Source organism: Pygocentrus nattereri, chromosome 21 (assembly GCF_015220715.1).
Source record: "Pygocentrus nattereri isolate fPygNat1 chromosome 21, fPygNat1.pri, whole genome shotgun sequence".
Lineage (NCBI taxonomy): Eukaryota > Metazoa > Chordata > Actinopteri > Characiformes > Serrasalmidae > Pygocentrus > Pygocentrus nattereri.
The window spans coordinates 4,735,444-4,807,532 of record NC_051231.1 but is presented as its reverse complement, the minus strand read 5'-3'; the positions used below and the strand labels follow the sequence as shown (position 1 = coordinate 4,807,532).

The window sequence follows — 72,089 nt, the reverse complement described above, 5'->3', positions numbered from 1 at the left end:
TCTTTTCTCTTTTGAAAGATGAGCCAACCACCACGTTCCCTGAGCTTCAGGCGTTAAATGCTGTCATAAAACCAAATAGAAAAAGAAAACAGAGCCACAAAAGCACAAAACTGATAAAAGACGCCATTGTGCTAAAGATATCTGTTACTGGAAGTTTCGAAAGTGTTCACAGAAGTAGACGGCAGGTGCTTATTACAGAAGTGGCTACAACAAGACTAAAACCTGAAGGTTGGTTGCAAAATGGGGCATGAGATAACACGACTGTACTGTATTAGCATAGAGTTCCTGCGATGTCAATCTCCCCGTTGTCTAATGTATTCATGCCTCAAGATAATCTGTCATAACCTCACTTAAACGGCTGTACTCAGCTATAAAACTGTCACGTTAACTCCTAACGTATGTGAACCGGTCAACCCCCAGAGGTTAGAGTCTTTGCGCAGGTTAATTTCTCTTACCTACAAATCAAGGGACTCATTTTTGAAGGGACAAGTTGTACATACCTGACAGTGACCACCTTTGAGGGTCTGACATTTTCTTCAAACTCCCACTTATTGAGAGGTGGATATTCATATGAATGCAGAAGGCAGGCCTAGTTCGTCATGTTATGGACCAGAAAACTGTCCCTCGGCGTAACCCATGCTAATATACATAGACTCTATGCAGCGTTTCATTCCTTTTCAGGTCAAATTTGATTCTAAATGTTCTACTGTGTTTAGCATGTATGAATTTTTATATATGACACAATAGTAGGGGCCTCCAAACAGGTCAAAGCCAATTGATCAGCCTCTGCCTCCACACTCTGTTGACTAAACAGCACCATGCCACCCAGCCACTAAAGGGGGCGACCCCTCAGGCTCTGTTTGGCTTCACCATATTGCTGAGGTGGAACCTGGAACTGACCTACTGAAGAGCCTCACATATGCCCCCTCTGCCTGACATCTCTCAAGCCTCCCTTATGACAAATCAGTCATGTCTGACAATGTGCCTCCAGGCCCAAAACAGATTGGATCAACTGGAATCCCATAGAGAAGAGATACAATAGAGAGAGGCCATCACTGGTGGTTAACAAAAGAGGAGTGAAGGAAGCTGCAGGAGGAACCCCAAACAGGCTGTCCGCTAACCATGGCCCGAGGATGTTTCTGAAGATGTTTTTCAGCATCCTGGGTGGCTTAGGACGGAGGGAAACGGCAGTGGCGAAAGGAGTGTCATGAGGGAATGCGCTGATGTATGAAAACAAAGCCCGAAGCAATAGCCACTGAGCTGTCCCGGCCAGTGGGGAAAGGCATTATCCTCTCTGTTTAAGCTGAAAAATGAGCCGCTTTGGAAGCACCGGCTGCAGTCGATCAATATCAAAAAGACCACCCATATCACTTACCTGACTTTGCATGAACTCCACAATCATTAGCCTTGTTATTTTTTGCTCTGTTTGGTTCCTGACTGGTAGATGCCCCAAAGGCTGCCGTCGAGAATGTGTTTTGCTCATTTAACAGCCAAAGTAACAACACCAACAACAATAGTCTGTTTTTTCCTGATGCAGCTTAGTGTTCATTAAACCACATTTCCCACAGTTCATCACTTGCTCCCTCGGCCTGTGATAATGATGTGGGTGCTGTGTCGGGAAAAACTCTTAAAATAAGTGGATGACCAAGAATGTTTACCACAAGTGTGTTTTCCAGAAAGTTCTTCAGAATGCAGAATTCAGTTTACAGCTACAACAAATGGACAGTATGAATCCATGACACTGCGCTACGAAATTAGGGTGGGGTAAGTTCAGCCTGGGCTATTTGCTCTTAGCCGTGTCAGGAGGCCATTAGGAGGGACACCTTGTAGTCAAAACACAGGTGACCCGAAAGACCCTATAGATGGGTGTTCGTGCCTGAGGGTGCTGTCACAAGAACTAGAAAGAAAGATGATTCCATGTGGGACCCTGATAATGACCCCACAACATATACCTTTAATCTGTAGACCACCTACACACTGCAACACTTTGCTGTTATATGCATGGTATGGGACATAGCAACTAAAAGTAGGAGATATCAATATATTTGGGGTGATTTGAAAAATGTTTAGAATAGACAATATATTCCAAAGAAAAACCTGACATAAGAGTTAAAACTAGACATGTTTCTCAAGTGGCACAAATGAGAGCAGTATTTTATGACTTCACTTTGGCTTTACATTTAAACAAAATCAGTACAAAGACAAGATGTCAATGTGAAGTTGATACAACATGTTCTGAAAAAGCTGCGAAATGGGCAATTTAAAATGACTAATATTGTAAAATGGTCAAAAACCAACTAAACAGGTGATGGAATCATGTTTGAGTACGAAAGGAGCATCCAAGAAAGACGTGGTCCTTTATAAGCAAGGATAGGTTGACCACTTTAACCACTTAACCGTCCAGGTTTATTTTATAAGACTTATTATTCAGCAACTACAGGGACCTCAGTGCGAAAGAATGGAGCTATTCTTAGGTTCTAGAAGTGTGTAATAAATCTGGCTTGTTAAAGGGTTAATAACCAGTTTGATAACGTTGTTCTCAATGAGCAACTGCGAGGTTTTTAAACACTTCGCTTTCTGGGATGTATTACATCATCAAAGGTTTCTGTGAATCTGAAGATGGTGCATTAAATCCAAGGCCAAAAACCACAACTGAATGCCAATGACCTTCGATTCCTCAGATGACACTGCGTTAATAATTGGCATGCTTCTGTGCTGGATATCACCACATGGGCTTGGGAACACTTTGACAAACTGTTGTCAGTAGTTTAAGAGTGTATTGCACAGTGAAAATCAATAACGTCCAAAAACACTGCTGATTTATCTGGAGTTCGTCTGAAATGAATTAGTACACAGTGGAAATGTTCTGACAAGGCAACCTTTCAACTTTTTAAGGGAAATGATTTATGTTCTGTTGTCTGAAGAAAATGAGCTAAAGAAGAAAATCACCATCCAGATTGTTACCAGCGTAAAGTTCAAAAGCCAGTGTATGTATGAGTGCATATTAGTGTGCAAAGCATGCACTAATGCACATCTTTTGAAAACAACCATAAACCCCTTAAATTCCCAGGCTTATTACATGCTAAAGCTTATTAATCAGTAACTACATGGACTACATTACTAACAGGCTAAGCTAATCTTAGGTTAGAGAAGTACAGTAAAACTTTGGACCTGCTAGTGGATCCTGGCCAATTAAGAGGTTAACACTTGATCGGTGAAATGCACATTTTGGAGCAACATATGCTGCCTTCTAGATGACATCTTTTTCAAGGTAGTCCATGCGTATTAAAACCTGATGATTGCCTGGCTGCATAATCAGAGAGTACAGGTGAAAAACTGGCCTGCCTGTGGCCCAGACCTGCATCCCACTGAAAATATGAAGTGTATTACAAAGCACAAAATGCAACACAGAGCTCTGGAAGGTTGTGCAGCTGAAAGCTTGTATAACAAAAGAATAGCAAAAAAAAAACCACCTTAAAAGTGGATGAGTTGGTCTCTTAATTCACATTTACTGTACCAAGTGCTGTTAAATGGAAAGGTGATATATGGTAAACATACTACTGTCCCACCTTTTAGGGTATCAAATTAGGAATGAGTGCATGTTTGAAAATTCCTCCAATAGTGTCTATAATAAATAATAATAACATTTTTAATTATAGTGCACTTTTCATACAGATGGCAGCTCAAATTGCATTACAAACAGGTGATACAGCTTAACAATAATAGAAGAAATTGGGATTATTGATTTAAAATCATGTAAGAAAATGTCATATCAAATTTAAAAGATAAATACCAAAAGAGACAGAGAATTTTAATTAAATGCTAAGTTAAAGAGATACCTATTCAATATGTTCCTGAAACATGTAAACTGAGCTTGACTGTTCAATAATCAGTTTTTATTAAACAGTTTCATTGAGTTCCACAGTTTAGAAATATAATAACTGAAAGTTAGTATGGAAAGTGTTTGTAGAAAACTAGTGTCAGAACATTACAATCTATCCTAAAAGATACAGGCAGTCAATGCAGGTCTTTTGTAATGAGTGATATAAGCTCTTTTTTGTTTTTGTCCATGCAGCTGTATTTTATACAAGTTGTATTGGATGAATTTTTTTCCTAGGAAGCCCAGTAAGAAGACCATTACAGTGATCAAATCTGCTTGTAACAAATGCATAAAAATATTTTTAACACTTTCTATGAAATGTCACATTTGTAAGCATCTAAACAGGTATTATGATGCATAATATGGTTAAAAATATGGTTAAGATAATGCATTATAAGGACTGTTCATAACAAATCATAAGAGCTGCTAAGTTGTATTTGTTCGGTCTAAGTAAAGTAAAGCATACTGTACTAAAGCCACCTCCAGCGCTAAGAGTGAGGCTTCACTGGCGCAGATGTGAAGCGCTAGAACCCGTCACTCTGTAACATCACACTGCAATACACTACAGTAAGGCTGATTTCTGCTGGCGTTCTATTGGATATACAGAGTTAAGTCAGTGCCAGGCTAACGGTGGTGCACATTAACAGTGATGTACATTGACTTTCCCACATTGGGTGAAACACTGAGGGCAGCTCTAGTTTAAACTCTGACATTTGAAGCCTGTAATGAGCTTTATTGTGTTTTAGTGTTTCAGTAAATCCTTCAGTAAATACTTAGAGCAGACTAATACAGCTTATGAGCTCTTATAATTAATGCATTAACAATTCATCAATGCATAATAAGCATCACTATAATGTGTAATGCATTTTTATAAATATTTATAACCATGTTTACGATGTCTTATGAATGCATTACAACATGTTATGAATGTGTTTATAGATGCTTACAAACATGACATTCATAAGTGTTACCAAATGTTTCTCTGCAAGGCCGAACTTTTGATATATTTCTCAAATAATATATAAATACTCTAGTGACTGTGAATAATAAATTGTATGAAATGTTGCACATTTGTAGTTTAGGTGTGAGAAATGTTCCAGTGTCCTAAAAGTGCCAGTGCAGTGCATCGGCTTACTGTTGTGGGTGTCTTGAAGGAAATTCACATCTAAACCAGTTGTGCACTATTTCTGAACCACTATTTAACTTTAAGTGCATTTGATATTAAACAGGGCAAGACAGAAGGCAAGCAAACACTCACTGCCAGGACACATCCCTCCTGGTCCAACTGAAAAGCTGTAAGTCAGGAATGCAGATATTGTTCATTAGACTCAGCCAAACAATGTGAATATGGCATCACCTACGCCCCACAACCTGTTCCTTATGGAGCAGATATTTGAGTGCATGCCACATTATATGAGTCAGCCATTACTCATTGGGCTGCTTGGAGCAGAGAACTTGGAACACTCCGAATATTGAGTGTTTAAGAGCTCTGCTAGTTAAATTCATTGCTTCTGTAATTTATATAGTCTTGTTATCTTAAGCGATTGTTGTTTTAAGCCTCACACTCGAGCAGATGTGAAAATTAGCCCACATGTAGAGTGTTTTTGGATTCTGTTCGAATTGGCTTTAAAAAAAAATGCTCCTCTGTTCAGCGTTGAAAAGAAAATGGGAGGGAAAGGACAGATAAAAATAAGCAGAACAATTAGTGCAGCCAAAGCCCCCGTGGAAGTGTCAAGATCAATTTAAAGGCGGTTTAAGTGCTGGACCTGTTGGATCGCAGCCAAATAGTCCAAGAAGTCAAATCGGGGGAAAAAAAGCAGGACAATCCAAAATTCATTTTAAGATTTTGCTAAAAAATCTGGAAAGAATGAAAAGAGCAAAGAAGAGGTAAAAGTGAATTAGCATTAGCATAGCTTAGAAGCAGGGATGTAGTGGAGAGTGAACATGTGTAAACGCCATTTACCCACTTTTTTAGGCACACTGTTAGAAATAAAAGTTCTATACAGGTACGTTTTTCAGTTATTAAGGTACAAACAGTGTAAATGTTCCCTCAAAGGTCCAGCAGTGGGTTTAAGGTCTGATTGTGAAGCTTAAATCAGTTTCTCCAGGTGAAAAGTTGGTATTTGTTCCTTTTCATAGACGAATGTTTAAAACAGAGCAGTAGAATAAAAGCCTGGAGGCGAGGCGGGGGGTGTGGAGTCAGTACAGCTTAGAACACATCATTTCAGTGGATTATGGTTCAGTTATGTTCCCTGATTAAAGCTACACTGTTGGGGGTTCCACCCCAGTGACAAGAGGGTCCCAAAAGCAGTTTTTATATCCCAGGAATAGCTCAACCAGTTTGCATTGAAATCTATGTAGTTACTGAATAATAAACCTAATATTTTAAGGGGTTAAATGTTTCCTGAACTTTCAGAAAAAAAGATACTAAACGGTCACTGGGGCAGTGCCCCTCTTGTCACTGGGATGGTATCTCAGTGCCTTTAGTGAACATAACTGAACCATAATCCACTGAAATGATCTGTTCTAAGCTGGACTGACTCCACACCCCCCGCCTCGCCTCCAGGCTTTTATTCTACTGTTCTGTTTTAAAACATTCGGTTATAAAAATGCTCAAATATGAACTTTTTACCTGGAAAAACTGATTTAAGGAACACAATTAGACCTTCAAACCACTGCTGGAGCTTTGAGGGAACATCTACACTGTTTGTATCTTGATGAACAAAAAATGTACCTGCACAGAACCTTTATTTCTAACAGTGTGGTCTACCTCCATCACCTCCCAGTTCTGTTTTATGTAATGAGAAAAGAATACAGACATTAGAAACCAGACCAGAACTCCAGCCCAAGTTCTCAGCGTTCTCTTAATCAGTCTTCCCTCATACTACCACCACATGGAGGAAACATGGTCTGAAGTCATAAATTCGTTACATGTAAATAAGCTATGCTAGACCCCGATAATACAGTCAGTGCTTAAAGTGGTACTATATAATTCTTATGGATATTCAGTGTACGATGGACAGAATAGATTAATTAAGGTTAATTAATTGACCCTTATTAGTCCCACAGCAGGGAAATTTCACTCCGCATTTAACCCATCAGTGCAGTGAAACACCACATATACACTAGTGAGCACACACACACTAGGGGGCAGTGAGCACACTTGCCCGGAGTGGTGGGCAGCCCTATCCACAGCGCCCGGGGAGCAGGTTGGGGTTAGGTGTCTTGCTCAAGGACACCTCAGTCATGTGCTGTCGGCTCAGGGGATTGAACCAGCAACATTCCGGTGACAGGGCTGGTTCCCTAACCTCCAGCCCATGACTGCCCCAATGAGGGCAAAAATAAATGTAATATCAGCTCCAAACTAATAATAGCAGATCATATACTGAGGGGTTATATACAAAATAAAACCATATCCATAAAAAGTCATAATATAAAATAATTATAATATTACCCACTTTCATGAGGGCAAAGTCAAAGGAAACTACTTGGAAGGAGTTTTCAAAACTGGAGATCAAAAAAAATATTAAGAAAGACAGAAAAATTGAGACTCTTAAAAACCATGCAAGACCTAGAAGACCAAGAAAACTGTCACTATCAGATGAACAGTACTTTCAACTTTGGGAGAGAGGAGAAAATCGAGCTCCACTCTCCACAGCTCTATCCACTAGGAGGAGTGCAATGGGTCTGAAAGGATGTGTAGACGTTACTGAGCAAAGGAAATAAACAAAAAGGGAGAGCATTTTCAAATTAAACAATGAAGCTACTGGTGTTCTCAGCACCATGGACTGACCACCCCAGAATCCAGCCTCAATATCATTGAACTGTTTGGGATGACCTAAATTGTGAGAAGCAGAAAATGCAACCAACTTCTAAGACTGAACTTTGGAGGAAAAACACCCCTGCAGCTTCTTTGAAAAACTCAATGCAAGTCTCGCAAACATGCAAGAAGTAAAGGCAAAGGGTGAATGAATGAATGAATGAATGAATGAATGAATGAATGAATGAATGAATTAACTTTGTCATTGCACACTGTACTCGTACACTTGCACAACGAAAGTGAAGTACAAACCCCCACTCTCGGTGCAAAGAAAAAGCAAAAAGAGAAAATAAAATAAGGCAAAATAAACTAAACACTATACAAATTTACACTCAACAAAACGTACAACAAAAATGATTGCACATGACCCATCAAAGTTATTGAATATTTCAGTTTTAAATTGCACTGGCCCATTTGAAATGAGCTGTTAATTTGCATAGTATGACATTGCCCCAGTGTGGAATTGCGCCAAAACCCGATCAATCACATGTTTGTATTTATAATTGCAGTTTTCTGTATGTACATGTACATTTATCTATTTTCATCTATGTACATTTTTTCTGATGTTGTAAAATAAATAACTTGAACTTGGCACTTTTGAGTTGAAATGAAAATAATGATGGATGTTCTCTGACTTTGCCATTATCACAGAGTAATGCGACTGGGCACCCAAGGTTTAGGGTTCACCCATTTTATATCCTTTCCATTATATCCCTGCTTAGAAGATGCCAGGACAGATAGGTATCACGCTCCACATCTGTGATTTGTCTTTGTTAAAACAAACCGTTGCCTTTTGTCAAGTTAAGACAAACATACACTCTCACACTCCCCAAATCTGGAAACTGAAACTGAGTCTTTCGGACTCAAAACAAATATATAGAAGAAGATTCATTGGGCATTGTGTAAGTCTCTTGGACAAAGCTCCAGCCAAAGATTTCTTCCAGATGCAGGAAAAACATTGAGCCTCAAGGGGTGCTGGGAACCAACAGTTATGTGACAAGTCAAAAGACCCGGGAGACTGAGTGGATCATCCTCTCTAAGCCAATCACTCGTCTCTTTTACTGTGTGTCATCGTTCCCCAGCCACATACAGGATGAGTCTGATAACGGAAAACGGTTGTTTGGTAGCGCATTCTCAGCTGAAGTCAATGGATTGCCAGTAATACACAATTAATCATGTGCTGAGGAGATGGGAACTGGCTGTAACCTCAAACCACATCAAATTATTGGTTATAGATATGATGCATCTGGTTTGCATTGTCTTCTACACCAGACTTGGGCATGACTGTCATGCAATCTATGGATGTGTTATATGGGGCCTGTGTTCAGATATTCAGAGCTTCGCAAAAGCGCTGTCAGAAGTAATTAAGTTCCACTTGGCTTGGGCCGACCTCTCTTACTTATACGTAGAATCATTTACTGGTACATTAGTCACCAGAAATTCAAGAGCGCAGGGGTACATCAAGGGCCCCTGGGTTATCCGGCCACTCTAGTCGAGACCAGTAACAATCTAGGATCAGGTTACAGCTGCAATGAATAATTGAGAGTATGTTGACTGGGGGACGTTGAACCGTCTTCAGCTAAGAGATGATGGACTTTTGAAAAGATTGTTTGCATTTATTGCCATATAATCCATTCAGGAAAAACCGGCAACCACTACTACTGATGCTAAAAAGAGTGCATAGACCACCACAGCCTAAGAGAACACAATTTGGGACCTAGGCTATGAAGAAATTCCAAATGCTGTTAAAACACAGCAGCTAAATTCGGTAGAATGTCACAAGCCAATCTATGAGAATCTGTGTTGGTATGGCAAAGTCACAGTCCTTCCTAGCGAGCTTGTTGCCAGAGCCTCTTAAGCAGGCCTATCAGTCGCCTGAGGAAAGCAGTGAAAAGGGAGAATTTGATATTGATCCAACTTCCCAGACACCCCACAGTCAGGGATCTTGTTAACAGGATTAGGACACCCTGAATAGACTTGCACCAGAAACAAAGAAGAGCCCTCTTGTTGGAGAGGACTTTCTAAAAAAGCCTTACCAACACTCTTTAATTCTGCAGCCACTTCTTAATGAGAGTCCTCACGTTAACTGTCTGAGAACAGCTGCAACAACACCAGGATGACAACGTCAGCCTCTACTTTTCTATAAAAGATTTTTTTTACTGTCTCAGAAGTAACTAAATGTGCCATTTGTTCTCATACACCACGAACATCAGCTGAACATGGGAGACAGGGGAACCATCCGTCTCTCTTAAAAGCAGCAATTGGTGTAAATCTGTATGTACATCTCTATGAGGCAGTGTGTGGCCTTTCACCACATGTCTTCCTGTCTATTACTGTCCCCATGAGTCATGGCTGGGCAGTCAGACATCCAGGACCCTGGGGCTGGCACCTCTCCTGCAGGCGGTCTCACTTGCCATAAATCCCAATCATGATCCTTCCCATTACAGCTAGTGAAAGGTCATGTGATCCAGACAACATTCTCGAGCGTGATTAGGATTAGAGAGTCATCTCCCCGGCCGGACCTGTCGCCAGTAGCTCTCCTGACTGCTTAGCGCCTAGCCATCCCCGATGAAGAACAACAAGCCAGTGTCTGCTCGCTCCAAAGCCCTCCGGATTAGAGGCAGGACCCTGCTGGAGCATGACAAGGTTTTTGTCACTGGAACCCCGTTGGTCTCAAATCAGCTTGTTGTCTCTATTTCGTGCCTGTGATTTTAGTCGTTTATTTGTTTTGCTTCCACTAATTCACTCGTGGCAAAGATCGAAGTCTGGATTAGGTGGAAATGCTTAAAATAGACTATGTGGTGCTGTCAAGGGAAGTGGTGAACAAAGTGCTTTCAGGGCATAAGAGAGAGACTTTGTCACAGCTGTGGTGTGTGGTCCTGCTAAGCGTTCAAGTGAATATTCGTGTCCCGGGGATATGCACCAGAACGTCCCGTCAATGTGTTACATGCAGAGCGTCTGCCCAATTTCAGATCCTATACAAAGAATTCAAAGTTTTTGCCAAGATCTTTCTGAAGGTTACATTGCTGTGGAAAGCAAGACAGTTTTCTTCAAAGTTCTTCTTCAGCTTAGTATGATGTTGTACAACAATTAGTTCTGACCACAATAGTTGGTTGCAATGTGTTCTACCTGTGATGTTATATCTGACAACGGTATGTTTTTACCACTGACCACAGGATGCTTTACTCTAAGTTAATGTAGCTACTTTTGGTGAAAGAAACTGCTCATATTAAAAACATACTTTTGAAACAATGTTCGTTTTCTTTACATTTTCTTTACTCTGAAGAACTCTTACAGTACTGTGCAAGTCATAAACCAGCCATCATCTATTTCCAGTCAAAACATCAAATAAGTAAAACATACTCATTCTCCAGATGATATTTCTGATCAGAGTAGGTATGAAGAAGAGTAAAGGCACAGGAAAATAAGTAGAAAACAACAGCAGTTTCCAAAATTGGAGATCAAAAATGTGTTAAAGGAAAGAGAAATTGGAACTCATAACAACCATGCAACCACCAAAACTGTCCCAATCACATAAACTTACATGTTTGACAGAGAAGAAAGTCAAGCTTCACTTTTGCTTCAGACCAGAAAAGACAGGTGTTTCTGTCCAGCTTCCACTGTGAGAAGACAACTCAAAGCTATGGGTCTGAATGGATGTGTAGCTGTCAAAAAGTTGAGAAAAGAAAATGGAAAAAAAGAGGAAAATCGAGGATCAAGGAAGCTGCTGCTGTTCTCAGAGCAATGGACTGACCACCCCAGAGTCCAGACCTCAGCATCAACATGTGCTTGGCCTTACTAGACTTCTAAGACTGAACTTTGGAAGTGTGAAAAATAGCCCTGCAGATGAAAAACTTTGATGATTCTAATGAAAAGAATAGTAGCTGTAAGAAAGGTAAAAATTGGAGCCACTAAATACTGAAAATTGATGTATTTGATTGTTGAGGCTACTGTGTGAATTAATATGTTTTATGCTTTTTCCTGATGCCAAAAATTAAGTAACTTTGTACTTAATAGCCATAAATGAAAGGGATGGTCTCTGGCTTGTCACAGTATTGTAAATAAAAGCCAAAGAACACTCAAGGTCAACTGTTTTCACAAATCACACCACGGCTGTGATGATGTTCGCCACAACACCGCTGCTAAAACACACAAGTCTTGATATCCTGCCCAGAGTCTTCTCGACTCACTTTAAACCACAACTCTTGATGCCTCCTAAAAATAGTTCTACTTCGAAACATGGTGCAATTCTTTGCAATTCAAAGATCAGGCCTGTCCATCATGTCTGCGTCTCTGAGTGGCACCTCAGAAGGTTTGACTCTGGTGTGGACAGGGTTGTGCGGCCCCGCCGTCAGCCCACTCATCCCGGAGCCCATTCCACCCTGATCCCCACTGGCACCTCACACTGATGGTATCTTAATCTTTCCCCTGAACGCAGGTCTCCCACCTCCCCCGGCAGGCTTGGTTAAAAGGCCTCCGGCCGCCTATTTTTGGGGCCTGCTGTGGGTTCGGGTTCCGAAGGCTGAGAGTATTTCTAACCTCATTGTCTGATGGTTCGGGGGGAGGAGGGCGATTTGGAAAGTGGGGGGGGGGGGGGGGTGGTTATTGCTTTGAACCTCTGTCCCATGGTTGCGTTAATGGGGGGGAGAACGCGCTGAGACGTGGCACATATGCACAGAACTCCAATTCCACTGGGGATTCCAGAGCTATGATCTAATGCGGGAGAGATTGCGATCAATCTACTGTGCCATATTAAGGCTCAGTGAGAGCGAAGCAGAAAAACCCTGTAAAGACTGTGTGCAACAACTGTAAATGTGAGTTCAACAGAGGAATTCAAATGCGTGTGCAATATATTACACTGACATAGTTTCACTTTTTTTGGTCATTTCTCTCCATTTCACTGGATATCAAATGAAACGATTACTTTAAAGTTTTAAAAAATGTGGAATGTGAATTTGTAGATTTTATACACCGGTCAGGCTTAACATTATGACCACCTCCTTGTTTCTATGCTCATTGTCCACTTTATCAGCTCCACTTACTGTATAGCTGCACTCTGTAGTTCTACAGTTACAGACTGTAGTCCATCTGTTTCTCTTATACTCTGTTACCCTGTTCTTCAGTGGTCAGGACCCCCATGGACCCTCACAGAGCAGGTACTATTTGGGTGGTGGATCATTCTCAGCACGGCAGTAACACTGACGTGGTGGTGGTGGGTTAGTGTATGTTGCACTGGTACAAGTGGATCAGACACAGCACTCACTGTCCACTCTATTAGACACTCCTACCTTGTCGGTCCACCTTGTAGATGTAAAGTCAGAGACGACAGCTCATCTGCTGCTGCACGGTTTGTGTTGGTCATCCTCTAGTCCTTCATCAGTGGTCACAGGACGCTGTTGGCTGGATATTTTTGGTTGGTGGACTATTCTCAGTCCAGCAGCGACACTGAGGTGTTTAAAAACTCCAGCAGCACTGCTGTGTCTGATCCACTCAGACCAGCACAACACACACTAACACACCACCACCACACCAGTGTTACTGCAGTGCTGAGAATGATCCACCACCCAAATAGTACCTGCTCTGTGAGGGTCCATGGGGGTCCTGAACACTGAAGAACAGGGTAACAGAGTATAAGAGAAACAGATGGACTACAGTCTGTAACTGTAGAACTACAAAGTGCAGCTATACAGTAAGTGGAGCTGATAAAGTGGACAGTGAGCGTAGAAACAAGGAGGTGGTCATAACGTTATGCCTGATAGGTGTATTTCTATTATGTCTCGCCATAATTAATTGGACTACTAGCTCCGAGGTTTCTGTCTTGAATGTTGTTGCAGTAAAAAGTTCTTTCTGGACGTGATATCTGCATCTGGAGTCTGTTGCAGACATCTCTCAGCATGAGGACCAACTCAGAATAAATCCTTTAGAGATGTGGTCAAACACTATTTGTCTCAAAATCCACTGTTTGGTGCACTGTTAAAAGCTAGAACAATAGAAACATCCTGGCACAGCACAGGAGACCACAGTAGTGCATGACTGAAGAATGCTTTCAGTCATGAAGAAAAACTGTTGAACAGATCATGAGTCCTTTCCAGGATGCCGGCACAGTTGTAGCAAAGACTACAATAAAAAGAGGAATTCACAAGGATGTTTTTTTTTTCTTCACAAAAAGGAAAAAAGGATGTTTTTTCACAACCAAGAACAGAAGAACAAAAAAAAACCCTGTACAATTTTGGGACTAAAGTCTTTGGAACGGATAACATAATAAAGAAAGTGTAGAGAAAACAAAGAACTGCGTATAATCTAAAGAATTCTACATCATCTCTGAAACATGGTGGAGGTAGTATGATGGTGGAGGTAGTATGATGGCTTAGGCATATATGGCTGCCAGTGAAACTGGCTTGCGTGTCTTTACTGGTGATGTGACTGCGGTAGGATGAATTCGGAAGTTAACAGGAAGATCTGAGTAAATTTATCAGACTTAAAGCAATAAAACTGCAAGAACACGCAAAATAAAACATACTAGGAAAGCAACTATGGGTATTTTTGTAGGGCATAGAAGTGGAATGTTAGTAATCGGCCTAACCCAACCTGAACAAAACCAAGCATGTATTTCTCCTACAGAAGACATGACTGAAGTCTACACCACCACCACCATCATCATTGCCCCCTCCCCAATAAACTGGAACTCAAACTTCAATTGCAAAGTATTTACAACCGAGTACTAAGTACTATTTACATTTATTATTTATTGCTTACTATGGCCTGAAATGGGGCAGCTGTGGGCTGGAAGCCAGGGAATCAGCCTTGGTTTGATCCTTTGAGCCAACAGTCTGTGACTGAAGTGCCCTTGAGCGAGACACCTAACCCCAAATTGCTCCTCAGGTGCTGTGGATAGGGCTGCCCACCAATCTGGGCAAGTGTGCACACTGACCCCTGGTGTGTGTTCACTAGTGTATGTGGTGTTTCACTGCATGGATGGTTTAGATTGCAGAGGTGAAATTTCCTCATTGTGGGACTAATCAGGGTCACTTAATCTTAATTTATATGGTGCACCCAATATAGATGTAAGTACGCTTCAGTTAAGCTCTGATTCTGCACACTGATAGTCGCTGGCCTATATTTAGCAGAGTTTTCAAAGTAATAATAATGACCTACTATCAGTTTATACCTTTTATTTTATGCTGAACGTACTTACAGCTGTATGCAAAAGTTTTGGCACCCCTGGCCAATCGACCTATTTTGTTGATGTTTGAAGTGAGAGAGTAAACTTTTGCAAATATTTTTAAAATCTAGATTTTTCTGCAAACATCAATGTGCAGTTACTTCACATTTGATTAACTCTTTTTGAACTCATTTGGCAGATGTGGCAACTTGAGGAGTCTTTCTATCCTATCGCAGAACGGTACTAGCACTGCAGTATATTTAGGCTGTCACACCATGTTTAAGGTCTACCCACAGAGGTTCAATGATGCTCATGCAAGACTGTGAGGGCCATTCCAAAAGCTTGCACTTCTTGAAGTGATTCATGGTGGAATTTGAGGTATGTTTTGGATCGTTGTCCTATTGTGGAAGCCAGCTTCTTCTCAGGTTCAGAAGCTTTCAGCTTCTTCTGGAATGACTAAGACATTTGCTTCCAAATTTGCTGAATTTTGGTGGAATGCGATGTATCCTGTACAACTGGCTGCCACACAACCACAAATCATAAGAGATCCATCCCCTTGCCTAAAAGCTGACAAGGAGTTCTTTTCATCAAATGCTGCTCCTTTTCCCCTTAAAATACACCTGTGGCTTAGCTAGGTGTTGTTTTGCGTACTACACACATTGACTTTTGATCCTCTGCCAGCTGCTTAGAGGAACCTATGATACTTTAGTGTTAGCACAAGTCATTGAGTCACTCTGTCACTGACATCAGCTTACAATTCCTGACCTGCTTCACCAGTCCTAACCAGTTAATAGAGGCCTAGCTTTGTCCAACGTTGTGCACATGCTGCAATTACTATATCATGTATTTTTCTACTTATTACATCAATCAAAAGTAAACTAACTGTACATTAACAAGTGGAGATTTTTAAATAGTTTTCTGCAGATATTGCCTTTACTTGTTTTCACTTTAAAAATCAACAAAATCTATAATTCAGCCAGGAGTGCCCAAACTTTTGCACACAACTGTAAGCGAATGAGCCTAGGTCAGTGTTCTTAGTTTGACATAGCTGACCAGTGACTAGTGCTCAAACGATTCAGTCCATGCACCCTTAAACAGATACTTCACATACAAAAGTAGTAACATTTTACTGAAGGGCACAGGTCATAAGGCTACATGACACCTACATAACCTGGTCATGACAACTGACATAGCCCTACATAAATGTTTATGAATGCTTATATGTATAGACATCATATGATATAAACATTTTGATTATTTAGCTAAAGTCAACTTAATGACAGATGACGCCTGTTGGATTAAGCTTTTGTAAACATTTATGTAGTGTTATGTCAGTTGCCATGACAACAAGGTGGTTGGTTAGTGTAGTGGTTAACACCTCTGCCTTCTACACTGTAGACTGGGGTTCAATCCCCACCTGGGTCAGCACCCTACACTATACCAATAAGAGTCATTGGGCAAGACTCCTAACACCGCCTTGGCCTACCTGTGTAAAATGATCCAATTGTAAGTCGCTCTGGATAAGAGCGTCAGCCAAATGCCATAAATGTAAATGTAGGTGTTATGCAGGCTTATGCACAGTACTCTACAGTAAAGTGTTACCAGAAAAACCAGCTCATCTGCAGCTTGTATATGTGTGTGCACAATGTTACACATTTTAGATTATAAAAAATGGCAAAATGTGGAAAGAAGAAATGTCTGGCGCTGAGGTCTCACCACCAAGCCTGTAAAAGTAGCAACTCATTCCTTCATTCCTTTCCTTAACTAGTGGAAGTGCCACTCATCAAATTCCCAGAGAGAGAGAGAGAGAGAGAGACAAACAGGCATTATAAATCTATCCCATTCAGTGCAGTGACAGAATATGGTGACTTGGTTCAGCCCCCAGAAAAGAAGAACAACAACAAAAAAAACGTCTAAATTGAGTTCAGCTGTTTTCACGACGCACATAACGCAATTCTATAAAAAGACAAATGTCAAAGTTGATTTGCTTGACCAGACGGTTTATACGCACAACGGTTCAGCTCATTTTCCTCATTCTCGTATGAACGTCTCTTCTTCCTCCACTTAACCTATTTGGTTTCTTGCTGCGATTTCAAGCAACAGAGGAGGAGTTGGGGGAAAAAATGATTTCATCCGTCTAGGTAGTTCTTCCCTCTCACAAGAGGCGGCCTTTAATTCATTAATCAACTGCTTTGATATCAATACGTTTCTTTATTTGTTCCCTTGCAAAACTTTGCTCACAGCCCACAGACAGCCCATTGTTATTTCCACAGTAAAACACAACTCCCTCCACATTCCTGGAAAGCAACTGTACTGATGTGGTCTCCTAAATAAGCAATAAAGAGGAGGTTAGAAATGATGAGGTGCGATTCACAGCTGGATGCAATCGCGGAGAAATCTAATTCAGAAATATTTGGCTTATTGGGGGAGGGGGGGGTATTTGGAGGAGGTAATGGTAGGAGGGGGGCAGCAAGGGCATGCTGCTCTCTCAGACACAGACGAGCAGCACCTGTTGCCTCCCTGATCGCTCTAAGCTCACAGCGTAATTAATGGATGTTCCTCCGCTTCAGAGGGCTCAGGCCGGCCTTGTGGAAGTAACGGGAACTCTCTTTATAATGTCACATTTCCAAGTAGGCCTGTGTATATGTGGTTTTTACGACATGCATGCACACTTTGAGACATTTTAACCCCTTTAAGCTCCTTTATATGTCCATATCTCAGGGTTTATGATGCAGTAACTACATGGAAAACACTGAAAATTATGTATTACTCAGTTGTGAAGGAGAATTGCTGAAATAAAGCAATTGGAAAATAATCAAGGATGCATGGAAGACAATTGTTGATGTCACTAGTTAGCCAGATTAGCAGCTAGTATTTTTCAGGTCTTGGGTTCTAGCTGTATAAAAACCATCAGGTGTTCGTTTTGGTTTGCTGAAGCTTGTAACTCAGAATTTCCCACTTCCGACTAGGAACAATCAAAGAAAACGCTCCCTCAACTGGGAGCTCCGCTTTGGAAAGTTGGGATAGGGTTCTCAACTCTGAGCTCAGAGTATGACATCAAATCAACATCGCTGCTCACATTGTCAATGGTTAGAACCTCTACTCCAGTCTCTAACTTTAGACTCAGTAGATGATCTGCAGTTTGTAGATGGTTAAACTACAATACATCGCATGTTCCCTGGTTTGAGAAGGCAAATCCATCATGAACACTCATATCACTCATGTTAGCTGGTTCGCTTTCATGTAGGCAAGCATGTTTCTTCCACCACTTTGCACCTCGAATCCACAGAGGATGAAAAAGATGCCATTCCGAGCTCTGACTTAGAACCTCTGAGGCAAGATGAATGCATTAGCCTACATTTCCACTATGGTGTTGGGCTAGCCACGTAGATTATGATAATACAGTCAAATGCAACATCCATCCATCCATTTTCTGAGCCGCTTCTCCCTCAGGGTCGCGGGGCGGTGCTGGAGCCTATCCCATCGCTCATTGGGCGGAAGGCAGGATACACCCTGGACAGGTCGCCAGTCCATCACAGGGCAGACAGATACAGACAGCCACTCACACCTAGGGGTAATTTAGCACGTCCAGTCGGCCTGACTGCATGTCTTTGGACTGTGGGAGGAAGCCGGAGAACCCGGAGGAAACTCACGCAGACACGGGGAGAACATGCAAACTCCACACAGAGAGGACCCCGGTCACCCGGCCAGGGAATCGAACCCAGGCCCTCCTTGCTGTGAGGCGACAGCGCTACCCACCACGCCTCAAATGCAACAACAAATGACAAATGTGAGTCCTGCTGTCTCGGTAATGTTAGATAACTAGGCTAACTATTTTCACCAGCATATTAGCAACATTAGGGCCTGTGGTAGTAACAGAATCCTCATGTTGGGCTTACCGTGTGGAAATGAACCACAGTGCACGGTCTTTGGGGAGATTTATAATCATTTGTTTTACTTTGTATTTCTTTACTTCCAGAAAGTGTTTGTAGACTTTTTCTTCCAGCTATTTAAAGGCAGGTCTTAACGCTGCAATGAACGAGAAAGCAAAGATAGTCGTCAACCTTCCCTTGCCTGGCACGCTCCGGGACTCCATTTCCCATCAATCCAGTCCCGATGATGTCATCCATTCCTCCAATCGCACGCAACTGCCTCGTTCTCAGTCCCCCGAATTCTGATCCGATTCATCTGTGTGTGTTTGGCTCCGACTTTAAATAGTCTTTGGTTTGTTCTCCTCACTGCCATTTCACTGGACTACTGAGCGGTCCTTCTCTGACATCTTGACTTGTGTTCTGAACCCATTTGACCGTTTTTGGATTTTGCTCTTTTGCTCTTTTGCCCTTCTGCTCTGATTGCCTGCATGTTTTTGTCTATTCTGTTTTTTTGGCTTTTGCTTGGGTTTTTGGATTTCGACTTTGGATTTGCCCTGAGACTGTGCTTCATTCTGACACCTCTCTCATTAAACAGACTTTGGTGTTTAAGATCCGCGAGCGTCTTCTTGTGCTTGTGCAGCATTACAATAGTGATAGCAAGTGAGCTTGTGAAATATGAGAACATAATAACACCACAGTTCAGTAAATGCTGTGGCTGTAGTATTGTACCGTCTTTAATTTGGCCACAAAACCATAAGTAATCAAGAAAAAACAGAAAAAAACATTACACAAACTTCACCTTCTTAGGCAGTTTAGCCTGATGCCTTTTATCTAAGTCCATTTCAAATGATGTTAAATTGTAGGAAAGCTGCCCAAAACCTGATGCTGTAAAATGTACATCCTATGGCAGACAGGTTTTTGCATCTGCCTCCCTCTGAGGATGTTCAACCAGTGCAGTTCAACAGCTGCATTACCAGAAGATTCTCGTCTCGGTAAGATACATTAGATGTGTCATTAGTGTAGGATATCACATCACCCAGCATGTTTAGAAGTTCAGTTCTATTGACGTTTGGGAACACTAGTGTCTTGCATTGGTTTGCATGAAATAAATCAATAAATAGATGATATTCATCAGTGGCTGTTTACCAGTGTAACTCAGATAACCGTCACTTGGCGCATTATTCCTAGACACCACCCTCTGTTTTATTGTTCACATCAACTGATTGATATCAATCAGTTGTTTTAATATTGTTGTGATCACATGGTGCATTTGCCGGCACGTTGATGATCTGTTTCATGAAACTCATTTCACCAAGTTAAGACTGAGCTGAGATTTAAACAAACAAAGTATTTTGCAAGAGACCAGTCAGATTCAGTGCAATGCAAGTTTCAAGCAACTTAAGTTTAATGTTAAACCGTGTCACCCATGTTTTATGATGTAAAGCCAGTTTAAGGGTTTAATGCAGCAGTTTAGTTTAGCAATGGGCACAATGGGCCTCATTCACCAATATCACCAACATACTTCCTATGTTTTAAGAGCACTTTGTGCTTTTGAGTGTGCGCAGATTCTGTTCTTACCTAAGAACAAATCCCAAATAAGAAAACATTGGTGAATGTCAGGTTTCTCAAGAAAGCCATGTAAGTGTGTTTTAATAAGAAATTTCTTCTGAAGAATGGTTGGTGAAAGGTAGCCAACATGGATAACTGACCACCCCAGAACAGATCTCAGGAATGTGTTAATAAGTCAACTCTCACCAAGTTACATACCAAGACCGCATTGAATCTTGGGGCAAAAGGGGAGGGGATGCCTTCGATGTATAGGAGTATAACTGATGGCTCTTAGTTTTTCTGAAATAACAGGACAGAAACAGCATGGGCTCCCGCCTCTTCTTAATCATTAATTTGGCGATGTGTGAGGCAACCTGTGCTATCGCTTTGCTGACATCACGCTTCACCAGCGTTTCTTTTATTGTCTTGGTTACACATTTCAGTGATGCTCCCAACCAAAACCTCAACCAGAAACAATCAATTGCCAAGCAGCAACACTGTTTTCAGCAAATCAGTGTTTTCACTTAAAACACAAGACGGTAGATGGTTCAGAAAAAAATTTAATCAATGACAGCAAATTAAATGACGTCAGCATATACAAAAAAGTTGTATATTCACATCAGTATGTGATTGTATGACTCATCTCTTTTACAGCAGTTACATGTGTGGGAAAGTTCCACGTACAAACCGCTGGCATTTGAATATAAAACAAAGGCAGATTTGCTGTGGATTTGCGTAAACCTGAATTCACTGCATTTTGAAAGATGTGCAGACAATGCAACAAAGACCAGGGTCATGACTCAAGCCAAATCCTGTTAGGCTGGCCTTACTGAGGAAAGCTGGTCTATTCTTCTTCCAAACGTATGGTAAGAAACTGCAGGTTAGCCCACAGTCTGACATCTGTCCACTGGCCGTAATAAACCAGCTCCTGACACAAAGCACAGCATGAGGCTTCTTGGATCTGGCTTAACTTAAACAGCGCTCACTAATTATTACAAGCACTGAACTCCATTGTAAACCCAGGCTTTCACGAAATGAGATTAAAACAACTGAAACTGAGTTTTTTTGATGGCAATTTAAGTTTTGTTGCAAGCAGAGATGCAAACGTGAAGACTTACATTCAAGTGGACGTTGTTTCCAGAGGCTTTGGCCTTTTTAATTCCTCTTAGCCAATCAAATGGAGCTTCTTTTACACAGTGAAAGGAAACACGGCCTCACACAGAAAGCTCTAGCTCCATTTACTATGGCCAATGTGGTCATGCGTGTGGCCCATCTACTCTGTGGGCAGATACTAAGGGCATAAAAACAAAGACTTTGACTGTATCACTGACGAGACTTTATGTAAGACAGGGTTAATACCAAAAAATGCGCTAGTCATTGTCTAGTCACTGAAGTCCAAATCCATGCTACTTAGACTGGAATAGACCCTGAATTCCCATTTAACTGAATTCCCACCAAGTGGCCAGTGGGACTGTGAGTGTGTGAACCATCTGATTGATGCCCCCAATTAAGTTAGGATCTGAGCTTTCTTATGGGCATCCCTCCGTCCCATTCAAGTGGCGCCCCTTTTCACTGAATCGCTGCATTCAGGATGTTCTTTGGAGCCATTGACTCCCCATTGTCTGCCAAAGGGGCCTGCTGTCCAGCCCCCTTTGTTATGACAGTTGGGCAGCTTTTATACAGACTAAATAAGATAACTCAGCTGTTCATTTCGAGGCCTAACCCCTCAACCCTGTCACCTTCTCCCCCCTTCACCCCACCACAGCATGCAGAGAAACCCACAAAACCTCTGGGCATAATCTGCTTTATGTCCACCACTGGGGTTGCAACCTTAAGTTTGTGGTTTTACTGACTTCACTGACCAAACCGGACCACTTTTACTGAAGATCTGTGTTGTTTTCTCGCTGACACCCTCATTTTTTTTTTAAATGATTTTTAAAAATGTATATATGCATTCTTAAAGTTACAGATTTTGGCTTTGTGAAAATGATTTTTGACTGTGGAAATGGTTTCAGGTGTCTGAATTGCCAAAATGATTGTAAATGGCTCAAAGCAGCTTAAACTCTTCAAAATGTTGCCAAAAATGTTAAACAATGCCACAGAAGAGCCACTTTTGGTCTGCTTAAGAACCTCACAATAGAAGCTCTTAAAGAACTGTCCCTTGAAAGGCTCTTCAGGGAACCAAAGGTGGTTTTTCTACAATATCTTCTTTATTTGTTTTTAAGAGTGTAGATCACTAAGGGACGCTGAAAGTGCTGGAAGGACTCCATTTTTTTCTTTCACATTCTGCAAAGGACGAAAAAGAAGCACTTCCCTCACACTGGAAGTGGTGCTGGAGTAGTGTCGTGTGTGAGACAGCGAGACAGGGAGAGTGAGAACGGCTAGAAGCAGGGCACTCTGAGGTCAGTGCTTGGAGTGAGAATGCTGATGATAGCCAGTGAGCTGGGTTACTCAGTAACTCTCTCTCTCTCAGCAGGGTACTGGGCCAGTGCAGGATTAGACCCAGACTGTGAAAGTAACGATCCTATTACTGACAGCTATTCTCTACTGCCGTGTTGTCTTAATTCATGACTTTGTTTAGCTACCAGTTACACTTCCAACCCTTTCGGTTTTCTCTCTAAAGCTGGATGGTCTACATGGTGTACATCTAATTAACATGAATATCACGAACAAGTTCACACACACGGATTGCTCAAGGTGTATTTCAGTCCTCAGTATATGCTCTTATATCACTGTTAACCCCTGAATATTCTAAGCTTATTCCATACTATGTATAGGACAAATATTCCTTAAGTAATGAAGCTTTTTTTTTTTAGGTTATCGAAGTGTGTAAAAAAACTTCGGGCACACTGGCAGGCCCATGGCCCCGTCGGTAGGGGGTTAAGATTTAGTTGGAAGCTCTTAAGCTCTATAGATTCAGAATTTCAGTCTGATTGTATGTGCACACTATTCAACAATAACGGAAGCATGGAGCTTCTTTTATACAGTGATAGGAAACATGACATCACACTGGAAGCCCTAAGTCCACAAGCTGGATTGGTAGGGTGATTAAGATTTAATTGGTAATAAAAGGGCTAAGCTCTTCAGCTGCCAAATTTATTATACGGTTTCTAGTTTAATTTTTTTGTCTGCACGTTCACACTTTGTACTGTATGTTGCTCCGTGTTGTTCCTAGAGGAACGGAATTTCACTCCACTGTGTACGTGTACATAGATGGAATGACAATAAAAGCCTCTTGACCCAGTTTTGTTCAAAATGAGGGGCTGACGACTTATTTTCTTAACACCTAGGCGAGCTAAACTGCTTATCAATGTAAAAATGCTTTACAAAAAAGCTGAAATATAAAAAAATAAAATATGTTATTAAGAAATATGTGCAATGTCTTACACACTTCAAAGGTCAGTGTTCTTTAGTAGATGGTGTGGGAAAATGAAAGCTGGATGCTAACACTGCCACGCCTTGAATTGCAAAGCTTGCAGAAATTAGCATTATTGTTGCACTGGTAATTTGGTGAGCCAAAACTATGTGGTGAAGGTGACAGATACGCCTATATTAATGATATATTCGCAATTAAATTCGCATCAAGCCATGCCTAAGAACACCACTTACCTGCAACACACTGCATCTGCACATTTAACAGGTTCAAGCACAGTTGCATGCATTGAGGTTGTTCAGTTAGTAAGGAAGAAGATGCAAAATTATGCATTTTCATCAGCGGATGTGATGTATAATGTTTGTTAGGTATGTTGTTGGTTCATGGTTGTGATTGTGCATTTGTGTTTGTACACGTAATTCGAATGCAGTAAACATTTCAGAGACAATAAATTAGCACTAAATTGTATCACAGGTCAGAGTTTAAAACATATCACTGAATATTTCAAACATCTGCGCACATATACATTTTATAGAACCTGTGACTTCCTTTGCATTGCTTGTGTAAACTCTCTGAGGCCAGTTTGGGATGTGCAAACACTTCTGTATCTCTCAGCTGAAGAACAACATCATGTCTCTATCTTATCTGCTGGGATGTTGTCCTTATTGATTGTCCACTTTAGGTGAAAATGAACTGGAGTGCATGGCTGGAGGTGAATGTTAACCCATGTTAACCCAGGGTCGGCGTCAGTGTGGGGTTTGTTCAGGGTCAGGGGGATTCTGCCAAAGTACACGTCGTAATATTTAAAGGTAGTAATGTTCTTCTGCTTCTAGTCCCATAGAAATATCCTCAGGTAAGTGCTAAAATATAGAAACACAGACTAAAAACCTACTTTACATTTAATGTAAGTCAATAGAAACCGACAATGGCATGGTAGTGACATAGTAGCCTGAGAAGTCGGCATCAGTGCCGGGTTTGGTCAGCATCAGGGGTAGGACTGTTTGAGCAGACTCCATCCTAACCAGCTGTGGAGACCACCAGGAAAGTGGATATGGTTTGGTCTTTTTGTATCAGGTAACTTTTGTGCAACTTGGGCCTTCTTGGCTGTGCCTTTGTAAGCCGAGGCTTTATAAAACGTGACGTGTGCACCTGCAGAATGTGTCCTGCCAAAGTACACATCGTAATATTTAAAGGTAGTAATGTCCTTCTGCTTCTGGTCCCATAGAAATATCCTCAGGTTAGGGCTAAAATTGATATTATGGCCAATAATTTCACACACTGTATTGCCTAATTACATAATTGCCTAACAATTAGAGTTCATTCTCTTAAATGCCGCCTCCACTCTCCATCATTGTTTACAAATCTTGTGTACCCCTTGAACCTTCACCTCAGTCTTTACCTACAGTCTGGTCAATATTTGTGCTTCTGAGAGAGAATCGGCCTTTATATTTGAGGGAAGGGGCGAGAGAGAAAGCAAACGCAACCCAGTGTGATCTGAGATAAGAGGCATGCAAACACTTTCACCGAGGATCACTGTGACCGTGAGGATTCCCCTTCGACAAAGGACAGGGACGTGTGTGCACACAGTTGGTCTGGTTACCTCGTCAGGGTGTGGGATCATGCAATGAGCATAGGTTGGAATCACCGCTCAAATGTTTGGAATCAATGTTTGAGTAAAATGCATCCCATTTGGTAGCAGATCATCCAGAATGATGAAGATGAGTCGAGAAAGGTGTATAGCATTATGAATACAAGTGATATACAGTAGGTCTAATGTTTCAAAAGTGGTGATCAAATGTGGAGGTTGATGACAGAAAATGACTAATAATTACACGAGATTATTGCTCATTGTAATTTGTTGTTGTCCTCAAAATAATTGAAATATTGAGTAAATAAGGTATAAAAACTTAGTATGTTGGTTATAATATTTTATAGGATAGACATACATTGTATAAGGTATAATTATATATATTATCTAAAAAAGCTTTTAAACTGTAATGCACGCACACACACACACACACACACACACACACACACACACACACACACACACACACACACACATATATATATATATATATACTTTACACAAAAAGGAAAAAACATCCATTACTTTTAATACAGGTCAATGGAACCAGATGTTTTTCCAAGTACTTTTGGGGTGTTTCTTGTGGTTCTTTCATCATGAAATTTACACGGAATGTAAAGGGTAACAGGGATTTATATATATATATATTCTCTTACCATTTATTTCCACCCTCTGGCCACTATATAGGTTTACAACTACAAATTGTAGCCCAATCACCATCCACCACATTCATCAATAGTCCCTTTTTGACCACAAGACTACTGTTGACCAGAGATGATTGGACTGGGTGGTGGACCATTCTGAAACTGGCAATGGAATGGTAGTGACATAATAACCTGAGGAGATTAGACATAAGATCATTCACTTGCATAAGGAAGGGGAACGTCAAAGGAAAATAAGTGAACAAACAGGAGTTTCCAAAACTCCTAAAAAAATGAATAAAACATACAGAGAAAACTGGACTCTTAAGACCTGGTAGATCCACTAAAACTGCCCCCATCAGATCAACAGCACTTCTGAGAGAGAGGAGAAAATCAAGCTGCTTCAGATCTGAAAACATCCACAGGTGTTTCTGTCCATCCTTGAGAAGACGATTCAGCGCTATGGGTCTGAAAGGATGCGTAGCTGGTCAAGAAGAACCTGAAGCTGAAACAAAGAAGCTGAACTATGGACTGACCACCGTCCAGACCTCAACACCACGGAATGTGTTTGGGATTGTGAGAAGAAGAAGAAAATGCAACCAACTTCTAAGACTGAACTTTAAAGGTGTGCAGATTCCTGCGAGTCCCCGAAAAGCATGAAAGCTATAAAGAAGGTAAAGAGGGGACACATTTAATACTAAAAAATTGATATTATATTTAGTTCTTGAGCTGCTTCAGTGTACTTTTATGTTGTATACATGCTTTTCGTTTGTTTCCTGGTGATAAAAAATAGGCAACTGACGCATTTTGACTAGAAATGACATGAAAGATGGATGGCCTCTGACTTTTGCACTGCACGGTACACTCTGTGAGTTAAGTTCAGACAAAGGTTTTGTAGCAACAGCAACGGTTTCCTCCTATATGTAATACGATTGGTCGACGTTTAAACCTGCACACGATCCTAACTTTAACCTCAGGCATGAAAAAGAAATGTTTTTGACGTTTCTTGCAGTTTTAAAAAAATCAAGCTTGTGTGAAAAAGCCCTTTACAAAGAAAAGACACCCTCACATCTGCACAATCCACACACACTTCGTTACAGCGGGGTCCGGCATGTATGTCTTACCGCTTATTTTGACAAGGAGATTTAAATGAAACACTTTCCACGATTCAGGAAATGGCAAAAAAAGTAGTGAAATGAACTGACAGTACTTTGCATTGCTGAAATCAATCTGTCTTGTTTTTCTAAGCCAGAGCTTTGCCCACACACAGCCGGCGGACCTCCAGCCTTTGCTGCTCTCGCAGTTACGGCAGGTGTTTGCACCGGAGGCTGAGCTGCACGACGGGCCACAATACGGCCGTAACTCACGGCCAGGGGCGGGGGGCGGGGGGCAGGGGGGGGTGTGTTTATAGTGGCTGATGCTCAGTGTAAATGTTAGAGGCGTCCTGCGCAGCCACCATTAGCGTGCCTCTGGGATGCCGTTGCTGTGGCTACGCCTGTGCAAGCTGAGGCCATATAAAATCTGTCCAGCTTTGGAATGTCATTGTGGCCAGATATATGTCCCAATCCCAGTTGCCATGGACGGTGGGGTTGTTAAGGAAAGCCTTTCCATGACTAAGCCTTTTTTTCCCCTCTCCCAGGCTCCATTCAGCGGGGATTTAATTCATGGTGGACAGGGACGCTCCTGGGCGCTTCTTCGGCCTGGTTCTCAAAGGCATTAGCAGTGAAGATGTGCTTCTGTGGAAACGTGAAAAGGTCAAGAAGGGCTTGATGGATCAGTTACTGGATGACTTGCAGATCTGGGCTCTATTTAGTGTAAAAATCAGAGAATGTGCTTTATTTCTTTTCATTTCCTGCCACATTTCACAACGCTGAGAACCCTGTAATCATGCAAAAGGTTCTTTGGGTGTTCATGGTTAGATAGTTCTATATAGAACCTTTCTGAACCAGGTTTCATATAGTACCAAAAAAGGTTCTTCTATTACAGCCTTGACATCGTAACATTAGAAGAACCCTTTTTGATGCTATACAGAACCATATACAATCTGAAGAACCCTTTCACGACGCTGAGAGCCCTGTAATCATGCAAAAGGTTCTTTGGGTGTTCATGGTTAGATAGTTCTATATAGAACCTTTCTGAACAGGGTTCCATATAGTACCAAAAAAGGTTCTTCTATTGTTACAGCCTTGACATTGTAACATTAGAAGAACCCTTTTTAGTGCTATACAGAACCATATACAATCTGAAAAATCCTTTCACAAGGCTGAGAACCCTTTAATCATGCGAAAGGTTTTTTGAATGTTCAAGGTTCTATATAGAAGCATTTTCCTGACTAAAGAACCCTTGAAGAACCAGCTTTTTTAGAGTATACTTGGAGCTTTCATCGTTGAGAGAGAGGAGAAACTCCTGCTTCAGATCTGAAAAGCCCACAGAGGTTTCTGTTGTTCTTTCCACTGTGAGAAGACGACTCAGCCCCGAAAGGACGTGCAGCTGTAAAGAAGCTGATACTCAGAAAAAAAGGAGGAAGATGAAAATTTCCAAATCAAAGAAAGAAGCTCCTGGAACTCTCAGAACAATAGACTGACCACCTCACAATCTAGAACGCCATCACCGATTGTGTTTGGGATCACTTAGATTGTAAGACGGGGAAATGCAACCAACTTCTAAGACTGAACTTTGGAGGTGTGGAAAAACATCCCTGCAGATTTCTACTGTAAAGAATGGAAGATGTAATAAAGGCAAAGACTGGACACTAAATACTGAAACATCTGATATTATATTTAGTTGTTAAACAGAAAATTTTGTTTTTTTTTCTGACACTAACTTGCACCTAACCTTTGTTTTGCCTGGATATTAAAGGAATGAAGCGTGGCCTATTTTGTCTCTGCACATCAATGCTGTTCTCATACACACGTCTATGACCAGCTCCACTCACCACAAAACAAGCTCAAATCTTTTCACTTCATGTCTCATCTTCATATTAAATAAATTTAAAGAATGAATTTTTACTTTTCTTCCATTAAATAGGCCTTGATTTATTTTTCAGACCTGATTATTAAATTCAAAAACATAAAAATATAATAATGTGTGCAGGGGTCCTTTTGGAGTAGGTTGCCTTGAGGCAACATCACGCAATGGAGGGGTAACCACAACTCATCATACCATCCACACTTAAAAAGTTCTTCAAGGGTTCTTTAGTAAAGGCAACGGTTCTATGTAACCACTCTATATTGCACCAAAAAGAGTTCTTCTAATGTTACAAGACTGACACTGTTACAATAGCAGAACCCGATCTGGCACTATGTACAACCATTTTCAACATATTCTCCATCAATCTAAAGAACAATTTCACCATGCAAAGAAACACTAAAGCCTGAAACAGTTCTAAATAGAACTCATGGTTGTAAATGGAACTACTGCTTTTACTAAAGAACCCTTGAAGAACCATATTTTTAAACTGTGTACCATTTAAGACACAAAATTCTTGATTTGCTTTGCTTGATTTGATTACATCACTGTGTACCAGTGGGCAATGGAAAAATAATATTAACCAATGATATCATATTTCAACCCCCCCACCCATCATTACGAGAGGCACTCAGCAAGCACAGAGACCCTCCTTGATGCCATGATGCCAAACTGACCCACTGACAACTAAGCCCAAAAAAGTTTATTTTTCCCCAGCAACAACAAAAACATTGCATAATTTACCATTTATTATTTACCATGTACAGCTCACTAAAAGAAGTGGAGAAATTTAGTAGAAAGTTTAAATTCTAAACTTTTTGCCAAGTTTTTAGTTTGTTTTAGTCTTTGGCTGGAGGTTAGGGAACCAGCGCTGTGACCAGAAGGTCGCTGGTTCAATTCCCTGAGCAGAGTATGCAACTGAAGTGCCCTTGATCAAGACACCTAACCCCCAACTGCTCTCTGGGATCTCTCATGGATAGAGCTGCGCACCGCTCCAGGCAAGTGTGCTCACTGTCCCCTAGTTTGTGTGCATTCACTAGTGTGTATGTGGTGTTTCACTGCCCGGCTGGGATCGAATCTGGAGGTGAAATTTCCCCGTTGTGGGACTAATAAGGGTCACTTAACTAACTTGACTGAAACCTTGATACAGAATATAGTTTGCATATAAAATATTTTACACATATGTTGTAATTATGTAATCACGTGACTACATTTAAATACTGCAACAAAGGCACAGCAATAACCCTGAAATTCTAAGGGTGAAACTTTGCAAGAGAAAGTGCAAGACTGACCTCGGGTCAATATGAAAGAGCAACTCCTGCCAGAAACCACAGTGGTGGCAGATACACCGCACGTGCTGACATCATTTGCTTCTCAGTCATTCTAGAGACTGTCCAGCTATCCTGTCTAGCTGATCCTTCTGCTAGGTATCTTTGCCCTGTCGTTGACAATTAAAAGCTTCATCAATCAGAAACACAAATTCACTTTAAAATGAAATTGGATAAGTCAACAGAACCTGAAAGCTGGGAGGAAAAGAGCGGTGGGTAAGTGAAGTCAAGAAATGTGAGGGACATTGTTATTTCAGGGTGGCAGCTGGATACAGAACGGAAACCCAGGCATCAATTAGCACACAGCAAGGCTGACCCTGGCATGGTCCAACTGAAGCTCAGGGTTTTCAGGCTGTGGTCTTGGGGCACTGTGGTTAAAACAGCCACTGTGTGTGAGCCACACTGGAGTTGCTAGGCAGTGCACACACTCAGGCCACTGGCATGCTGGGAGAAGCCAACTAGCTACAGTAAAGGTTGCTGTAAGTCGGTTGCACTTAAAGTATATTTACACCTTTACGTAAACTCCCTGTCCACTTTATTAGAAACCCTTACCTTGTATATCGATTCTCTGGCCACTTTGTGAGCTCCACCTACCTTATAGGTCACTAAATAGGTGTACAATCACAGACTGTAGCCCAGCCACATATCTAGCCAAGTTTTCTCCAACTCTAATCCTGGAGATCGACCTTCCTGTAGTGTCTAGTTCCAATTCCAATCTGCCACACCTGCTCCCGGTAATTAGCTTCTTCAGAAGCTCCTGATTGGCTGGAACAGATGCATTAGTGTTAGGTAAGGGGAGGAGCAGCTTGTTAAATGCAGGTTGGAACTAAACTCAGCAGGAAAGTAGCTCTCCAGGACCAGGGTTGGAGACCACTGATCGAGCCTATTCTTAAGTCAGCTTTTGACCACAAGTCTGCTGCTGACCAAATATGATATTTGGTGATGGACTATTCTGAAATTGATAAATGTTGCATAGTAGCATGAGAAGATCAGATATAAAAAAAGAAGAGAATATGGGATGGTACAAGACCTGGTAGACCAACAAAATTGTCCCCATCAGATCCACAGTACTTAAAGCTTTCATCTTTTCCATCGACAGGTGTTTCTGTCCATCTTTCCACTGTGACAAGTCAACTCAGTACTAAGGATCTAAAAGGAGCTGCCAAGAAGCTGTTACTGAGGAAAGAAAATAGACAGAAATGAATAAAATTTGCAAATCAAACAAAGAAGCCAGTGGTGTTCTAAGAAGAATGGACTGACCACATCAGAGTCCAGACTTTAACAACACTGAATGTGGGATTATTGGATTGTAAGAAGCAGAAACGCCACCAAGACTGAACTTTGGAGGTGTGGAAAAATGTCCCTGTAGATTTCTTTGAAAAGCTCAAAGCGAGTCTGCTTTTTTCCTGATAATTAACTTGTACCAGCCACTGACTGAAGTGAAAGGTGGTCTCTGATTTTGCACGGTACTCTATGTAGGGGATAGGATTCTAGATAAGAGTGTACAATAATTGCACACAATTAAACACAACCTTAAAATTCCTACTTCTATATAGTGTTGCTCATTTTCCAATATAGAGAACAGTGATTAGGCGACCATTTGGAACACAGGGAAGAAGATGGCTGAGAGTAATCCCAAATTTGGTGGCCAGATAGTCATTTCCCATGGGGCGATTCAGTATTGCTGCATAGCATCACGTGTGCCACCACCGCCGCCTTGTTCAGGCCAATTTTCCACGGCTGTCACAGAAGAAATGTGAGTGGGTTTGTCCGCAAGAAGCGAAGGAGGAAGGTATGAGCGACACCCAAATATTATAAGACTGTTGAGACCAGTGGAAGAAGCCAACAGCCACAGCCACCAAGAGAGAGTCACACCCAACCGCATGCTAAACGAGCACTGCGATTCCAACCAGCCCGTACAGGCGAAGCTGCCTCTATTGTTTGTGGTTCCAAGACTGATGCTCTATTTTAATGGAAAAGGAGAAGGGGGAGTGTAAGCAGAGTGATACAGAAAGAAGGCCCACTGTCATGCAGGTCGTTCACAGGCCAAAACCCCATCTCCTTGGCTCCGGAGAGTCTTGTTGCCGGCATCATCGTCGGCCCAGGCGTCTGCGGGGATAACGGATCGCACCTCTTTTGTAAGTGTGGGATTGCGCAGCAGCCAAAGCCCAGTAAATCAACACCAGCGGGTGCTGAGAGTGAGAGAACGCTGCTAGAAAGCCTGTGCCATGGAAGGTCTAACCAGGCCAGTGAAATTAGCTCTCTGATTTGAAAGTTTGACAAGGAAAAAATTAATTGCCGAGTGGTTTGCGTCCTGCTGTTTGTTTCCTTTCTGGAGCAGTGGGGAATCATAAGAATTATGCATAGATCATCCAACTGGAATAGAAGTCATGCAGTGGCGAACCATGACTGCTAGAGTTAGGCCCTCAATTCTGCTCATAAATGTCAAAACTCTACGAAAAACGAGAAAAAAAAACCTCTAATGCTAATTTCTGCTCGTGCCCTTATGAGAGTTCTGATATTATGTTAGCACTAAGCTAACACCGGTGTATATGACCATTTTTTGGTAGTTCTAGATTAAGAAAAGACCTTCAACATTGTATTTTGCAGTTTTACAGTAAGATCTGGAGTAAAGAGCTCTGGCACTGAGATACTGCCTCAACTGAAACCTGATTAAACTACGGCTCATATTCACAGTCTGTAATGTACCTGGGACGTTCAGAGCAGGGATGGCCAAATATGGTCAGGAATTTCTGCCACCCTGCAGGTTTCAGCTCCAACCTTGATCCAAAAACACCTGATCCAGGTAATGAAAGCCTTCAGGGGCATCTAAATGTATATAACAGCCAGGTGTTTCAGGTCTTCATGTAGAGCATCTTGCCATCTCATTTAAGAACTCTCTGATTGTTCCATCTGAAGATGCAAAAAGTCTTGGTGTGACTCTGGATGGCTAGTTATCGTTCTTGGCTCATATTGCGAACCTGACTCGCCATGCGGGTTTCTCCTGTGAAACATCTGGAGGATCCAACCCTTTCTCACTTAAGAGGCCTCCTAGGTGCTTGTGCAGTTTCTTGTCATCTCAAGGCTTGACTACTGCAACTCGCTCTTGACTGATCTTCCTATGCAGGCCATCAAGCCTCTGCAACTCATCCACAATGCAGCAGCACGGCTCGTCTTCAATCTCCCCAAGTTCAGCCACGTCACCCCACTGCTGTGCTCCTTTCACTGGCTTCCTGTAGCTGCACGCATCAGATTTAAAACCCTGATGCCTACAAAGCCAAAAACGGACCAGCCTCCTAATGGTGATGGTCAAAACCCGAACTGTACTTGGAGCCCTTCGAGCTTCAAGTACGGCTTGGCTTGACCTGCCATCCTTCAAGACGCATGGAAGACGAGCATCAAGACTTTTCTCTGTCCTGGAGCCCAAATGGTGGAAAGAAATCCCACTGGCTGTCTGAACAGCAGAGTCTCTCACTGTCTTCACACACAGACTGAAGACTCATCTATGCTTACAGCACTTAAGCAAGCACTAAGTATTTATTGTACTGTATTGTACTGAACTTATTGAAATGCATTGCACTGCACTGTGTTTCATTCCGTTCCTTTCTCTCTGGGTATCAACATGGACTTTGTTTCTAGCAGTATCTCAGCTCAGGACCGGCTTTCTCTCTAACCTATTTGTAACTAGCAAATATACTTTCTCTAGACAGACAAAGCACTTTTCACAAGTTGCTTTGGATAAAAGCATCTGCTAAATGCTGTAAATGTAAACGTAAGGCCTTCAGTCCAGCTCCTAAAGGCCTACCCAGTAGAAGAACTTGCATTACCGTAGCTACTCAGACACCATGGAGAAAAAAAATCCTGATTGGACAGTTTTTCGTCTGATGTTTTGAAACATTAACTACCTTTTAATGATGGTCCATAATAAGTGATATTGAAGGACAGAGGAATTATGTGCATGTACAAGAACAAGGATCTTTCAAAGATCTTTCAGCAGGCTGGGTCCAGAGCTCACCTTCCCAGCTGTATGAAATGAGATGACACATGTCTTGCTTGACCACAGCATCATTCAGTCTTACTCACTCTCTCCCTCTGTTGGTCACTGCAATAGCTGAGTGGTACTGATAATGACTGCCATGGTGAGATTTGGCTTGCTCATATATATCATATCCTACATCAGTACAGTACATTATATATATATATATACACACACTGCTATATTGCAAACTGGACATGAGTACGATTTAGTACATGAACAAAACTGATTTGATACTTAGTTCACATTATGCCAACATAGAGAAATATTGATAAAAAGCCTAAAAGCATCACAGTAGATATAGAAGCATATTTCTAATGTCTTTATGGCTGCAGCCAATGTATCTACGAATGAATGAAGTGTGCATGGTTTAAACATTACAGAGTGGAGTATATAAAGAGAAGAGACATAGTAATTTGTCTTTCTTGAAGCAAACGCAGTCCAACAGTGAGTTCACGGCGCTGGTGCTGAAAAACGCATCGCTCTACACAAGACATTTTTGTCCCTGGAAGAGCAGTAAGTTAAATTATATTCGCTCTTTTATGGCACGTTTCCTAACCATGATGAGTGGCACTATATCGAGTAAAGTGTACACTGTCAATTAAGTCGTCTTTTAGTTCTCTAAGTTTAAAAAAAAAAGTTTAATCAGCCAGGATTTGCCATTGTAAGAATCCAGAAGTGTCACGCTGATCCCTTTATTATTAGTAGTAGTAGTTGTAGTAGAATAAATAAGTTTTCATTTTCAATTTGGGTTGAAATCTGTGATAGTAGATGCCTCTACATAGCATTTTACCACAAAGCACTTGCGTTTGAGGGCACTGAGGCCAGAAGGAAACACACTGCCAAAAAGTTGTAGCCTCACGCAGGGTGAATAGCTGCTGCTCTGAATCCCTCTGGAGCGCTAAAAAACCGCCTGGCAGTTATAGAGAGAGAGAAAAAAAAAAACGTGTAACACGCTTATGCATGCTCTAAACCAGCCTTTACCTGCCCCGCCCCCCCAACTGCATGCACACACTTGCTTTTATACACTATGTATTTGTATATGTGTGCGTATATATGTATATATATATATATAAATATGTGTGTGTGTGTGTGTGTGTGTGTGTGTGTGTGTGTGTTTGTGTATGTGGGGTAAACACCCCATATGTATTCTACATGCCACTGCTGTCAGAAGAAAACCTCGTATCTCCCTCTTTATTATTTTCAGTTTTTGACGTAATTTGAAAATACCTGTTGTCCTGTACATTGTCTATAAATTTCATGATGGATGGACCAAAAGAAATGAATCAAAATGACTTGGAAAGATGTCTGGTTCCATTGACTTACATTAAAAGTAAGGTCTGTTTTTTACCTCTTGTAAAGTTACCATTTTGGAGATACGAGGTTTTCTCCCAACAGCAGCGATATGAAAGTATCGGCACATAATAATATGTCCCCTATATATACTCTGTACAGTCATATACAAAAGTCTGAACACCCCTGCTCAAGTGATTATGTTTTGTTGAATTTCTGAGTGAATATAAGTTAACATGCACATCCTCTCCACCTTCTCTGGAAATGATGTACACAGTTTCTATTCATTGGCTGAGTTTAACACATTTTATGTATTTTCTCCCAATATGTTCAAAATACAAAAATACATTTTCTTTGTGCATTAAAATGTGCAGTGTGTTCTCTGTAAAGGGTGTGTTTATTTTCACTTAGAAAATCAAGAAAATGTGTAATATGACCAGGCATACAACTGTACATCAGTGTCTATACGTAATCATCTCCCATATGGATTATATACAGTACTGTGTGAAGGTTTTAGGCGTCTAAGCTGATTTTTAAACAGTTGACCTCAGCAGTGAGTTTATCACAATATACATTAGAATAAAGTCGTATACATAATTCAAATAAACAGAAAAACAATAAAAAGTAACAAGAATTTCTTGGGTCCATATTTTTCCTGGACACCTTCACAGCCGCCACAAAGACTCGTTAATATCATCAATGACATCATGAGCTCAATTTACTCAGCACTGATTGGTCAAACCAGGAGCTACTGTTTAACTACATATAATACTGGACTTCCTCGAGGAGAGGCTTGGAAATGGTTAAACAAACACTAACATACAGAAAAACACTGTTTATTATTTATATGTGTATATATATATATATATATATATATATATATATATATATATATATATATATATATATATATATAATCATTATTAATTAATATTCTATCAATTTTGTTTATTCAAACATTAACACTTTTCTCAGCAAATAAACACAAACTACACAAATAAATAGATTTTGTAAATGTGTCTTGGGTTCCAAAGACCTTCGCACAGTATGGACACTGACGGAACAAATAAATTTGGCCTAATTTGAAAGGAGAGCTGCCCTTAACATTGTGTGACAATTTAGTGACAAACGGACCAATGGAAATGTGCCAGTATGACTTGGAATAAAATCTCTTTAGATTGACTTACATTGTAATTAAGACAGTTTTTTCCCTTCTCTTGCAAAATGACCATCAATTAATGACCATACAAAGTTTTGTCTTGATTGTGATGATATGTGAGTAACTTTGTAAGCATATCTAAGCATATTATGTCAAGCAGGGATGCAAGGGGATGCCATCCCCTTAGTCCAAAAAAAAGAAAAAGGACAAAAATTCATCTCTCCATTCCATTAATCCGCCCCCGCTGGATTACTACATATCCCGTCAGGTTTCTATTAACATTAGATTCATTCTGTTCACACCTGAGACCTGCACACCAAGTTGCCTTTGATGATACACCCCTCCCAATAAATAAATAAATACAAACATAGTCAATATATGATTGTCACAAGTGGTTTATATTCATATTCAGCTGGTCACTGATGTTGCAAAAAGGGTTTTAAATGGTCTTAAAACAGACGATTATTGTCCAGGCAATCTAATCTCAGGATAATTTGAGGGATAGTTGATTCTAACTACATTTCTACGCCACCCTGAAGAAAACCTCACCTTAGACCAGCTTTTAGCTGCTGTCAGAACAAAACCTTGTATCTCCAAAATAGTAACTTTACAGGAGAAGGAAAAAACCTACTTTACTTTGAATGTAAGTCAATGGAACCGGACGTCTTTCCGAGTCATTTTGGCCCGTTTCTTTCGGCCCATGCTTCATGAAATCTACACACAGTATAAAGGGCAACACGCGTTTTCAAATTATATCAAAAACTGAAAAACGACAGAAATGGAGATACATGCTTTCTTTTGGCAGCAGCGTTTTTTGCTGGTAGCTGGTTCCAGATGGTCTTAGCTGGTCTTTAATGGTCTAGGTGCTTGACGAGCTGGACGCTTGACCCGTATAGATATGCTTTCACTTGAGCTAGTCCATTAACTTGGTCATGCTGTTCAATCACCTTGGTCATACTGATCATACTGGTCTATCAGCTTGGAAATGCTGGTATATCAGTATGACCAGCAGACTGGTCTACCAGCTCGGTCAAGCTGGTCATGCTGCTCCACCAGCTAAGCCATCAAACTCAAATGAAAACATTACCTATACTGGTTTACCATCTAAGCTAGTTTACCAGTTTAACCAGCTAGAACTGGCCAAGCTAATTATTAGTATGTAATTAAATAATTAATTAATTGATTGATTAAATACTTTTTTTACAGTTCTAAAGTTTGACCACTATATGTACATATATATATATATATATATACCTATTAAACACTCAACACACAAGCACACACATACACACATACACGCGCACACACACACACACACACACAAACCAAAACCTCCCCCAGGTCTTGCGCCGCCCCTCCACAGCCCTTCAGGAGGAACTAAAGTGAGGTGGGCGCTCCACGCTGGGCTCAGTACCATCACACACACTGCAGCAGCACCACACACACTCCCTCTCACGCGCTCACTCACACACACTCTCTCTCCCTCTCACACACGCGCCGCAGGAGGACTGAACCCAGCACGGCTCCCTCTTCATCCTCAGCCCGCTGCCGAGAGAGGAGCCGATTATGACGGACAGAGCAGGAGAGCGGCTGAGGAACCAGGCTGAGCTCCTCCGCTCCCACTCTTCCCTCAGATCACTCCATCTCTGTGTGTGAGGACCCTGGCGAGAAGCTACTGAGGAAGAAGAAGCTCTCAGGACCTGGTGATGGATTAGCCGCTCGTCAGAAGTGATAAACTCTGATTAAACTCGCCTCCAGCTCCTCACACCCATCCCCTGTGGATTGTACACCGACTTTCCTTTGTGGTTTCTTTCCACTCTGCTCCTTATTTCTGCTCAAGATGTCCTCGGAGCATTTGTTAAAGTCCCTGCTGATGCTGTTTCTGGCGCTTTTCTCGGCCAACGCGAGCAACTGGCTGTGAGTGAACAAAAAAGGGGGTTTTTCCTCGTTTATTTCCATTCACTTGTTAGCAAAATAGGCTACTCTGACGTTAAAAATACTATTAGCTACTGTGCTACTCTCTCACTGGCACTGTGTTCAGTGACCTGCTGAGAATTTGGCCGTAGCCGTCCTCTCAGATACATGTTCTGAGGTAAAATCTCAGGACTGTGTAAGTATTTTTCGAAACCCCTGCGATATTCAGTGGTTGAGATGTAAAAAGTCATTTAGGGTTTGATGTGAAATTCATTAGAGAAACTTACAGACTCAGAGAGTTCACAGTGGTGGTGATAGGAACCAACAGTCCCAATGCCCACAACACAAATCTGTATAGCCATTATGTTTACTATCCAAACCCACCTGAGTTTTATGTGCAAGGTAGCAGTAAATCTACAAAACAGGGTTTTCTTGGGGACTATTTTGCCTTAGAACACCCTTCATGCCTCCCTCCACCATGAACAGGTTAAAATCCACTGGTCCCAAAGCGGTTTAGGCCAAAGCTTTATCACAAAACCAGCATTAACCAGTGGCTCAGACACCAGGCTGAGAATCCTTAACCTTTTCAGGTGACACTTTTCCGTGAGGGAGCTTTTAGAGGTGGACGTCTGGTTCCCGTCGCCTCCGCTGTGAGCCGTTCTCACCGTGAGCTTCTCTAGAATGATTTTTGTTTACATCTTAACCGTTTCATTTTTCTGAAATGATGAAAAATCGGTGGAGTTGGCCTGTACGGCTTGTGCAGATAGGTGTGGATAAGCTAATGGGCTGTTATTGTTTTCGGTGACAGCTCTTGGGACACTGAGCTGGTTCCTACGTCTCTCATTTGTGGGCTGTAGCATCTTATTTTAGACAAAAAATATTCCAAAAAGAGGGAAAAAGGCGAACAAAAACACGAACGAAGGTTCCTATGATGTTAGATGCTGGGCGTCCTGCTTAGGGGTGGACGATATGGCGAAAATATCACAATACCTTTTCAAATTTGTTGATACACAGTATAAAAAATGGGGTTTACTATGGTTTGATCAGTTGGAAAAGCAGGAAAAAAAGCTGTCGACAACTAAAATTCGATTGATTTTTATTTAACGTTCCGCATACGGAACTGCACAAAATCCAGTCCAACGGGACTAATTATGCTCTCTTTATTTTGAGACATGCAGTTGGTCGGTTATGTCCTGGCGGTGTCCACGACATTCTCATAAGAGCATAATGTGGTGTAAATGATCATGATAATAAGAAATATCATTATATATCCCAGCACCATTCCACTGCAGCTCTACAGGGGATACTTGAGGAGACCCTTGGGGATACTTTACTGACCCTATAATATGGTTTTGGGCTGTTTACCCACCTCTGAGCCGTAGACAGAGTGGGTCAGTTATTGAGCTACTCGTCCAGTCAACCAGTCGACTCACCTGAGGCAGTTTGTCTCGTCGGGTTGAGGCTTTTGTGTTCATTCCTGTGGCGAAGTTTGTGACGAATTAAGGTGAATTAAAGCGACCACAGACATTTTGTAGGCTAAACATCTTTATGTGCTGTCCTTTAGGCTACAGCCAGCCTTGCGAGAGCTACATCCCTGCAAGGAGAAGAGGGTGAGAAACATGCTGTAAGAGAAATAAAAATCACCGCCTTATGGATGAATCTGCATATCGTCGCCGTCCAAAGAAAAACAGGCATCTCCATAATAGTAACTTTACAGGAGAGGGCAAAAACCTTCTCTGCTTTCAATGTAAGTCAATGGAAGAAAGATTTCATTCTGAGCAATTTTGGAGCATTTCTATTGGTCCAATCATCATGAAACTCTCACACAATGTAAAGAACAGCTGCTGAGCATAAACGATACAGAAAAGTAAAAATCACAAAAAAAAAAATGATGCATGTTTTTCATTGGACAGGGATGATCTATCAAACTGAATGACTGCCGCAGCCCAAAAAGCAGTGAATATGTTTTTATCTCTGGCTCGAGCAAAATGCTGAGTAACCTCACAGCTCTCTTTGAAGGACAAGCTGGTTGTGACTGCTGATTTTGGACAAGATATCAGAGGTTCAATCCTCAAATCGTGCAAAAAAAGCGATCTAAGTGTCTCGAGTTGAGGCCAACGGCAAGTTAATGTACACTGTAATACTCAGAGACAAAAGTGGTAAAAGTCTAAATCTCCTTTGATACAGTACAGGCATTCAGAAACAACCCATTAAAGCTGCATATTTAGCCTGTGGATGAAACATGCCCCGTGGCAAAATCCACAGCGTTGAATGAATGCTTACAGTGAGTGGACCCAAATGAACTCTTTACGTGTGAATTCCGCGCTCTAGGGTGTTCATTCACCACTGTAAGAGTCAATTCTTCTACCGTAGGTGATCGGTCACAATGGGAAAAGCACATTTTTTGGATTGAAAGAGTTACTTCAACGCTGTAAGAGTTAATTCAGCTGGAGATTTGGCAATGCAAACACTATTAGTGCTTGTTGGTGGCTTGCGGAGCGGCTGTAGGTGTGGTGGAAGCAGCAGGTCCAGGACAGGCACGGGCACGCAGCGCACCTGAGGGAAAAAAAGAGCCCTCTCACCTGTCTGCAAAATATGATTTTTCTGACAGAGTAAATCCGAACAGGAGCTTGTCCACCCCCGTCACAGGACACGTATTAGCAGGCAGGCAAAGCCAGTTCCAGAAAACAGCTCGTTTTTTTTTTTTTTTTTTTTATGCAATCATTAAAATCCCAAGTTTGGAATTCGAGTCCGAGATTAAGACGTGAAGACATATTTTGTAATACAGGAATAGTTGATTGTGAAGTGTTTGTAAAGTGTCGGTTTCAGGTTGCAGAGAATAACCGAAGCAAAGCTCTGTAAAGCTTGTCATATCCAGGTATATGAATGTGCTTGCTTGAAATTTGCTTGTAGAGAATGGGCTGAAAAGTGGTCAGCTATGTCAAGGTAGCCTGAAACTGGCAGGGGTGGCCTCTTATTCTCCAGGGGGATATTTTTGGTTTGTCCATCTGAATTTACGTGGCCAAATCGTAAGGCAAAATTATTCAGTAGCTGCATGAAATCAATGCACATTTGGATTTTATTTATTCATTTATTCTTATAAATGTTCCTCAGATGAACAGAACGTGTGTTATGATCTCCACATATCACTACATGCTTACAATTTACTGCTGACAGCCAAAAATCTCAGACGCTCTTTGTGTTGTTCTCTAAAAGTGATGTTTCCAGAGCAGATCACTGAAGAGACGCCGTCTGTTTATAGTTTATAGCCCAGATTTGGGGAAAAACGGGTCGACTTACAATAGAAAAACAAAGTTCAGCTTCTTTTATTATAAGGGTTTAAAATGACATCACCGTCTATTAGACTGGAGAGAAGAGCTACAGCCTCACACGACGCCCAGCTTCTGGATGGAGCTTATGGAATATGAACGTTATGAAGAGCGTTTTGGAACCACCGGTGGTCTCAAGGAGTTGTAGAGGTTAAACAAATGAATGATGACCAGCCCTTTTGCGATTATAGATGTCTTCCCAAAACTGACTTCAAAAGAATTGAAGAGGGTGTAGGAAATATGAGCGTTTCCTACTGTACAGGGTCACTGCCGAAGGTCAGGTATGCAGCTGCACGAACTGCGTCAATAATCTCTGATATATTTCTCAGAATGTGGCCCGTTGTTTTGCATTACACACATACTGCGTGACCTTGTAGCCCAAGTTGCATGAGCGACACCCGAAACTTGTATTGCAGTGAGTCGAATGCTTCTTGCTTGACTGTGCGCATGCTGTACGGCGGCTTATGGCTACGTGACCATGACCTCTGTGACCCAACAGGAATGGACTGAATTCACAGGCGGAACGGCACTAAACAAAGCTGAGCTACACAACATAAGATACTAGTCATTTAGACCCGTTCCTTGCTTTGTCGTGAGGGTTTATAGCAAATTCAGGGACGTGTTCAAATGGGTCGACCTTTCATCATCAACCGTTTATTATTGTTATTATTAGTAGCAGTATTTTTATTAGTAGTAATGGTGGTAGTACTTATTATTTCATTAATATAACCTCTAATTATTATCTCATCTAATTATTAAATTATTATCGAATAATTTCATATTATCTTAAATTCCTCCCCGCGACCCTGAGGGAGAAGCGGCTTAGAAAATGTGTGTGTGTTTGTGTGTGTGTGTGTGTGTGTGTGTGTGTGTGTGTGTGTGTGTTCATAGCCTTTTATTATTGGCCTTTTTTCTCCTTTACATCTTTCTAGTAATTATTATTATTCAGTACCTCTTTTATATGTAGCTTCAGCCATTTTTCAAACATAATACAGTCTAGCTGAAATCTTGACGATATCCAGATCATATTGGCAAAGGCAGATTTATGTTCAAAACTATTGGCATCAGACAGATGATTAGATTTGAACAGCACAATATTTGGGCCACACTGGGATGCTGAGTTAAAACGTCAGTATTCTGTTCGTTTTACTGCAGTTGTGAGTCTCTACAAGTAAGTATATTTCTCTGCACGAATCCAGATAGATGTAGTACCGATATCTTGGCCCACCGTTCCCATATCGGTGCATCCCTACTGAAAGCCTTCTGCCATAAATGACAACTTCATCTTTTAGCTTGCCGCACTGTGTTGGGATATGCTTTGATGTGCGTGTAGCTGAAGAAATATACCTAGTGAAACTTACCGATGGCTGGACTGTTGAAGCAAACTGGTGAAGTTGACATCTTACAGTTTTTCACGTCTCCTTTAACTCAACAGCCATGGGCTGAAGTCTTTTCACTCTGGGATTTATGCCCTACTGTTCGTGCGTTTGTCCGTCAGCACCTTCAGTTTATATGGCGCTCTATGAGCGAGCACTTTGTGCCGCACCTGCACCTGCCTGCTAGTACAAATAAGCAGTGCTGGGTTAATGGGCTCAATACGCTGTGGGGTGGAGGACTTGCTACTCTAATAAATGCGCTACATTGCAGGTTGGCTTTATATTGATGCACAATGATGCAGGACGTCAGTTTGAGGTGGTTGTTTTGACATACAGTCACACACTAATCAAAAAAAGAGTTTTTTGAAAGTGATTTGAAAGGTTTCTAAATACCAGATTTCCAAAATTGTGAGCAGAGGACATGAATGTCTTGCGCTGAAGAAGATTTAATATTAATATTTTGCGTTCTGGGAGTGGGCTCTTTAAAATGTAAAATATTTTCACTCATGATTTTGAGATTAGAGTCACTGACCAACGCATTATGGTACACTCTTAGCCAAGGATTCGGTATAGTAGGTCTTCAAAGGACCACCTGGTGTTCCATCAAAGAGAAGAACCATTTAACCATGATCCAAAGATTATTGTGTATTCCAGTGGTTCTTTCTTCTTTCGTGTTCACGCTGATATATATGATCACTGCTTTTACCAAAGAGGCTTTGAAGACGTTATTATTTAAAGTAGCGTAAACTATAATATAATATAATCATAATTTAATTATACTGACTTTTTCATCTCATATACCTTCAACTACTAACAAGAACAACGACTGTGAAATGGCATAAATACGGTGCTCCTTGCATCTAGTCTTCAGTCATCTCTCGGTTCAGATAACTACTGGACGATTGTGTCGTGTTTGAGGGGACGGCCCCATGTCACGCTGCCCGGGACGGAAAGAACAGCGGTTTAACCATCTGCAAAGGACAGTCAATAAATAGTCCGCAGCTGATGAGCAACTCGAGAAGAGAGAAACCCCTAATGTGAAATATATCCTGGCGCCTAACGCGGCTAACACAAATAACACCAGTGACAACAGGTCAATGAAGTTGTGAAAGCTGTGTTGTCACATACCCTCAGTCTTTCAGCGGCCTATTCTAAGGACCCCCAGAACGGCTACTAAAATGCTTCCTTGTCATTTGGTCCGCCAATTGCTTTCTTCATTCAGAAAGTTTAGAAGACTACAGCAGAAGATACTGACCTACCGTTCAAAAGTCCTATGACCAGAACTCATTTGCCTCATGGTCCGGCAGTGCACTGACCTGGAACGAGCCTCTTTTATTAGAGATTTGTCTTTATGTCGATATGGGTCAAGTGGCCCATTAGCACTTCTGTCTCGAGACGTTCCCTCCAGCCAGACCACCAGATGAAAACAAATGAGGGCCTAATTTTTAATACCCCCTTTTGCCATTTTTCCAGTCTTCACATTATTTTTTATGCGCTTCATGGTGCCCACAAAAAGTGCCTGGTTTTGCTCGAGTTCATTTCCCCCCGAAAATAAAACGGTCGCCAGAGCTGGAAATAACCCCTACAGGCCCTTTCTGCACCCAGCAAGCACAAGTAATTGCTCTAATTGCCCCCTACTCCCTCGCTTCCCTCCTCTATTCCTGTGTGTTCCCCCGGCTTCTCCTCAATCCCTCGTCGCTCCTCAGGATCTGCGTTTTATCACGCTGACCGCAAGGCATCGTCAGGATGTGGCATTTAACACCGCTGAGCTTCATGGCTCAGGAGCCAGACTCTGTCCCCAAGATACACATCCATACATCCAAAAGCGTCAGAGTTGTGGAAGTGTTGTGTGTAACAGTTGTCTATATATTGCAAGATTTGTGAGGAACAAGCCAAGGATTTTTTTTTTTTGTTTGTGAGGTTGGCTGGAGATCTATAAGCCATATGCAGCTAATAACTGTGGCCAGTATGATGACAAGTTCCTCAAAATTCAGAGCCTTTAAGGTAGCAACCGAATACTTCCAAGAGACCAAAAATTCAGTGTAATAAATAACATTTCAACATCTACGTAGTCAGGCTTAGCGCCAGTAAACACGCCTGTTCCAAAATCTACAGGGATGATGGGCCATATTCTGTATCCATGGTATTAACATCAGAGCTTTCTGTTAATCATCTCTTTATTAGTAATTACACCCACTTACAACTCACTCTCATTTCTGGATTAAGCCACACCCACCTAAAATAAAAAACAAGGAATCGAAAAAACGCATTGCTCAGGAATCAGTGCTGAAATCACGGGACTGGAAGCTTTTTAATGATATCCAACCCTTTTTAATGAAGTCATGATGTAATTCAACATTATTGTGATGATAAATATCGTGGTACACTTTTCTGAGTTTCGTCACTACATCTAGAGTGTGTTTCCTTAGAAAATCTCGCCAAAATTGTCTAATTTTTTTGTATTTTTACTGCACTTGTTGCCCTAAAGAAACACGCACTGTGTTTCTCTGGAATCTTCATTCAGAAAATATATAGTCTTATAAACGATGTATGGCCAACGGCGGATATGTACGTGAAGACTGTCTGGCATCGGTACCGGCTCACAATTCCCACTTTGGTGCATCCCTGCTGTAAACAATAACAACAACAACCAGTGAATAGGAAATACAAACACTACACCGTAACTAGTAGTTGACTAGATATCAGCCGATTATGCTACTATCTTAGTGTATTATTTATTATCATTTTTGGCTTTTTCTTCTGGTCCTTCCAAAACAGTTTATTGTTGCTGGTGAATTTTGTCCAGCTTGTTTGCAAACCTCAGAAAAACTAATTTCTGTGATACATAATACCATACTGTGAAAATGCCTTCAAGCATTCAAGGATATTTTGGTGCGCTTACCTATAACTATAGTGGATATAGCAGATGGATGCAGGTACAAGCAATGAGGCTAAAAGGTACTGAAAAGAATCCTGGCATGTTGCTTGTGGGAGCATTTCCGGATGTGTTGTTCTTCTGACAGCGCTGGTCCAAGTGGACCATTGTGGTGCTGTACTCCCTTATCTACTCTGGGCTGAGAAGCATCACCATGCAAAGAGCTTGGCATGGACATTTTATGTGAGTGATGGGGCTTAAGTAACGGCTTATATTTAACCAAGAGCAAACGTCTCGACTTGGAGATGTTGGGAGTAGATCCCTGCGATTTCAAACTACCAATTACAGTATTTCTGTTGAAATGTAAGTAAGTGAGGTCTGTTGAAAAACGGATTGCCTTTTCAGCCTCTTTCATACAAGTTTCTGACTTAGAAGCCATTTGGACATTGTTATACACTTCTGAAAAACAATGCTGTCCCTCACGCAATGCTCAGGGGAGAAACTGAGATAACACTGCCCTCTAGAGTTAAAAAGAGATGAGAAAGAGTTGGGTTCACTCTGGTTCAGGCTTGCCCTGAAACTGAAAGGATTAGGTGTAGGGATCTCTGCATGTGTGTCTTGGAGTAGCATGTACGATGGACGTCTTAGATTAGTTGGGGTAAGCTGATAGAGTGAGTCAGAGGGTCACTGTCCTGCATGCTTCTATGATATAGATTGTTCCTCCAAGATATTTCAAAGAACCCGCATTATTTTTGAACAGTGTAAAAGGGTCATTCTACTGAAATCCCCACTTCCACCTCCATAGGAGTCACTGGTGTTACTGATCGTCATTGGTGCTATACATAATAAAGGTAACACCGGAGACGTTTTTAATGAAAAATGCAAATACAAATTGGCTGCTGCAGAACATCAAACCACCTGTTGTCAATCATGGATCATCCACTAAAATATGTAATTTAATCCAGTTATATTTTTTCACAGTTACGTAAGAATAAAGTCGGTCACACCAGTGACGTCAGCTAAAAGCTTCGTATGAGATCAGGAGCTGAATGAGAAAATCTCTGAGAACTGAAAGACAGAGCGGACTCACCATGAGCTTTTCTTCGTAGATCCTCAGAGAACAGGTCAATGGAAGTTGAGTGAGACTTTTATTTCAAAATAAGGGATTTTTGTTACTCGGTAACACCAGTGACTCCTGGGGACCGCAGCTTTACACATGAGTGTGAGGACGAGCTCTTCTGCGGTGCTTGGAATTCAATGGGATTTAAAAACCAATATTGCTGATTTGAGGCTCAAATCAGGCTGTAAAAATGACCTATTGTTTTATTTTAATATCTGAATAAGTTGTGGCCCTAACATGTTTTTTCAAGTGTAATAAACGCTAGGGACGCAAACGGGACGTGTCCCAAACGGGAATGACCCAAAAGCCGGTGATGGCTGGTTAGTTATCAGTCAGATGATATGCCATATGGATCAGCACCTTACTTATTAATTGTCATATTAGCCAGTCCACAGTATAGTCCCTTTTTCTAGGAGAAATGTCATATAATCTCTTTGATGCAAATAATGAATGAATAACTACACTGCTGTAGCTGGTAACTACGGCATTACCCCAGCACAGCGGTTACAGGTTAATATTTATTTCTGCTGCATTGTCTTTATCCTCATCCACATCAAGGCAGTTGTGTTGCTGAGGGCAAGCGGATGTGTGTAAAGCGCTGTGGTCGCTCACACTGCTGGCTAATGAGAAGAAAAAGAAAGGAACGGTGGAAATGAGGGGGAGTGGAACGCATCAGTTCCCCTAAACGTGTCCCGCAGGATGGTGAAATTACTCCACATAAACACGCCTTTCAGCACGCAGTCCTGAGTGCTCAGCGGTGCAGAGCTGAGAAAAATGTAAATATCAAATATTGTTATAAACACAGGCGGCGTGGGGCTTCGCTCTGCGCAGCATACGCGTCTCTATTTGCTGTAAGCAGCTCTGGCAGGTTTTCTATTTACCCCCACCTATTTACTGCCGATATTTCTCCCCAGACAGGAAATGTAAACAGCTGATAGTTTGACGATTCAATAAAACTCGAAAAAGATGCACAGAGAAGTCTGCCTCTCTGCCTCTCTGCCTCTCTGGTGCTCCTCTCGCCCTCTTCTCTGTGTCTTTCATCTGTGAGTACGTCGTCTTCCTTTTCCCGCTCTGAAATTGCTTCCCCGGTCCCGGGGCGCTCCTGTCCTGCACGTTTCCCGCCCGGCTCAACTCGGGAAGAGTTTGTTATTAGCTGATCAGGTGTAGCAGGTAAAACATTCAGACAGGCAGGGCAGCAGCAGGGCTTGACCATATGAACCGAAATTCATATGAAGATATTTTTCATGTAGCCAGTGGTGATATGGTATCACGACGAAGCTCAAAAGAAATATATATAAATCATTTCTTTTTTTAAGCTGTTCAAATCAGAGATGGTTTTTCACCAGTTATTCCCTAATTAAGGAGGCAAACCATCAAAACATGTTATAAAATGGATCATTCCGGTTCTGAAATCTGTCTTTTTAAAATATAGTGATGGGCTACATGACGATATTTTCTCATTATCATGATGACCATTTTTTATTGTGATGCTTTTTGTGCTCCTCTCTCCAAAACGGTAACTTTATTGGAGAAGGAAAATAGTTAACTTTTAATGTAAGTCGATGGAACCAGACGTCTCCAAGTCATTTTGGGCTGTTTCTTTTGGTCCGTTCTTCATGAAATTTACTGACAATGTAAAGGACGACAGGCATTTCAAACTCACTGCCCAGAGTTTTGCCTGTGTTTAAATGTGCCACTGCTAGTGCATCGTCTTGGTGTGTCAGTCGTGATATATGTCATGTATTGTGAAAATGTAGTATAATAAATGTGAAATGTAAAAATGTGAAATTGTGGTATAATAGTGTTGCCATCTCAATCACTATATGCTTGATAAAGTCACTAGTGCACATATCTACCCAATTCTGTACAGCATGAAACGATATTAAGCACACCCTTCATAAGAACAATAATTTGTTTAAACCGAGGGGTTAACACCTATAATATCGCAGTTGTCGGAAGAAAACCTTCTCCAAAATAGTCAGGAAAAAAACCTGCTACGCTTTTAATGTAAGTCAATGGAACCAGACATTTCAAGTCATTCTGGGCTGTTTCTTTTGGTCCGTTCATCATGAAATGAACACAAAATATATAGTTCAACAAGCATATAGGTCAAAAAGCATCCTAATTACTGAAAGGTCTATTACTAGCCTAAATTTAAGAGGACCATAAATGCCATGACTGGGGTTCACTTTGCTGCAGTATCTCTCCGCATTAGAAATTGGAGAACTGCTTTGAAACAACTTGGTATCAAAAACTTGTCAATCATAGCTACTTTGTCATGCCAGTTCTCTCACCAGCATCAGTTAGTCAAAATCTAGATTAGTGACTTTGTGATTAGCAGCTTTCTAAATATCACTAATCTGGCTGTTAGAGCCAGTTCTGATGTGCTTTTCATGACGTTTTGCTAAAATGTCGCAAAAGAGGTCTATAGTCTGGCTTCATTTCCCCAGAACTGATGCCAGTACTGTGCCCAGCAACCAAGAGAGACAAAACTGAGCTGGTTTTGTGTAGAGAAACAGACTCTGGCATCTGTCCGAGTGATCCTCCCTTTCTCCTCCCTTCAGTTTTCCTCTCTTGCCCCCTTCGACCCTTCTGTACGGGATGGTTGCGTGCTAAGCCGCACTGGCCTAAGCCATGTGGAGCCGCTGGCGCTGGGAGGCCAGAGCTGCATAATTCAACACAAACACGTTACAGAGGGAGTGTTGCGGCCCATCTCCAGGTGGGATCTTCTGAAAAAAAAACCCTCCCAGAAAACAACAGGGGCGGCCTGCTCCCCTCCGCTCTGCAGGCATCAAAACATCTCACAGTGCCCCCGTGCCGTTATGTTAACCCTAGTGCGTGGAAGGTGTGGAACAAGTGGAAAAACAAAGCTGAAAAAGACGAGGAGGAACAGAGAGCGAGAGATAAAACGTGAAGCACCACAAACAAGATCCCCCACGTTCCTCCCCAAGGACTGGGCCGGTTTATTCCCACGTGAAAAAGGTCTCAAAGCTGAAGGCGAAATCTCTTTCAGCGTAGTTTATCAGGTGTTTTGTTCCTGGGAGAGTCAGACTTGTTATGAGCTCCAGCATCACACGAGCAGCTGGTTCGGATATTTTCGGCTCTTGTCCGGCTTTGATTTTGTGGAGCAGACCATTTGTCTGTGATCATTATAATCACATGTGCGAAGGGTGGATGAAGACCAGTATGGATGATATGAATTTGTGGGAATCTCTTGCTATTATAAACTACAAAAGCTCTTAAAGGAACAGCTGGGCGAAAATCAAGCATAGCACAACTTGCCCCTCACATCAAACACAGTGAGATATCCAAGCCATGGTGTTACTTAGAAAAACGGACAAAGCCCAAGCTTTAAGATGGAAGTGAATGTACAATGCTAACTTGGGTGAGAGGAACACTGTGCACACTTTTAAAGAGGTCTGCCCAACGCACACCACACATGCCTCCTGCCATGAGACCACACATACTGTAAAAACCGTTGAATCGCTGTTTAACTGGCCTTCGATAGAATATTAACGAACATGCCGAAGGGGCCGTATGAAAGGCAGCACTTGGGCCTAGTCTGGTGGGTGATGTCATGCTGCTTGTCTGGCCGAGATAGAGTCTGCGGAAGAGGACGGTGAAGAAGAGGTTATCAGGGTGGCTGAGTGCTGAGATGAGTGTCTCAGGGATGAGGAGGGTCTGTGTGTGCTATCTACCCCATCCCTGGCCCACAAAATCAGGCCTTGTCAACAGAGAGGGCTAGGATATGACCTGCCCTACCACAAGCTCTTTGGAAAAATTTGAGACTCTGTATGACAAATGAAGCTAGAACATCAGCACAGGACCAATATGGAACAGAGAACCCTATGGGCTAGGCTTGTGCCTATCCCAGTGATGATAAAGCGAACTGCTGCAGTAACAGCCCCCCAGTGACGGTTTAAAAATATTGCCCATTTGTTGATTTATTTTTACAAACCATAGCAAGACACCAGTTTTTCCACACATGACTACAACTGAACTTTTCAATGTGTTGGACAATATGGTACCTTACCTTAATAGCATAGAAGCTGTATAATAATAAATGAAGCTGTTCTAGAAACACAGTTGAGCTTGGACCACAGCGTCAGCTTTCAGACGTCGGACAAAACGGCTTTGAGGAGTAACAGTGAGTGCGTTTACATGCACTCAATATTCCCATCATAATATATATAGGATATCATAATATAGGATATCTGCAATTTTCCGATTATTCAAATGGTGATGTAAACACCACACTCTGACCTAGACATCTGATAAACACTAATCAGATTTCTCAGAGCATGAGAACTCTTACTCGGATTTCTTTCCGATTTCTCAGTCTGCACATGTGCGAGAACAAACGGCGGTACCAGAGATAAGGGAGCAGCGTCGCCACAAGACGCAGCAAAACACTTTGTAGTGCCCCTGAAACCAAACATGAAATAAAGGATTTAAATATTCTTCATCTTCTAGATGATGCAAAGCCGTGGTATAAAACTCGGCTTTATGTCACGTCTTCTTCTGTGAGTTTACTGGCTGGTTACTGATGACTGTCTGACTCATGTAGACTCAGAGTTCCCCCATTATCTGATTACTCAAGTGCATATAAATGCTTTGACTGGATTTCTGACAAAATCTGATTATCTGCGGTTATCGGATTATTAAGCACATATAAACTCACTCAGTGTGATGTCTTACGCTGAGCTAAGACACAACAGGGTTGTACAACATGGTTATCCGATTAAGAGGATTCTGTAACCAGCACAAGCCTAAAGTATGAACTTATGAAGGCGATAGTTTGGCAAAAGAATTGCATTTATGCAATTTAAAAAAATACCATGCTGTTTTTATACAAATGGACAAAAGTATGGAAAAATCAGCCGTCCAGGTAGTTGTTTTACAGTGTGTCATACAGGGCCAGAAACAACATATCGCTGTTGTCGGAAGAAAAAACCTACTATACTTTTAATGTAAGTCAATGGAACCAGACGTCTTTCCAAGTTATTTTGGGCCGTTTCTTTTGGCCAATTCATCGTGAAATTTACATGCAATGTAAAGAGCATCGAGTATTTTCAAATGATGTCAAAAACTGAAAAACAACAAAAAAAAGAGATACAAGGATTTCTTCCGACAACAACGATACGCAAGTCTATCTGATACTGACGCAGTTCTAGACGAGTGTGTCAAGATGTAGACACAGTGCTAATTTGCTGGGTAAATACTTATTAGCTACACAAGCATCTTGGCTCCAGTGCAAAGCTAGAGAGGCAAACTTTGGACACCAAACATGTCTTTGCCTGATCGAGTCCATTTCTTTAATCAACATTAGGATGTGTATCCAAACAGAAACAATTACAGGGAAATGGCGACTGACACACAGCTGCTTCATGCCTTTTATAACTGCGCCTACCTTCACTCCACTAATGCCTGAGTCCAGCCGTTAAGCAGCAGCGCTCTTATCTCGATTACGGACCCCTCTCAAACGATTTGTTTTACCCAGACATCTCCACCCGCTCCCATTAAGGTTTCCAGAGCGAGACGGTTGTTTGGACGGGAAGCCCTAAGTGTGCTTTTGACGAGCTCGTGAAACGGCCTATTTTTATAAGGTGCCATTAAAGGAGAGCTGGACCGGAGCGCGCTCAGCGGACTCTTTCTCTCACGTGTCTCCCTGACCCCTCTGCCCCGGAGGTGAGAGCGTAAGATAATCTTCAGCCACCCCCACCCCCACCCCCATTGTCCTCCTGACCTCATCTGTAGAGCCAAGACTTCCAAGAAGATCCTAGCAGTTCCTCACTGTTTATGTTTACACTGTTTGTGCTTACCAGATGGTTAAACAAACAGATACAGCTATGAAGGGTCGCTGAACTCGTGGAATGATGCTTAAGTTGATCAAGTGCTCTGTTTGCTCAGTTTTGAATTATTTACCACACCATGTGGCTCAGCTTTCTTCCTCCAAGTCCTCAGAGTTTGTGGAGTCATTCTGAAGGATTTAAGGTGCCTCTTTACATCCAACACCGGACAAAAGATTCTCTGTAGTTTAAGGTGCTGGGAACGTTGTTATAAGGGTTTTAATGCTTAAATGTTAACTGTTAATTTTTCATTGCAATTTAATTACAGGAAATACCGAATCATATTTACATTCAATTTACATTCTGAATAAACAGGTTAGAATCCGCACGTCTGATTTTTTTCATTTCTGAGCATCAAACAATGGCAAAAATGCAAAAAACCAAGACTGTATGCACTATATCATGTAATTTTTAGTATATACATGATTGTAGTATATGCTGATTTTCTTTTGTTCTAGTCATAACAGCCATTAAGTACAAATTTATTAATTTATTAATTTTACAGGAGATATTTCTGAGTAAACTTAAGATCCACATAATACTTAAGTCAATGGAAAATAAGTAAAAAACAGGACTTTCTTTAAATTGGAGTGAAATTATTTTTTAAAAGATATATAGACGTTTTGATAGACCACCAAAACTGTCCCCATTAGATGAAAGATCAATCCTTTCACTGTGAGAGGACAACTCAACGCTGTGGGTCTGAAAGGATGTGTAGCTGTCGAGAAACTAGAGGAATGACAATTGCAGATCAAACAAAGAAGCTGCTTATTTTCTCAGAACAATGAACTGAGTCCAGAACTCAGCTTCACTGAATGTGTTTGGAATTGTGAGAATCAGAAATGCAACCAACTTCTAAGACTGAACTTTGGAGGTGTGGAGAAATACTCTGAAAAAGAATGGAAGCCGTGTTGAAGGCATAGAGAGGGCACGTTAAACAGTGGAACGTTTGATATTATGTGCAGATGTTGAGGCTTCTGTCATTATTTGTTTAAAAATTGTGCTGAAATGCTGAAAAATGAATAATTTCTACATAATGTCTGTTTACATGGAAATGGATGGACTAACGCACCATACTGCAAGCAACATTCAATATTCGCCTGTCCATGTGTGACTAACCTACATGCTTTTCTCCCTCTTTCTGTCTCTAAGGTACCTGGCTAAGCTGTCGTCTGTGGGGAGTATATCAGATGAAGAGACGTGCGAGAAGCTGCGTGGGCTGATCCAAAGGCAAGTGCAGATATGCAAGCGTAACGTGGAGGTGATGGACGCGGTACGTAGGGGGGCCCAGTTAGCCATCGACGAGTGCCAGTACCAGTTCCGGAACCGGCGCTGGAACTGTTCCACACTGGAAACCGTCCCTGTCTTTGGCAAGGTAGTCACGCAAGGTGAGTCCTGATGTGTGGGCAAGAGATTGGTCAAACAGGACTTTGGTCTTTACCTGGGATTAGGTTCATTTTTGATTCTGATTTCTTCTCAATACATATGTCTCACCGCTCTGGACCCCCTCTACAGATAGTAAGTGGTTAGAGCAAGATAAAAGATGCACTCTTAACACTCTGAGCACCTCCTTGTTTCTACGCTCATTGTCCAGTTTATCAGCTCCACTAACTGTATAGCTGCACTCTGTAGTTCTACAGTTACAGACTGTAGTCCATCTGTTTCTCTGATACTCTTACCCTGTTCTTCAGTGGTCAGGACCCCCATGGACCCTCACAGAGCAGGTACTATTTGGGTGGTGGGTCATTCTCAGCAGTGCAGTAACGCTGATGTGGTTGTGGTGTGTTAGTGTGTGTTGTGCTGGTACGAGTGGATCAGACACAGCAGTGCTGCTGGAGTTTTTAAACACTGTCCACTCACTGTCCACTCTATTAGACACTCCTATCTTGTCGGTCCACCTTGTAGATGTAAAGTCAGAGACGACAGCTCATCTGCTGCTGCACAGTCCTCTAGTCCTTCATCAGTGGTCACAGGACGCTGTTGGCTGGATATTTTTGGTTGGTGGACTGTTTTCAGTCCAGCAGCGACACTGAGGTGTTTAAAAACTCCAGCAGCACTGAAGAACAGGGTAACAGAGTATCAGAGGAACAGATGGACTACAGTCTGTAACTGTAGAACTACAGAGTGCAGCTATACAGTAAGTGGAGCTGATAAAGTGGACAATGAGTGTAGAAACAAGGAGGTGGTCAGAATGTTATGCCTGATTGGTGTATACTATTAAAATAACAATGGAAACTGTATGGAGTGAAGAGCGGAGTATAATCATTAATGAAGTCATAATTATATAAGAGCTAATAGGAACAAAATAACATTATTGACCAGTTAACCAAATGTGGTGAAAAACTGATTTTGCTCCTGTTTTTGATTGCATTCTGTGAAAAATATGCTCTTTATTTTACTTATTGTTTTCGTAATAGGCACCAGGGAGGCTGCTTTCGTGTATGCAATCTCTGCTGCAAGCGTGGCCTTCGCAGTGACCAGGGCCTGTAGCAGCGGGGAGCTGGAGAAGTGCGGCTGTGACCGTAATGTACACGGCGTAAGCCCCGAGGGTACGATAAAAAAAACGTGGAATTTCTAGTCAGCTACACAGCCACAGTCATAAACCATGAAGGCATTTATCATAAATATAAATGAATAAACTATTGCAGAGTTATTTTAGCATCTAACGTATCCCACTGTTCGAATCTCCCTCTATCACTTCAGGCTTCCAGTGGTCAGGGTGCTCTGACAACATTGCCTACGGAGTGGCCTTCTCCCAGTCATTTGTGGACGTCAGGGAGAGAAGCAAAGGCCAGTCGTCCAACAGGGCCCTTATGAATCTCCATAATAACGAGGCAGGGAGGAAGGTAAGAGCCAGGGAGTGCTAATTGGACGTCATTCCAAGATCATTAGTAAGGCATTTGAATGTCCAAAAACAAGCAGGCTCAAAATGTTTCTCTACTGAGCGTAGAAATGCATCTGCATGTATTTGGAATTAAAAATCAGTCTGAATTAATTATAATAAGCAAGTATTGACATTGGAATTCTGGACCAACACCTTTATCCGTTATTTTTCTTCTGTCCCTGTACCTTTTTGTCAATGTACATATATAAGCATCACTTGAATTAGCTTTTCAGAGAGGGCATTTGCAGTTGCCCCAAAAGGTATTTGGACTCTTTAACTAATGGTAAACTTTCCCAGAAGAGAAGCTTATAGTGGTTGCTTTTTATTGGCTCTGGCGACTTAAAGATGATTCTCCTAAAATGCCTTAGGAGAAATAGCGTTAGACATAAAAGTGGCATGAAATAAAGGAGAGATGGAAGTTTAGTTGCACACAAAGATGAGTAATCCAAGAAAATGTATTTGATTTCAAAATGATTTATTTCACTTTTAAATCATCACAGATCAGTGCAGTGAACTGTAAACGGTGTAAATGAGCATAAAGTTTATTATGTAATTTTATGAGGTCTCAGTCTGAACCTCCTCCAGCTTTACGGACGACATCAACACCACAGTCAAACTCATCCCAGACTGGATTGAGCGTGTCGGGCGTCGCTGCTCTCACGGCTCTTTCAGTGGGATTTCGGAGATCATCCAGTGCTGTGGAACCAACGACGAACGCTCTGAGCTGTTGGAGCTTCACTGCCCACGAAAATCACACAGCACAGTTCTGACGGATTCACTCTTATTGACGTGGTGAACGCAGAACGCGCTGCTCTGGGGTCTCAGCTCCTCTCAGACTGAAGGGAGCCAGTCAGAAACTCTATGACCGCCTCTTTCAACTGGGTTGTGATTGGCTCCCAGGCGCCTCACGGTTTAAAAATACAGTGCTTTGAAATCGGATGAATCTTTTTTGAATCACTCTGTGTGACTGCTGTGGTCTTTTTCTCAGGAGTAAGACCTGAGCAGCAGGAGAGACGTAAGAAAAAGTCTCCGTTGTCTTTTCATCCGATCTCATTGTTGTCTGGGAGAAACCACAGAGATATTAAAGAGATTTTTAAAGAGGTTTTTCTTTAACTTACTTCATAAAATGTTTAAAGTCTGGGGCTTTTCTGTGAGCTTGTGTTTACTGCAGATATGATTTTAAAGGAGCGGCCAATGTCACCTTGAAATCTGAACTGCCTTTAGAGGGAAAGGGGTTTCACTCTCCACTCCCTAACCAACCTCCCCAAATCCCCCTCCCCACTCACACATTAACATTGCCATCCTTTTCCACCCTTGACCCCTGGTAATATTTTCTAGATCTGCCACTGGTTGATTGAGTATTGGCAAACATGTCCAGATACTTTTTTGGGGGCCGCTGTATGTAGAACGTTACAAACGCAGTTATTTTAGCCTAGTATCCCACACTGTTAGAAATAAAGGTTCTGCGCAGGTACATTTTTCAATATTTTCAGGATGTTCCCTCAAAGGTCCAGCAGTGGGTTTAAGGTCTGATTGTGATCCTTAAATCAGTTCCTCCAGGTGAAAAGTTGGTATTTGTACCTTTTCATAGACGAATATTTTAAAACAGAGCAGTAGAATAAAAGCCTGGAGGCGAGGCGGGGTGTGTGGAGTCAGTCCAGCTTAGAACAGATCATTTCAGTGGATTATGGTTCAGTTATGTTCCCTGACTAAAGGCACTGAGATGGACCCTTGAGGGTCCCATCCCATTGACAAGAGGGGAACTGCCCCAGTGACTGTTTCATACCTTTTTTTCTGAGAGTGCAGTGCCGTCTAAACCTGCTGCTTTTACAATAAATGTATCATCAGGCAACAGTTTGATATTACACAGTCCAGTGCTGATATGATTCTTTTATCATTGAGCATCCCTTAAAATAATATTCGGTAAAGTATGCAGTCATTCTTTAAGCCAAAATAACATTTTTGGCCTACTGTCAGTTGTGAAATTTATCCATAATTTTCTGTTGGATCCTAAAGATTTACACCCGTATCCTCTATTCCCAGGCGATTCTGAACAACATGCGAGTGGAGTGTAAATGCCACGGTGTTTCCGGCTCCTGCGAGGTGAAGACCTGCTGGAAGGCCATGCCGCCGTTCCGCAAAGTAGGCAACGTCATCAAGGAGAAGTTCGACGGCGCCACGGAGGTAGAACAGCGCAAAATAGGCACCACGAAAGTGCTGGTGCCACGGAACTCGCAGTTCAAGCCGCACACGGACGAGGACCTGGTCTACCTGGACCCCAGCCCGGACTTCTGCGACCACGACCCCCGGACACCGGGCATGCTGGGAACCGTAGGCCGCTACTGCAACAAAACTTCAAAGGCCATCGACGGCTGCGAGCTGATGTGCTGCGGCCGGGGCTTTCACACGGAGGAGGTGGAGGTGGTGGACAGGTGCAGCTGCAAATTTCACTGGTGCTGTTACGTCAAGTGCAAACAATGCCGCAAGATGGTGGAAATGCACACGTGCCGGTGATCCACTTCCACCCTCCTTCAACTCCTCCCCTGCGGAACCTTTCTCAGAACGACTCCCTCTTTCCCTGCCACCTCCTTAAACCACCCTGGGAAACCAGATGAATACGAGAAAAAACGGGGGAAGACAGACATTCCCGATCACTTCACACATCGTTAAAAGAACATGTCATACATGGGACGTACGAGTCTAGGGGCAAATAGAGTTGTTTTTTATTTCGAGTCCCACTTGAGAGTATTTTTCTCTCTGTCTCTTTTCTTTTTTTATTGTGGTTGCTCTCTTATTTTTATACTTTTTAACTTATTGGAATCAGAGAGCGTGAATTATTAATGTGACTTGCTCCGAGGGGAGTGGTACGGGGTAGCAGAAGGCCGACGGACCATTGAGAAACGGTGGGGTTTTGAGGGAGATGAGTTGTTAAGTGGAACTGGGGGGTAAAGTACGACCCCCTCCCATTGCTGATGCTGCTTTAGGATCTCATCTGGAGTGATGGACATCAAAGGATATCTTTAACTGACTTCTAGATTGAGGAACATTACATGGAGATGCAGTCCAGGTGTACATTATTGTTTTTTGTTGTTTTTTTTTTTTTTCTCTCTCGTCAAAAAATGAACAGTAGCATTTTAGATATGTATGTGGCCATGATGCTGCTTCAGAAATCACTCACAAATACAATGTACAGCATTGGTCTTTTATATAAATATATATATATATATATATATATATATATATATATATATATATATATATTGAGATATCGAGGAGCTCCTCCTCTTCCATAGGGAAGCAAACCAACTTTAAAAACACAAAAAGACTACAAATGTTCCACCTGAGGAGCGGAGGAGTGTTAAATCTGATCGGTTAGAATATCATGGTAAGCATGCCGTCGGCACAGATCTGCAACCATGTTTTCCGAAATACGATAAACGGATCGTTCACTTGCAGGTGGACGTGGTTGGACCATGGATACTGTGCACGGTGACTGCAGCACTTTTCATCTCCAGATGCACATACTACAAACAAACGAAAGCCCAGAGCATTCCCTGTTCCATTAACGTGAGGCAAAGTGACCGAATTATTTATGACAACTATGTACGACTACCATAATTCCAAGTTTTCTATAATACAACCATGCTATCCAGTATGCTTCTAAACAAACATAACTCTGTAAAAGACTTATACACTGAAGAGGACTATACTGCATATGAATGTATGTCTAATTGAAATATATGCCATGTGAAAGACTGATGCAACTGTTGCGTTTCTTCAAGCTGTGGTGAGAGGAGAATTTCCATTGTAACAATACTGGGCTCCTTGCATTAACTACAGTATCGGTTGTTTGTTGTCTTTGGTTGGTTTGGTTAAACCTGTAAAAAAAAGAAGGAACAAAAGTCTCCACGTTGTAAAATTTCGGTTTCACACAGTCTGAGTTATGAAGAGCAGACTCGTCCTCAGACATACCACACTGCACTGTCGCCACCATAAACGTATTCATGTTATCCAGGCCGTCATAAAAGCTCTCATAAATGTCTACAAACAGTAATTAGCTTTAAAGGAATGGCGCAGCAAACAATCACATTTACACAATTTTTCCCCCTTATCCCAAACGGACTCGATCTGCCGAGACACGTTTGGTGTCTGAAGTTTGTCCTTTTGTTTTGTACTGGAGCTACGAGGCTGAAGTTGAAGAACAAGCTTGTACCCCATCAGTATAGCAGCTAGAGAACCACACAAGCAAGTCTGAGATTATTTGACAGCTCAACACAGTTTGGCAGTTTCATTGGTTTGTATTTTTATTTCGCTGCTGCTGGAAGAAAACCTTGTTTCAGTTTTTGACTTACATTATACTGCCACAAGTATTCGCCCGTCTGCCTTCACACACATATGAACTTGAGTGACATCCCATTCTTAATCCATAGGGTTTAATATGGTGTCGGCCCACCCTTTGCAGCTATAACAGCTTCAGCTCTTCTGGGAAGGCTTTCCACAAGGGTTAGGAGTGTGTTTATGGGAATTTCTGACCATTCTTCCAGAAGCACATTTGTGAGGTCAGACACTGATGTTGGATGAGAAGGCCTGGCTCATAGTCTCCACTCTAATTCATCCCAAAGGTGTTCTATCGGGTTGAGGTCAGGACTCTGTGCAGGACAGTCAAACTTACTCCAGAGAACATGTCTCCAGTTCTCTAGAGTCCAGTGGCGGCGCTTTACTCCACTGCATTCCACTCTTTACACTGCGCTTGGTGATGTAAGGCTTGGATGCAGCTGCTCGGCCATGGAAACCCATTCCATGAAGCTCTCTATGCTATTCTTGAGCTGATCTGAAGGCCACATGAAGTTTGGAGGTCTGTAGTAATTGACTCTGCGCTCTATGCCCCTCAGCATCCGCTGACCGCTCTGTCATTTTACGTGGCCGACCACTTCGTGGCTGAGCTGCTGTCGTTCCCAATCACTTCCACTTTGTTATAATCCCACTGACAGTTGACTGTGGAATATTTAGTAGTGAGGAAATTTCACGACTGGACTTGCTGCACAGGTGGCGTCCGATCACGGTACCACGCTGGAATTCACTGAGCTCCTGAGAGCGACCCATTCTTTCACTAATGTCTGTAGAAGCAGTCTGCAGGCCGAGGGGCTCGGCTTTATACACCTGTGGCCATGGAAGTGATTGGAACACCTGAATTCAATGATGTGGATGGGCGAGTGAAAACTTTTGGAAATATAGTGTATTTCAAAAATGCTTGTTGCTCTTTACATTATATGTAAATTTCATGATGATTGCACCAAAAGAAGTGACCCAAAAAAATTCTGGTTCCATTGACTTACATTAAAACGAAAGTGTGTTTTTTCCTCTAAAGTTGCCATTTTGGAGATACAAGGTTTTCTTCCAACAGCAGTGATTTACTTTCTTATTTTGTTTTTCAAGTTCCATTTAGTTTCCGTTAGATTTAACGGCACAGTAACAATTAGCACAGCATCTTTATGCACTGAAAACACAAAAAAGTTTTTTTTTTTAATCAAATACTATTTAGTTTCAGTTTGTTTACAGTGGACTTTACAGTTTTCATTAATTTGTTGTGTTCCTGTTTTGTTTTTTTATTAACCACTTATAACGGCAGCATGGTGGCACAGAGGGTAGCGCTGTCACCCCATTGCGAGAAGGGCCAGGGTTCTTTCTCTGTGGAGCTTGCATGTTCCCCCCGTGTCTGTGTGGGTTCCCCCTCACAGTCCAAAGACATGCAGTCAGGCCAGCTGGACACACTAAACTGCCTCTGAGTGTGTGAGTGAATGTATATCGCTGCTGTCGAGAGAAAACCTCGTATCTCCAAAATAGTAACTTTGCAGAAGAAGGAAAAAACCTACTTTACTTTTAATGGAAGTCAATGGAACCAGACGTCTTTCCAAGTCATTTTGGGCCGTTTCGTTTTTACAAACAAAGAGCAACAGTCATTTTTAAATTCCGTCAAAAACAAAAACGGACATATGAGGCTTTCTCCTGACAGCAGCGATATGTCTGTGTGTCTGCCTGCCCTGCGATGGACTGGTGGCCTGTCCAGGGTGTTTCTGGCCTTCTGCCCAGTGACTGCTGGGACAGGCCCCTGCTCCCACTCTGACCCAGAAGGATAAGTGGCTTAGAACGTGTGTGAGTGTCTAATCACTTACATTTATTCGTTTTTTGGAATATTTGTTAATAAGCTACTAGTTAGTGGCAAAACTAAAGCAAACATCAGACACGGCACACGTCTTGGCTGAACGAGTGCATTTGAAATAAGTGGAATATTTTTTAAAATTGCGTTGATTTTTAGCTGAAATGTAGCCCATTGACTGAGGGAAGGTTAATTGCCCCTTTCAGTCCTCCTAGCACAGCTGCCTGGTGACACAGCCTAAACTGCATCTAGCCAGCCATGCCAGCCTGCCAAGAATAATAAATATTTATAGAAACTATGTGTGGAATAATGGCAGGAATGAGGGATGTTACCACACGTATGTGCGGCAGCTCCGAAAAATCTGTTCTCGCTTCAGCGTCTCCACCGACCCGCTGTAAGTGCCCAGCGGGGCTTTTTATAAGTGGATTTTCCCGGCATGCTTTGAAAACAGAGGACAATGGGGTCAGCTGACACCATTTCGGCTGGATAAGAGGAATATACGCTTATATAATATGCCAGGTTTAGTCAGCAGTCTGACAGGATAGTTCACCTAAACACAACAGCAGAATCAGCTACAGTTAACAACAGTGTACGCTGCCTGTCAGAAGTTTGAGGACACCTACCTTTCCAAAACGATGGTTTGTGATACTATAATGAAAGACTAACCAGTTTCATTCAGAAGAAGAGGATGTCACATGCAAATATTTGTGCCAGTGTCTTGGGAATAACAACACTGGCCACCCAATCTTATCCCCAGCACTCTAATCTTTGGGCTAAAAGAGTTTCAATATCGCTGCTGTCGGAACAAAACCTCGTATCTCCGTATTTGTCGTTTTTCAGTATTTGAAGGCCTCTTGCTCTTTAACATTGTGTGTAAATTTCATGATGAATGGACCAAAAGAAACGACACAAAATGACCTGGAAAAAAGTCCATTGACTTACATTAAAAGTAAAGTATGTTTTTTCCTTCTTCTGTAAAGTCAACATTTTGGAGATACAAGGTTTTCTTCCGACAACAGCGACATGTGTTTAACAAGAAAACTGACAAATCATTATTAAAGTATTTACTCTTCAGGGAAGACACTTTGATGAAAACCAGTGTTGAAGCTAAATACATACAAAGTATTAGGAAACAGACAAAACCTTTGCAGATATTTTCTCATGCTTAATTTTTAACCCCAGTGTGGTGTTGATGTTTGTTACTCAGTGGTCTGGTGGACCCACCACATTATTGGTCTTTAAATCGATACGACCATAACAGTTTACGTAAAAGTACCAGATGTTTGAAATATCACACGTGTTGAGCGTAGGGTTCTCCTTTAGCAGCTGTAGCCAGTCAGCAGCCTGTCCATGTAGTCCACCCACATACAAACATACACACAGTATAACAGCAGGCCATGTAGGAGGAGAACAGAGTGAAGGACACAGCATCCCCACACTTTCACTCCCCGTGGGTTCAGCCCAGCACCACATGTGTAATATAAATGTGTGGGGGGTGAACAGAGTGAAGGCACTGAAAATGGGTTATTTTATACGTTCTTCACAGAAAATGAGCAAAAGCCAAGAATCTGAGGTTAAAATAATAATAAATCACATCATTTTTTCTTTTGGTGAACATTGAAAACGGGTCCCACAGACCTGAACACCACACAAGGGCTGAGATAAAAAAAAAAAAGAATATCAAACATTTCTCACAAGATGTGTCCTTTAGACAGTGATGTAAGAGTTAGAACCCACACAGACACTCAATCTACCTATACATTTAGACAAATCTATAAAATCAATCTGAATCTAATTTGATTCTACTACCACGCTTTAAAATGAGCTACAGTGAAGCACGTCACTTCAGCTGAGAATGTAAATGGAGGATATCGCGCTGAAACGGCTCAACTCAGTTACCGCACAGAAGTAATTATATAGCTAACGTCACACAACGTGACGGTGGTAATTCAGGCTAGATTCATGTAAGACGGCATCAGATTTGTTCTGGTTTTCCCCTTGGATATCTGATACAGACCCTGACTGAAACCAATATTCCATCATTACCAGAATGCATCTCCAAAATGATAACTTTTCATGAGAAGGAAAAAACCTACTTTAGTTTTAATGTAAATCAATGGAACCAGACTTCTTTAATACGTGATTTTGGACCATTTCTTTTAGTCTATTCATCATGAAATTTACGTACAGTGTAAAGGGCAACAGGTTTTTTCAAATTATGTCAAAAATCGAAAAACGACAAAAATGGAGATACGAGGTTTTCTTCTGACAGCAGCGATATCCTGTCTAAGCCGTGGCTGGAGAGAAACGTCGTCAGCTGGTGTTCGCCAAAAAATGGAAGTAGGTCTTAAGGCGTCATGTTCTTTCTGAAAAAAATGTCTGACCCATTTTTACATCCCCTTATTGCACAGGACTCGTCAAACACACAGGCCCCTCCTCACAAACACACAGGCGTCATCTTTCACCCACAACGTGTCCAAGTGTGTAACAGCTTTATTGTTCTAAGGTAAAAGTGGAGCAGGTAGATTCCACCTTCTGGCATTCTTCCAGCTAAGCTGCCTCTTTTAGTTCAACTTCCAGTCCCGTGCGAAAGTCTTACGCATCCAATATACATTTTCAAAATCTATTTATTTGTGTAGTTTGTGTTTATTTGCTGAGAAAAGTGTTAATATTTGAATATACAAATATATAGAATATTAATGAATAATTATATATATATATATACTCTCCAGCCACTTTATTAGGTATGTTAGTATTTTATGCTAGTAAAAGGCTGGACCCCCTTTTACCTTCAGAACTGCTTTAATTCTTCATAACAGACTTTCACCAAGGTGTTGGAAACGTTCCTCAGAGATTCTGGTTGGTTATTTGAGTTCCTGTTGCCTTTCTATCATCTGGAACCAGTCTGCCCATTCTCCTCTGACCTCTCACATCAACAAGGCATTTTCGTCCACACAACTGACCGCTCACTGGATGTTTCCTCTTTTTCGGACCGTTCTCTGTAAACCCTAGAGATGGTTGTGCGTGAAAATCCCAGCAGATCAGCAGTTTCTGAAATACTCAGACCAGCCCGTCTGGCACCAACAACCACGCCACGTTCAAAGCACCTTAAATCCCCTTTCTTCCCCGTTCTGATGCTCGGTCTGCACTTCAGCAAGTCGTCTTGACCACCTCTACATGCCTAAATGCATTGAGCTGCTGCCATGTGATTGGCTGATTAGCTATTTGTGTTAACAAGCAACTGAACCTAATAAAGTGGCCAGTGAGTGTATATAAATAATAAACAGTGATTTCCAAGCCTCTCCTCGAGGAAGTCCAGTATTATATGTAGTTAAAAAGCAGCTCCTGGTTTGACCAATCAGTGCTTCAGTAAATTGAGCTCATGATGTAACTGATGATATTAACGAGTCTCTGTGGCGGCTGTGAAGGAAAAATATGGACCCGAGAAATTCTTGTTACTTTTTATTGTTATGTTTATCTGAATTATGAATGCGACTTTATTCTAATGTATACTGTGATAAACTCACTGCTGAGGAAAATTGTTTAAAAATCTGATTAGACGCCTAAAACGTTCACACAGTACTGTACATACAGCAGGCCATCGAATTGCTTGGGCTGCTTCACTCAGGATGACAAAGAGCGGATTTCATTTCAACTGTACTGTTTTCAAAAACAGACCGATTTCTACGGTGTACTTAATATTTTGGACCAACAGCGTCTCACGAGCATATGGCTTCCAGAAGTGCTTTTACAGTCCTTTTTCCCCATCCCTAAGGCCTGGCTCTAATAAGCTGCAATGATGCTTGGGATTATGGGAGGGGGATGGGTGGTTTGAAAAGAGGAGACAGTTGTCTGTTATTTTGGACGGCAAAATTAAAATTAAAACAGGGGGCATCTCTGTGGACCCTGGCTGGGAAAATCACAGAGGAATCCTCTTAATACCAGCACATCCTGTGTTTGTGCAAGTACTGATATTGGGGGCCCAAGCACCGCAGCTTGGGTTCGGTGCTGAGGTCTCCAGCCAGCTAAATTATTTGGAGAGATACGGCCAGGACTTGTTATTGGGAGACTGTTGACCACTTTATCGTATTTGCTCAAGGTCAGATAACTTTGGGGGGGGGGGGATTGAGACGGAATGGCTAGTTGACCAGGACCCCAGGGTTTCTATTCAAGCATCCTGCACATTTTAACCAAATTTCAGAAAAGCTGCTGAAAGAAAATGAAAATTAATTAGTGTTTTTGTCGATTGGGGCAAATTGCACGACACTTTTGACAGGAATCTGGCTCCCAATGCAGGAATTCAAATCTTTATTAGCTGTTGGTAAAGTGGTTTTGGCAGCCCCACATTAACTGTACATGGCAGTAGCTGTAACAGTCCAGAAACACTGGACGGAGCGGGTAGAAGCCAAGTTAATGTGGGCTGCAGTCACAGTCCCGCTTCACTATCACCCCTCGAACCCCTGCAAACAACTCTGAGAGGACATAAAACCAAACTTTAAATCCTGGTTGCGTTTCCTCTTTGCCAATAAACCAACTTCGCATCCAAGTGTATCTTCTCATCCATCTTTCCCTCCACATTTTCAAAATTCTCATGAATGAGCTGGAAGGAAAACCCTCAGTGTGTAAGTGCACACAGACCTGAAATGTGCTAGAGGGAGCCTTCACTTCGAGAAACACAATCCCGTCAACAGAACGGCCCTGTCACCGCCTCTTTGATGGAAATACCACACAGTAATTTAATATTTGTAGAGGCTTTTCCTGGGACATAACATAATTATCAACCTACAATTCAATAAAGGAGCTCAGAGAACGGGGGCTTTAGCCTTTCAGCTACTTTTAATATGACTTGGTCTCTGGAGTCGGCACTGAAACCTTTGTTTGATTAGGCGAGGACATGAAAGCGTACAGCAACTGGCTGGCTGCTGAACCTTTTTTTTAGAGCTATTCTGGAATTCCTCAGCTCCAAGTTGATTGTGGCGCATAATCAAAAATATTGTGATGTGCAGAGCTAGAGCACAATACCTGACAGGTATGTGAAAAGCAAAACTAATACGACAGTACAGCTGGCTTCTGGGGCCAATCCCATTTCTCCCCTTGCCCCCACCACTGAGCCCTTAGCCCTCTGTTTTGCGCGTTCGTGTCTTGGTAGTAGGGTGACCCAATTCTTGATGAGATAGAGGGGTAGGGTGAAGAGTTAGGGCTACATGGCCCTCTTTGAGGCTCCAAACAGAGCAATATGCTTTCCCATTCCACCTTAAATAGTCCAGCAGCTCTGATGCCTGAAGCACCAGAATGTAACTGCTGCACGAGGAACGGGAATTTTTTTTTTTTTTTTACCCGATTTTCTACCAAATTTAGTCATCTCCAATTCCACCCACTAGTTGGGCCTCCCCCAATCACACGATGCTATCAACGCTAGGAGGGCGAAGGCAGCACAGGCTTCCTCCGAGACCTGTGAAACCAGCCACCACTTCTTTACGAACTGCCGCTCACGCAACGCCAACCGTCAGATCTGTTACGTCAGCTAACAGACGCCTGCGCTGACTAGTATCGTGTTGAGTGATGGGGGGAGAAGGGGGGCCATCCTACCCACCCAGAGAGAGCGAGGCCAGTTGTGGTCTCTTGGACTCCTGGCTACAGACGGCTGCAGCATCACAAGGGATCGAACACGCGATCTCGATGACAGGACCAACGCTTAGACAGTTGTGCCACTCGGGAGCCTCAGGAACGGGAATATTCACACAAGAATCTGGTGAATATCTGACTTCAGCTTCATATCACTGAAGAATTAGCAGTGGGCGATAATAAAGAGCTGTCTTATAGGCCCTCTTTGAAGGCATACGATTCCCTAAATGTAACTAAAGTCCAACAGTGAGGAACTTATCCCTTCTCTGCTGTCACGGAAGACGGGCAGGGTCGCCTCAGAGCAGCGCTAGTAGCTGTTAATGACAATGTGTTTTGTTTTTTTAAATTTTGAGGGTCCCATTTCACTGGGCAAGGTTTCAACCACTACTCCTCATAACTCAGTTCTAAGTGGTTAGGGTGACACTTGAAAACAAGGAGTAAGGTAAAAGACGAAATGGGATTGGGCCTTGGAGTCTGTAGTAATAGTGCCAAATGTCCTCTTTGGCCTTCAAAAAATCAGGAAAACAACATCTGTACATCTTCAATTGCCAGCTGTCATCACCAGATTACAACGGCACACATTTAACAGACTTCTATGATAAGCACGTCACTGTTTTCATTACAAGCACCCTTTGCTTAAACATCTAGGACCCAACAATTTGGCAAGAAATCAGTCAAACTACATCTTCAGTAGACAGAACATCTGATGGTACTTGCAGACCTGTTCCTTTACGTTCCACGCCGTTCCTTCATGAGAGAGAGCATGTGGAGAAAGGGTTAAGGCTGCTACAGGTTGAGAGCGGTAATACCTGGCCTGAAACACAAAAAGAAAAAGGATAAGGAGGCCTAAAGTACTCCTCTTTCTCCTCCCAAGCCTGCTTCAGAACTCACAGATCTCCACCAACATACTTCTCATATTAAAAGAAAACAAGTTACACAAATGAGACAGATGTTTCTTGTTTGTGATGACAGTTGCAATACCCCCGCCCCAACCTTCATCCAACCCCCCCTCCACCCTTCGCAAAGCACCAGGTTGTGCAACACACAAGAGAGGCCCTCAGAAAACCCAACACTAAACGCCTCTATGGAACAAAGCCAAGTGAAGACTGCTGCCGTTTGCCGTAAAGGTCAAGCTTGTGTTTGGATGATGAGGATTTCCTCCCTGAAATCCCTCCACCTTTCCCACTCAAAAGTGCTCAGGTGAGCCAAACTCCCAACCTTACTGGCGCAAGCAAATTAATGTTGAGGCTGCTTTTTGTGAAACTCCAGATATGGCTTATTAAAATCTCCCAGAGACGCAGCATTTACAACACATTATAAAGTGTGATTAGAGGGTCCAGTGCATGTAGGTGGCAAACTACACTTTTAATCCTCCTTCATTCTCGACAGCTCAACCTGGTGGACCCGTTCCCAGGTGGCTACTGTCCCGGATAGGAAATCCTACCTTACCTCTAGTGTTGCCTTGTTTACTGCACAGAAAACTGAATATAAGCCATTGCCCAAACTCCTAGGCCTGATCCCTTGGCCCTACCACTTAGCCCTTAGTGCTCTGTTTTGCGTGTTCACCCTAGGGGTAGGGTGTCCCAGTTTTTGTTGAGATAGAGGGGTAGGGCGAAGTGTTAGAGCTACATGGCCCTCCAAACAGATTGTTATGAGAAAAAAAGAGAAATGGGCAAGATGGTTGCGCGAGCGACCAAAGAAACCCACACCTGTGAGAATTTTCTCCGTTAAGAAATTATAACTATCGTATTATCTGAGTTTAATGTCGCTTCAGTGTATTTTGGTCGTTTTCTACATAACAAGCATTAAAAAAAAATTTCTCAGTAGCTAGCTAGCTAACTTTCCCGTTCCACCTTAAATTGTCCAGCAGCTCTGACGCCTGAAGCACTAGAATGTAACTGCTGCATCATTTAAGGTGGAACGGGAAACATTGAACAAGAAGCTGGAGAATATCTGACTTCAGCGTCGTATCACCAAAGAATTAGCGGTGGGTGGCAATAAATAATTGGAGTTTGCCCTTCAAGACAGCCGAAAGTTGTGAACAAGTGTGTAAACGTTACGTCACAAGCCTGAACTTTATATTCCATCGTGGGCATCTTGAATAATTTGTGCAGACGTTGAAGCGAGCCCTTGATCTTGCTGGGGCAACCCCTTCAATGCGGAGTATTGTTTGAGGCATGAGCCACAAGAATTCTTCAGCAATGGCTCATCCATCGAGAACTGATATGTGAGGCCTTGCCTGATGCATGTGCTCTGGCTTGGCGGTCAGGAATCTAAATTTGCAGCCACATATCCGAACAGTGATTCAACTGCTAAACTGGTAAAGGTGGGAGCTTTCCATGCAAGCTAATATTGCGCCCGGCGACAGAGGAATCTGAGGACACAGGTGCGGAGAATATTATGATAACATTACTCAAGGACCAAAACGGTAAACTCGTGTGACCGCAGAAAGGAACGGCAAAGGGGTTAACAAGTACACGACTCCAGCACCTGAGATTCCTCTTGAGCTAGAATCCTTCCATCCACCTGTACTTTGGATCCATGCTGGCATTACTAAGTTTGGACATGGTTGTCCTGTCCATGTTGTGGTTGCACGGCCAGTGAGTGCAGCTGCTTGGAAGGCGGGACGAGCTGTCAACACGCGAGTAGTGGTTCTGAGTCGGACACCTTGCACACCTGTAGAGTGTCTAATTCGGCATGCGGTGCTCGGAGGAGACGGCCCGTGGATGAAACACATGTATCCGTAAGCCGCAAAGTGAGTTACTGTGTCATAATAAGCCGTGCCGAGGCATGGCAGCCGTCACCGTTGGCTTCCCTGCTGTTAAAACAACGCTCTTGTGCTGAGGGCGCTCATGCTGGAGTTGGCTAGCAGCCACGTGCTGAAAGGGTGAGAAATGCACTAAGCAGGCCCAGCTCTGGATCTGCTTCTTCACCATCAGGCCTTCAGAAAAAAACAACTTTCAGTGAAAATCACGTTCTTCATTTTAACAACTGATCAAATTATGACACTTGAAGTGCAATAAAGTTGTTGTTTTAATTAGCACTTAATCAGCTTTTGCTAAAAGGAAATTACAGCAGGGATGTGCAACTCTGGCATTGGAGGGCCAGAGTCCAGCATAGGGGCAGTTTCCCTCCTGAAAAACACCAACTAAACCTGGTCATTAATGGAGGAGTGTAATCAAGAGTGTTTGGAAAGATGAACCACCAAACTATTTTGCAAACCAGCCGTGCAGGACCGGAGTTCTGCACCCCTGGTGAACAATGGTGAGCTCAGAAAAAGTCTGCTGAGATTTCTCACAGACGTTCACTAGCAAAATAAAAGTGTCAACATCTTTCACTGAAACTTTTCATGCATACGTTGTTCAGCACAAAGGTCGGTTTTATGCTAAAGCCTCTGGGTCCGGCCACAGGTTACGACTGGCTATAGAATGAAATTCAGACCAAAACCAAGCAAGATGAACCTGAGCCCTGAAAGCCAGGCTGTACATATGAAGAGGTGGGGTAAAAGAATGTTAGCATTATAAATAGAGGCGTTTGCTTCATTTAATGTGCACAGAAAAAGAAAAGGAAAAATGAGAAGCAGCTTCAGGAGGAAAACGCAGCATATTCCTTTAGCCAACCCAATACAGACAGCCAGCCAGCGTGTTCCTACAATGCAGCCATGGTAGGTATGCAAGTCTCTGGGTTCAAGCTCCACACGTTGCCATGGCACAGATGGCCAAAGGGTGGGAGGGGAAGGTGGGGCCACAAGATGTGGGCTTTTTGATTTATGACTCTGCGATATTTCATTGCGCATAGTTGTCTCAGTCCACAGGCTTGCTTTTCAACAAATCCCAAGCATGTTTGGCTTTGACTGGCATATGGTATCTGAGGCTTCCCACAGCCCTTTTCCAAGCACGGAGGGCTTATCTACGCTTCATTTCCCACCGTGCTTACTCCTGACACGTCAATGACAACACCATTAAGCACAAGCTGCGGGAAAGTGTGTCCCCTTCCACCACTAATATTTATGAGCTTATCAAGCTTTTGGTGATTCCTCTAGTGCTCTGGGTTTAGCCTTTGGCCCTAATTGGGACTCCCAGAGGCTCTGGTTAAAGCAAGACCTTGAGACATGATGAAGAGAAATACCATCCGGAGGGAGAAATCACGGCGCTCCATAGAGGGCTGACACAGCTGAGCAATGAGCTGGCGTCAAGCTGAGTGTTTGCTTTGGATTCAAATCAGCCCTACAGCTCCCCCAATTAAGGCCGGAGAGAGCCGGGAGTAGCCACATTGGACAGCTCGGACAATCTG

General features: G+C 42.1%; 1 protein-coding gene across 1 annotated transcript; it reads left to right on the top strand.

The window, feature by feature from the left end:
- Positions 1-38,060: 38,060 nt before the first annotated feature.
- wnt4 (wingless-type MMTV integration site family, member 4) lies at positions 38,061-59,774 on the top strand. The gene is made up of 5 exons (XM_017714822.2): positions 38,061-38,584; positions 54,283-54,518; positions 55,548-55,679; positions 55,834-55,976; positions 58,058-59,774. The coding sequence occupies exons 1-5, from the start codon at positions 38,508-38,510 to the stop codon at positions 58,526-58,528; spliced, it is 1,059 nt and encodes a 352-aa protein (XP_017570311.1). The 5' UTR covers positions 38,061-38,507; the 3' UTR covers positions 58,529-59,774.
- Positions 59,775-72,089: the final 12,315 nt, after the last annotated feature.

Excerpts from the sequence above, each read along its gene's own strand:
- wnt4 (XM_017714822.2), top strand. The coding sequence starts at position 38,508 with ATGTCCTCGGAGCATTTGTTAAAGTCCCTGCTGATGCTGTTTCTGGCG. Across the intron at positions 55,680-55,833 it reads ACACGGCGTAAGCCCCGAGG|GCTTCCAGTGGTCAGGGTGC; the intron begins GTACGATAAAAA and ends CTATCACTTCAG. Across the intron at positions 55,977-58,057 it reads ATAACGAGGCAGGGAGGAAG|GCGATTCTGAACAACATGCG; the intron begins GTAAGAGCCAGG and ends CTCTATTCCCAG.